This window comes from Panicum virgatum, chromosome 8K (genome assembly GCF_016808335.1).
Source record: "Panicum virgatum strain AP13 chromosome 8K, P.virgatum_v5, whole genome shotgun sequence".
In the NCBI taxonomy this organism is placed as follows: Eukaryota; Viridiplantae; Streptophyta; class Magnoliopsida; order Poales; family Poaceae; genus Panicum; species Panicum virgatum.
Genome location: NC_053143.1, coordinates 7,644,336 through 7,705,283, shown reverse-complemented (window position 1 = coordinate 7,705,283; position 60,948 = coordinate 7,644,336). Strand labels below are relative to the sequence as shown.

Here is a 60,948-nt window from a genome sequence, read left to right as displayed (position 1 = left end):
CTTGCACAAGCCCTAGCCTGTCGTAAATCCTAACATGTCAGCAGCTGGGGAAGACGGTTTGAGCCACCAGAAGCAAGTTTCTGTTTCGATCTGAAACGCTCCAGAAGGTGATGCCACGCGCAGTCTCCATTTCGATCTCTAGATAGTCAAAGCATTTAATTCCGTTGTAAACGAAGAGATGTTTATTCTATCAGACTTGTATTTACCCTAAACTGTACTTATGGTATTACCGTATGGTGTATTTCTTCCCAAAATTTTAGTTTTCTCATTTTGTGTCTATGAATTCTCTACTGTGTACTTCTTGTTAAAATTTCCAAAATATATATTTTTGAATTTACTTGTGTTATGTAAGATGCCATTTCTTTGGGTCGGATCAAATTAACAGGAAAACTTTTAATGTTTCGTAAGTGTAATGTATGTTTAATTTTCTTTGTCAATATCAGTTCTTATTTTTTTTAGCTTTGTGTCCGGTCTATGTTGGGGTCCTTATTGTGATGTCCCTAGAAAAACCATTCTTGCTAGTAGATGATTTCTAAGTTATATGTGCTATGACAACGGTGCTAGACTCAATAGTGATCTGTCTTAGAGCATCTCCAGCAGATCTCATTCCCCAATCTAACTACCATATTGGATTCACTTGCTAGTTTCCACTTTGAATCCCTCCAAATTTGAATTCATTTTGACCATCTCTTGAAATTACAAAATTTGTCCTAATTCTAAACATGATTCTGACCAAAAGTCCTCTTCCTTGTATACAGTCCCCAAGAGCCCGGCATCCTCTTCTGTCCATCTAACCTCTGAACGGTGCATGCTAGAGGATGGTAGAAAGCCGACGCCCTGCAGCAAGCTAGCGTGCTTGGTTTCCTGAGGGTGGCAATGCTATGGTGCACTGGACAGTACTGGAGTGCATGGGCGATGAGACAACGTACATGCATGGAATGAATGGGGAGGATAGATCTGATGCACATGATGCCAATCAGATAAATTGCAGAGTTTGGTCACAACTAGGTCTAGATGGCTGCAGAAAAAGCTAAATAACATTTGCATTAGTTTTGTGCGCCCTTCAATATTTTTCAGAAATATTTTTCATGCTGATACACGTACGGGTCTGTGAAATGTTCCTTCAATATATGGTTTTTTGTTCAGTCACATGGGAGGGCATTCATTCCCAATAAGTTCAGGACTCTGGCCAATTTTTAATTAAGATCATCAGTAATTCCATCGTAACCATAAAACCGTCCGAAAACAATTACAATTATAAACTAGCCAAAATTTCTCATTCTATCTCCTTCAGACCAACATGGCTATCTACTTATTCGACCAACAGCAAGCCGCCACTACGGGATGCAGCCTATTTGCCGTGTGCCTGTGGCACACGATAAAGCCTTATTTGCACACGGCAAAGAGTTTGCCGTGTGTTGCACACGGTAAAGAATTTCTTATCCGCAAGAAATCAGTTTAATAAAATAAAATGACTAAATATAGCAAAAGGACCAAGAAACATACCAAAACTTAACATGGAATGCCACGTACAGTACGTGGATAGCAGAAAAAAGTTAGAAGGGGGAATCATTTTTTTTTCAAATAATTTGCCGTGTGCATAAATTCAAGCTCATGGCAAAGAATATATGCTCACAGCAAACTTTTCAATTTGCCGAGTGTCCACGACGGCACACGGCAAAAGTTGACGTCCGACCCCTGCCGTTACCGGTTCCCGTGTTTGCCGTGTGCCTCATGTTAGGCACACGGCAAACATGCTCTTATTAACGTGTGTAATTGTTTGCCGTGTGTTTTCTACAAGAGCACACGGCGAACATGTCCTATTTGCCGTGTGTATTACTTTACTGTGTGTTTTATATCTTGGCACACGGCAAATCCGTCATTTGCCGTGTACCTTTATTTTGCCGTGTGTTTTTTAGCGCACACTCGGCAAAACGAAGCTTTGTCATGTGCCCGACATAATGCACACGGCAAATGTGTCGTTGTTGCCAGTAGTGCGCCCAGCTTTATATTGAAAGCTTAACAACGTCTTTACATTGGGTTATCTACCAGGTGTTCGCGCCGTTCCAACCGATCAACTCTTACCGGCAAATGAGGGTATTCCTTCTGTGCATAGGTGGTGCGTCTGACGACGCCCAGCAGCGTCTTGCTCCTCGTGTCGACCTCGACCATCCAGACGTCGTCGTCATCGCTGCCGCCGACCCTAAAGCAAACCACGTCCGGATTGTGCAAGCTCATGATGGGGAACACCGTGTAACGAACATGGCACCATTTATGCCATTTCGAGTGATTTTGGTGATCGAATGACAACACAACACTTGGACTAATATGATTGTTTAGATGATTATTCTCAGGCTTTTAGGTTCAAGTGATGACAAAGAGAAAGAGAAGATAGGCGTAGTAAGGCCCAAAGGGCCGCCCCTACGGGGGAGCCGCCCCTCGCAGGTCTCAGGGCAGCGCCCTGAAAGCTCTTCGGATCAGAAGCACCGGAAGATCCGACGCCATGGGCATCGGAGCATCCGGTGGTAGTCGGAAGAACCGACGCCATGCTGTTTGGTGCAGGATGGAATCGAAGCAAAGTCAGCCTTTAGGCACCGGTTGAACCGACGGTCCAAGAAAGGGCATCGGTGCATTGGCAGTCCTTTGTACCAGAGACGATGTCAAGTGCCCAGAAAAAGTTCCTTCAGCACCGGTTCAACCGACGGTGCATCGGTGCATACCACCGGTGTAATGATGTCAGCGTCAAGGAGAAGATTCCTTCAGCACCGGTTGAACCGGTGAAGCATCGGTGCAAAGCATCGGTTCAACCGGTGGTCACTGCGTCAGCTGCCAGGAGTTCAACGGCTACTTCGGTTTATGAGTGACCAGAAGAACCGACGCTACCCCTGCCAGAGGCATCGGTTCTTCCGGTGGTACGCAGATTTTCAGCTGACCGTTGGAGCAACGGCTACAAGACTTGGTGGCCTATATATACGCCTCACCCCGGCCATTTGAAGCTTGCTGGAGTTGCTGGACATCCCACACACACCCAAGAATATCTCCAAGCCATACAAAAGCATCAAGATCATATCCTTAGCCCTTAGCACACTTTGAGAGTGTTGTGTAAAGGATCAGCTCTTAGTGAGTGAGATTGCAAGGCTTAGAGCCTTTGTGCTGTGGTTCTCTAGTGAACCAAAATAAGAGCTTGGTACGCCGGCACCTTGGAGCGTGGAGCTCGCCGGCAACGTCATCGACCCTCCGACTTGGTGTGGAGCGGCGACGACATCTTTGTGCAGGGGACGTGGAGACCCCCATCCTTTGTGGAGAAGCTCCTTAGTGGAACCCGGGGCCAAGGTGACCGTGATTGTGTTCACGGAAGAGACTTGGTGACCGAGTAGCAATACTCTTAGTGAGTGCTACAACAAAGTGGATGTAGGTGTGCCTTTGTGGCTAACCGAACCACGGGATAAACACCCGCGTCAAGAGTTTGCTACTCCTATCCCGCTCTTTAAGCTTCCGCATTACATACTAGCAATTTGTGTGCTTTTACTTTCATAGAATAGTCTTTTGATAGGAAAGGCTATAGGTTGCTAAACTCTTTTGGGATAGGGGTTTTCACACTAGAACAAGCTAGTTGCACATCTAGATAGTATGCTTTAGTTTATGTTTTGTGCAAACTAGTTGGAGCTATAAGTCTAAGTTTTTAGAGTGCCTAATTCACCCCCTCCCCCTCTTAGACTAGAGCACCCGATCACTTTCACACCACGCGCGGGAAAGCCTCGTACCCCGGCAGCGCCCAGAGCTCCTCGCAGTGGAGCACGGTCTCCTTCACCCACGCCGTCGGCGTGCTCGTCAGCGCCAAGCTCAGGCTCCAGGTGGTCACCATGAAGGCGGCGGAGTGGGCGTGCTCGCAGGTGCTCAAGCCGATGCCGCCGCAGCAGCAGCGGAGGTTGATGCTCACGAACTGATCAGCGCGCCGTCGCCGGGGCCGGACACGTTCCGGGAGTCCTCGATAGGCGGGCGGCTGCCGTCCTCGTGGTAGTCCTTCCATGGCGGCGGCACCACGGGGAGCAGCACGTACCGGATCTCGGGGCGGCGATCCAGCTCCTCGCCCATGTCGCACACGAGGACGCCGCCGTTGCGGTAGTTGACCCAGCACAGGAACCGGTCGGGGCCATGGGATTGGTTCTCCGCCGCCGGGGCCATGGACGACGGGCGGCACGGCCGTCTTGAGCTCCCATTCGTGCTCGCCGAGGCGGAGCACGTGGAGGTCGGCCGCCGTGTCCTGCCACCCATCCGACGGCTCCTCGAGGTGAGCCACCAGGACCTCCCCGTCGCCGCGCCGCAGGATGCAGGTGCTCTCCATGGACAGAGGAACCTTCACGCGCTCAGCCACGGCGGGCGACGAGGGCGGGGACCGGGGACAGCGCCGGCGGCCTCGCGGGAGCTCCCGCGGTGTAGACGAAGTAGTTGGACCCGGCGACGTGGCTCATCTCGAAGAGGACGGAGTCGCCGTGCGCCGCGACGGCGGCGGGGTCCGTGCCGCAGGCCTTGTAGCGGGGCCCGCAGTCCACCACGTCCAGGGGCGGAACCAGGATCCGGCCGCGCCGGCGGAGGCGGCGCGCGCCTCGCCCACGGACGGCGCCACGCCGCTCCACCTCGCCGCGGCCGGCGGTGCCGCGGGCGCCGTCGCGGGCCACGCCCCGGGCCACGGTCCGGGTGGCCCGGGGTGTACCTCCGCCCCACGTCGTAGTAGAGGAAGGAGCTCGCCGGCGGCGGCGCGAGGCCCAGGGAGACGCGCAGGTGGCAGCCGGTGGTGGTGCGGGACTCCGCCACGGTGGCGGCGTCGGCGGCGACGGAGCCGTCCATGCGGCGGACGAGTCCGTTCAGCATCACCCAGCGCGCCGGCGAGCTTGGGACGAGATCATCGCCTGATCGCTGCGCATTGGTGTGGCTCGCTTGTTGGCCCGTGTTTCTGCCTCGCGTACCTGTACCAGCAGGCATATTCTTCCAACAACTTGGCCCCACCAGTCAGAGATTCTCATCATCTTCTTCTTCGCTCCCGTCCTCTCTCCCTCCTGTTCTGAACTACTTCTGATTCAATCCCAATGTCACCATTTGGTTTGTTGCAGGAGGGTTAACTGCAACTAGCACTACGGGAAACTCTACATTCGCCGTGTGCCAACGAGTTTGCCGTGTGTAATTTTTCGGACACACGGCAAAAAACAACTTTGCCGAGTGTCAACAAATAAACACACGGCAAACTCGTGGCACACGGCAAAGCCATGCTTTACTTTGGCACACGGCAAAGCCCTGTGTTTGCCGTGTACTTTTTTTAGCACACGGCAAAGTATTAAAATTGTCGTGTGTTTTTTTGCACACGGCAAAATAATAAAAAAATTCCTCCTCTCACCTCAAAACTTTTTTTACTCTTCACATATGACATATGGTACTTTATGTTAAAATTTAGTATATTTTTGTTTTTTTCTATAATTAACTAATTAATTTCATTTCAAGTAATTTTTTCAATTAAGTCAAATTTGAACTGCAAGTGATTCAAGTAATAGAATAAAATTAGTAGAAAAATAATATTCATGTTATTTAACCTATTTTTAGGCCTTATTCATGAAATGAAATGAAATTTCGAACATCTTATTCAGAAAACATGACCACGAGCATGTGCACTAGTGATTTTAAAATTCTAGAAAAAACAAATAAAGTCTGAAAATTATAAAATCTGCCAATATCTCATGATATCATATGTGGAAGCTATGGTAAAAAATTGAGAAAGTTTCGCATATTTTGTCACATACGATGTTTACAAATCGAAGCATCTCAAAGAAAGACTAGTAGCGTTAAGAATGATTCAATTAGATTTTGAGACAACCGTGAAAGTTAAATTGTGGTTTAACTGTAAAACCATTTGTATAGACAATAGAGAATATAGGTTATTTCATGTGAAATTTTGATAATTTTTTGAAACTGTTTCATAATTTTAATGTTTAAAATACAATTATAGAATAATTTAATTTAAGCTATAACTGTATAAATAATAAAATAATAAAAGTAGCAAATTAAATACATCTTGTTGAATAAATTTGACATAGTATATTCAAAGTGCATCGTAATATATTTAGAAGAACAGAAAAAGAAGAGAACAAAAAAATAAAAAAAATAGTTTGCTGAGTGCTATCTGTCAGGCACTCGGCAAAAAAGCTATTTGCCGAGTGCTTTCTTCTTGGCACTCGGCAAACAACAGTTGCTACGTCATCAATCCGCACCCCGGATCCTCTCTCTCCCCCCATCAGATAAGCCCCCTCACTCCCCCTCTCTCCTTGCCTTCGTCTCTCTCTCCGACCGTGGTGGTGGCGCAGGCGTAGAGCACGGGGCCTGGTGGGCGTGCCCGCGCCAGCGCAGTGGCCGCCGCCGCCCAGGGGTCAGCCGCCGTCCCCGCCCTTCGGCGCGGGCATCGGGTCGGGCTCGGGGGCCCCGCCGCGTCCCTGCGCTTCGCCGCCGCCATCCGCCCTGCACTCCGCCGCCGCCGGCAGTGAATGGCCGGCGCTGGCGGTGGTGCGTCTTCGAGCGCCGGATGGCGGAGGCCACCAGGTGGTGCCTCGAGCGGCGACCGTCCCCAGCGGGGAGAGGACGGACGGCGCCGCCGGAGGCGCGGCCTCGAGCACCAGCACCGACGCGCCCTCGCCCCTCCCTGAGCAGCTGCGGCGCCCCCCGCGCCATCCTCGTCCGGTAGCTGCCCAGCCCCACCTCTCCCTCACTGGCGATGGCGCGGCCCCTCCCCTCCCCAGATCTGCGATGTGGATGGCCGCCGCCGCTCCCGCACGTGGATGGCCGTGTGCGCCGCCGCCGTCTCCCCCTCCTTGTAGCGCGGCCCCCTGGCCCCGACCTGAGGTGGTGTCCCCGCCCCTCCTTGGCCTGCGGCGGCGCGGCACCGCCTCTTCCCGACAGCAACGGCAACGGCGCGGCTCCGGCCTTCCCTCGACGGCCTGCAAGCGGCGCAGCGGGGGTGCGGCTGGGGCTGCTGCAGGGCGGCGGTGGCGGCGGACGTGGTGGTGGCTGTTTTTTTATTTATTCCGAAAATTATTTGCCGAGTGTTAGTTGACACACGGCAAACACTCTTTGCCGAGTGCCTGAACATTGACCCACGGCAAACTTGTCTTTGCCGGCCGATCTATGCTGTGTGGGGTTTGCCGTGTGTTACACACGGCAAACTCTTTGCCGTGTGTAATACGGCCTTTGCCGTGTGCAAAGGCACACGGCAAGTGTGGCGCATCTGGTAGTGTAGGTTAGCATATGTATATTGTAATATTGGAACAAGAATAATCATAACTAGCATATGTATATTAAGTCCAATTACCTTGCTGCGCATTGCTTGGGTGAAAATAGCATGGTTTGTAGTGAAATCAGATTGTTTGAGGTATTCATTTGAGTGAATGCTGTTGTACTGATTAGAAGCCGGATCTTTGCTTCATGCACATCTACAATTTCAGATTGCGTGTTTACTCTTTTTTGCTTGTGTTCTTCGATTCGCTTGTAGAAAAAACCTTCTTGGCGAGGTCAATCAAGTTGTGCTTGGTTGATAACCAACGGAGCAGTGGTGTAACAGTTGCAGGACTTCGAATCTTATCTGATTAGAAGCCGGATCGCCAACATCGAGTCTCCACCAATTGAATTTACCCCTACCTCTCAGAAGATCGGGCCTAGTCCTCATCAAGTGGTATCAAGATTCCAGGTTGCCCGTGAGGTATTACCGTATTTTTCTCCTTTAGATTCATTCGTGTTCATCATCTATAGTCCAAAAAAGCCCTAAAAAAATTATTTCGGCTGTCCTATAACCCCTTTGTGTCCCACAATTTTTCAGTTCAGTTTGCTTTCCTAAATTTTAGTCCCTCGCGTGTGTTTTTGTGTTACTGTGTCTAGGTCATTTGATTCAGTTTGAGTGAAGTTTTGATCCTTCTGTTGCGTCATAACAGTTTCATTCTTGTTTTGTGCAAGGAGGAAAAAAAGAGACCACATTGGTGTTTGGTATGTGCGCATAAATAAATCTAGGACTGCATGTTGCTTGCTATTTTCACTACGGCAAAGAATTCATTGAGTGTGCTGCTGAACCGTGAGATTTGAATTGCTCACGTGTGCAAATCTTTTGTTTCTAGCACTTGTTATTAATATTATCTTGTTGTAGTTCTGAATTATAAAAAAAGAAAAAACGAAGAGAAAAGACAAAGAGGTGATAAAAGCCGCATCAAAAAAACACCGTCTCGCCGCCGCCGCTCCATCATCGGCCTACGGTCCGTCCATCTCGCCCCCGAAGACCACCCTGTCTCGCCGCCGGCCACCGATCCAAGGTGGGTGGGTGATGCTGAGCACCTACCTCAGCCCGAGGAACGGCGTCGCCGACGACGCCAGGACCATGGCGGAGTCCACAACCTCCACGGGCCGAGGCTTCCGCGTCTCCGCCGACCTGGCGGCGCCGCCGGCGACCTCCTTCCTCTGCTGCGACCGGGAAGCAGGTAGCGATCCCAGGGAGCTCCTCGCGGCGCACGGCGATTCTGTGATTCTGTCCTCTTCGAGATCGTGCACAGATCGGAACGCTGGAGCGGGGACGACGCACACGACTACTTCGTGTACAGCAGTACAGGGCAGGCGCCGCCGCCGGTGCCCGGCCGCCCTCGCTGTCCCTGCTTCCCACCCACGACATCTCCGGGAGACTACTAAGAGGTCTCCGGCCCCGGCACCCCAGAGGGCAGATGCTACTTGACCATACCACGGGCCTCCTGCGCCGCGGCGAGGACGAGGCCCTCGCCCTAGTGGTCGAGCTCGAGTTCGGGGACGGGGACAAGAGCACGGGTGGTATGGCCAACCTGAACGTGCTCCGCCTCGGGAGCTCCGAGTGGGAGTTGAGGTCGGCGGTGTGCGACGGCGGCGGCAACAGAGGAGAGGGATACGGCAACAAGGATTTGATGTCACCGGATCATTTGGGAGTGACACGGTTGGATTTCTTCCCCGACAGGGTCGTCCCCGTCGGCGACCGGTTTTTGTGCTGGGTGAAGTACAGCGGCAGCGGCATCCTCGTGTGCGACATGGCTGCCGATCCGAACCTCGTGCTCCGCTGCCTACCGCTGCCGGTGACGCAATGACCCCGCGGAGGGAGACGCTACTGCAACCGTCACCACAGCGACGACGAGCTGATGCAGTGTTCCTAGAACATGTGCGGAGCCGGCGCCGCCGCGGTGAGGTTCGTGAGCGTCGACCCCCGCTGCTGCTGCGGGGCGGCCCCGGCTGGGGAACGTGCCCGCACTCCACCTTCGCCTTCACGGTGACCACCTGGACCATGAGCCTGTCGACGTCGGGGGAGGAGGAGCCGGTGGCGTGGGTGGTGGACGGTGTGCTCGACTGCGAGGAGCTCTGGGCGATGCCGGGCTACGAGGGGCTCCCCCGCGTGCCACCGGTGTGCCCCGTCGTGAGCCCGGACAACCCCGACGTCGTCTGCTTCAAGGTCTCCAATGGCTGCCTGGTTGGCTACTACAACTACCAGGAGAAGGTGTGGATGCTGGAGGTTGACACGAGGAGGAAGGTGCTCCTGTCCGTAGTCCAGTGCCCCAAAGATCACTACGATAATCATTTAGCGGCAAAATTTAACTTCTAAACCAACACTAGTTATTGCTACTTTCTGAATTTGAGGTAATGTAGTCCTCAGATAAGAAATTATTGTGATTGGGAATCAAAAAGTGTTCAACTGCAAAGTTGTATAACTTCTGAAGATCTACAACTTTTATTTTGGTCATTTGTTCATTCGACGTAGTGGTTGTAACATTGTTCACAAAGTCTATATGTCGAACAATGTTACTATCGCTTTGTCAAATGAAGAAATGACAAAAATTAAAGTTGTAGATCTTGAGAAGTTATACAGCTTTGAAGTTGAAAATATTTTCATGTGAATTAATTTACTACTTCAGAATATGCTTTGAATTTGTAATTTGCCGAGTATTAAATTTCAAGCACTAGGCATAGTTTTTTGATTGCCGAGTGTTAAATTTCTAGCACTCGGCAAACAACACTTTCCCGAGTGCCGAATTTAAAACACTCCGCAAATTTCTGCTTGCCGAGTATTTATTTTGCAACGCTCGGCAAAGATTAGCTTCGCCGAGTGTTTTTTGTTTGTTGAGTGCGCACTCGGCAAAAGAGCTGCTTTGTTGATCAGGTTTTCAATAGTGGATTTAGTTACTCCACAAGTAAAAACTTCATCTAGAGAATTGGCTGAGTACCTTTTAATGTTGCCTCTTCCCTCCTTTTTGGGTTTAAAAGCTCTGCAAAGTACCCTGTAGTTTATTCCACTCTTTTATGCTATATAAAAATAAAGCTCTCTTAATGAAAAATGTGCGCCTATGTATACAACAACACATAAACATCTCTGATTGTTTGGAGATAATCTAATGAACGTGTTTATCGGTGACCTCCGTTGTTTTTTTCTTACCGGTAAAGTTAACCCTGACAGCACCACGGTCCACGGATGCAATCAAAATTTAGTGCTAACCTGCCGAACACCTCATGAACGTTCCTTGTCATTCACAAGAACATCCAGTACTACTTGGAGTCGGGACATTCAGACTTAATAACTAGTAGCGTGGGTCTCAGTAGTGCTACCAAACAAAATAGGATCTGCATAAGGTGAAACCTAAGGATGGCAACGGGTCGGGTTCGGATCGGGTGGAGTCTCCGTGCACCCAAAATCGAAACCCGAAATCGAAACCCGAACCCGAAACCGATTCGGGTGGAAATCCATCACCAAAACCAAACCCGCGGATACCCGAAACCCGAATGGATACCCGAAACCCGCGGATAAATATACACATATTCACATGTATAAATAAGAGGCAACAAATAATAAATATTTTCATGAGTCAACTTTCAATAAATTTAATAGTCTAAGTAAATAAGTTATCATTAATATATTATAAAACATGAGTTTTAATTCCAAATGATTTATTTCGAATATCCATTGGATATCCACGGGTGGAAACCAAACCCCGAAACCGAACCCGAAACCAAACCCAAACCCGAACTTGAAAACCGTGGGCGAAAAACCAACCCAAACCCGAAACCCGAAAAATCGAAACCCGCGGATACCCGCACCGAACCCGATCCGCTGCCATCTCTAGTGAAACCAATGATCTTTCACATGAAACCATAAACCGAATCTTTGTAAAAAAATTGTGAAGGACTATTTACATGGCTACTTGCGGCACTATCCTTCTCTGAAGGACTGTTTTCCTAACGTAAAAAGATTTGCCGAAAATAGAGTGCCTACCTGTGTTACCCGGACATCCGTGTCTTAATTTTTTTGCAGAGTCGGATATCCCGCACCTGTGTCGGATTCCGACACCCGTGCCGGATTCCAAGTGTTATTTGCCGTGTCCCCGAAAATTCTAACGAATCGGACACCCGCACCCGAGTCGGACACCGACACCCGCACCCATGTCCATGTAACACTCCTACCTTTAGTATTGTAAATTCACAAGGTTCTGAGGCTTCCTGTCGTCACTTTTTTTTTTATGTTTGAGTCTTTTTAGATTCTGGTTAGTTTTGTTTAGCATTATTGTTTAATATCTAATGTTTCTAGACGGCCAGTAAAAATCGACCTTTATCCTGTACTATAGGATTCAGAGGAAGAGATGTGTACAAATCGAAAAAGAAAATTAACCACCCCCAGCTGTCAACTCCGTTAACCACCCTCACCAATTCCCCGGATCGATTACTAACAAAAAAAAACATGCTAATAAACATACAGCACATGGAAATGGAAAAAATAGCACACAAAATCAACCGGATTTCGTTTTGAAATCTCAACAAGAAAAAGAAAAAGAAATCCCACCACGTTCCAAGGATGATGGATGCTGTTGACTTGTGGCGGCCCAGTATCTTCACTGGGGGCTGGGGCCTGGGGCCCGGCCTTTCGAAGAAGGAAAGGCCCATTTCGACTAGGCGAAGCAACCCGTTTGCCTCCATCACCGGTCGTCTTCCTCCCGCATCCCAGACCCGATCCCCCCTCCCCCTCCCCTCGAGGAGAGATCCCCCCGCCCTCGCCAGATCCGGCGGCGGCCATGGAGAAGCCGTGCACCTTCCTGGTGCACTTCGACAAGGGCTCGCCGGCAATGGCGAGCGAGATTAAGGCGGAGCTCGAGTCCGGCGATGGCCCCGCCAAAGGCCGAGGCCATGCGCCGCGCCATCTCGCTCCTCCTCAACGGCGAGCCCCTCCCGCGCCTCTTCATCACCGTCGTCCGCTACGTCCAATCCTGCGACGACCACGCCGTCCAGAAGCTCCTCCTCCTCTACCTCGAGACCGTCGACAAGCGCGACGCCGCCGCGGGGAGGGCCCTCCCGGAGATGATCCTCATCTGCCAGAACCTCCGCAACAACCTCCAGAGCCCCAACGAGTACGTCCGCGGCGCCACGCTGCGCTTCCTCTGCCGCCTCGCCGAGCCCGACCTGCTCGAGCCGCTCGTCCCCTCCGTCCTCGCCAACCTCGACCACCGCCACCACTTCGTGCGCCGCCACGCGCTCTCCGCGGTCGACGCCATCTACCGCCGCCAGCAGGGGGACCAGCTCATCCCCGACGCCCCGGAGCTCGTCGAGCGCGCCCTCGCCTCCGAGCAGGACGCCGCCGCCCGCAGGAACGCCTTCCTCATGCTCCTCGCCAGCGCGCAGGACCGCGCCGTCGCGTACCTCCTCACCAACGCCGACCGCGTCGCGGAGTGGCCCGATCTCCTGCAGATGGCCGCCGTCGACCTCATCTGCAAGGTCTGCGGCCCCAAGGGGGCCCCAGCCGACAAGGGGAGGTACATCAAGATTATCATCTCCCTCCTCTCGGCGCCCAGCCCCGCCGTCGTCTATGAGTGTGCGGGGGCGCTCGTGTCCCTCTCTTCCGCGCCCACCGCGGTGTGTGCCGCCGCCAACACATACTGCCAGCTGCTCTCCTCGCAGAGCGACAACAATGTGAAGCTCATCATCCTGGACCGTCTGCACGAGCTGCGCGCCTCGCATAGGGAGGTGATGGTGGATGTGGTCATGGACGTGCTGCGTGCGCTGGGCAGCCCCAATGTGGATGTCAGGAAGAAGGTGCTTGATTTAGTGCTGGATCTGCTCACCCCGCGGAATGTGGAGGAGGTGGTGCTCTACCTCAAGAAGGAGGTGGTTAAGACGCAGGCCGCTGAGGTTGAGAAGGGTGGTGAGTACCGCTAAATGCTGGTGCAGGCCATTCATTCCTGTGCCAAGAAGTATCCGGAGGTGGCTGCGTCAGTTGTGCATCTGCTCATGGACTTCCTTGGGGACCCTAACGTTGCTGCGGCGCATGATGTTGTTCTGTTTGTGCGTGAGATCATAGAGACCAACCCCAAGCTCCGTGTGTCCATTATCCAGAGGCTAATTGACACATTCTATCAGATCCGGGCATCCCGTGTCTGCATTTGTGCTCTCTGGATCCTTGCAGAGTACGCCCTGTCGCTGTCTGAGGTTGAGAGCGCCATTTCCACTATCACACAATGTGTTGGGGATCTCCCGCTCTACACCGTCTCTGAGGAAGGAGAGACAACTGATTCCTCCAAGCCATCCCAGCCACTGGTGAACTCTGTCACCGTGTCTTCAAGAAGGCCTGCTGTTCTCGCTGATGGTACTTATGCCACACAGAGTGCTGCCACTGAGACTGCTATTTCAGCTCCAGCAGCGGCTCTTGGGTCATTGGCTTCCACCCAAAATCTCAGATCTCTTATTCTGTCTGGTGATTTCTTTTTGGCTGCTGCTGTTGCCAGTAATCTGACCAAGCTTGTGTTGAGGCTGGAGGAGGTTCAGCCATCAAAGGTTGAAGCAAACAAGGTTTCCACTGGAGCCTTGTTGATCATGGTGTCCATTCTGCAATTGGGAGTCATCTTACCTCCCACACCCTATTGACAACGATTCACATGCTAGGATTGTTCTCTGTGTGAGGTGTCTTTGCAATCCTGGTGATGATGTTAGGAAGGTTTGGTTGCAGTCATGCCGCCAGAGCTTTGTCAACATGCTTGCTGAGAAGCAATTTAGGGAGACTGAGGAGATGAAGGCTAAGGCACAGATATCTCATGCACAACCAGATGATCTTATTGATTTCTATCACCTAAAGAGCAGGAAGGTGAGAGTGTACTACTATTCTATTTTTATTTGTCCTCTATTGCAACTCCATATTCTGTTCTCTGTCTAGTGTGGGTACTGATAACCTCAAACGTTTAGTTTTCTATGTATTTGTAGACAACAGAAGTAACATTTTTCTCCTGTACCAATTGGTCTTAAACTGAGTCTCTTAGTAAGTAGAGTCATGGATATGGAGGTGTTGTTTGTTTTTCTATTTTTCTGGTTCACATGTTGTCAATGCCGTGAAACATGTTTGTACTCTAGTAAGGTAGTAAACTCAAGATAAAAAACCTTCGCCTTTATTGGGTCAATGAATAATACGATGTGCATGTCTAAACAGAATTCTGTAGAAACTGATATGAAACAACAGTTTCCTACTTACGATGATCCATACTATGTAAAAGTTTGTTACGAAGTCATCTTCAATATTGTGGGTAAAAATGTGCCTCTGACTACAGACTAATTACCCCCCCCCCCAACACACACACTGAAGGGAATAAGTCTCTGTACTTGTGGTCTTTGTGGGGCTGTGTGGGGCTGCAGCATCTCATTTTTCTGCAGCATGCACTAGCACCATTGCTGCCCTAGAGGACAGCATGTTGGACTGCTTTAGCATCTAGATAGGACAGCAGTTAGTCCTTTCATTTGACATCTTAGACTAGGAGTAGTCCTTTCATTTGGCATCTTAGACTAGGAGTAGAATATGCCTCAGTGTTGCCTGCCCTGCAGCTGTGTATAAATGTGTTGCCTCCCCTCCCGTTGGATGGCATGGCATTGTGAGTGTGAATGAAGAAAAACCCAGAAAACTTCCCCAACTTGAGTGTCATCCTCTCAGCTCAATAAGAGTGAAAATTGAACTGCTAACATCTGGTATCAGAGCCGTACTTTCCTGTAGGTTAGACATTTCCTGCACTTCTCCCTCCCAAGCAGCAGCTAGCACAGCAGCTAGCGCAGCAGCAGCGGCAGTTAGCGCAGCAGCAGCGGCTAGCGCAGCAGCACCTGCTGCACCCTCTACTCCACCTTCCTCACCCGAGCAGACGAGCGGCAGCTCGTCTGAGGCTGCGTCTTCTCCACGCAGCAGCCCCCTGGAGGCGCGCCATGTCCGACGCACCGTCTCAGCGCTCGGTCGCCTCGAGCGCACGGCGTCAGCGAGATGCCGAGCTCGCCGCGGCAGAGGAGCGCAGGCGAGCGACGGCACAAGCCGCTGCAGCAGCGGCGAGGGCGGCCAGGCTGGCTGCAGCGGAGCTGGCGGCGGCCAGGGCGGAGGTGGAAGCAGAGGCGGCGGAGGATGCAGCGCGTGCGGCGGAGGATGCAGCGCGTGCGGCGGAGGTCGAGGTTGAGACCTTGCGCGGCAGCCTCAGCGGCTCCATCGCCGGCGACGCCACCGCCGACGAGGACCTTGAGGAGTTGGAGAGGGAGAGAGCGCAGGAGCGGACCGCGCGGTGGGCAGCAGTCCACCCCGGCGGCGGCGGCCTGGACGGCGGCGCGCCCGGCGGCGGTCCAGGGGCCTGCGCGCCCGGCGGCGGCCTAGATGGCGGCGCGCCCGGCGGCGCGCCCGGCGACGGTCCAGGGGCCCGCGCACCCGGCGGCGGCCCAGGGGGCGGCGCGCCCGGCGGCGGAGGCGGCGCCCCTGGCGGCGGCCGCGCCCTTGGCGGCGGCCGCGCCCTTGGCGGCGGCGCGCAGGGCGGTGGCGGAGCTCCTGGCTGGGGTGCGCGCGGCGGCGCCCCCGGCTACCACGGCCTCCAGGCGGTGGTCAGGGACGTCGGTCCCGGTGGTGGGTGGCCCACCCTCACCAAGACCAACTACGTCGAGTGGGCCGCAGTCATGGAGGTGAAGCTCCAGGTGCGGCATATGTGGGAGGCAGTCCGGTACGGCGATGTCGACTACGATGAGGATCGACGGGCGCTGGATGCTCTCATCGCAGCAGCCCCGCCCGAGATGCAGTTCACGCTTTCCAAGAAGCGAACTGCCAAGGAGGCCTGGGACTCCATCGCTGCGGCACGTATCGGCAGCGACCGCGCCCGCAAGACCACTCTCCAGGCACTTCGCAAGGAGTGGGAGAACCTGGCCTTCAAGCCAGGTGAGGATGTTGATGACTTCGCCCTCCGTCTCAACACTCTACTGCAGAAGGTGGTGCAGTTCGGCGACGACACCTACGACGAGGAGAGAGCCGTCGAGAAGCTCTTCCGCTGCGTCCCCGAGAGGTACAGGCAGACCGCTCGCTCGATCGAGTCTCTGCTAGACCTCTCCACCATGACGATCGAGGAGGCGATAGGTCGCCTCAAGGTCGTCGACAGCGACGAGCCACAGCCTCCCTCGGGAGGCATCTCCATCGGTGGGAAGCTCCACCTCACTCAGGAGCAGTGGGAGGCTCGGCGCGGTGACAGGAGGAGGGGGGAGCCCTCTTCCTCGACTGGTGGCCGCAAGCGCGGCAAGCCGCGAAAGGGGCGCGGAGGTGCCCAAGCCGGGGCACGAGGGCGCGCCGAGGGTGGCGCCCGCGGAGATGCTCAGGGCGGCGCCGCTGACAGGCCCAAGGCGGCACGAGACGACGCCTGCCACAACTGTGGCAGGCCCGGCCACTGGGCCAGGGACTGCCCGCAGCGGAGGCGTGGGGGCCAAGCCCACGTCGCGGAGGCCCAGCCGGATGACGAGCCAGCTCTGTTCCTACTCCACGGGGACATGGAGCCGCAGCCGGCGGCACCGCCTGTCACCGCTCTACTCCACCTCGACGAGCCGCGTGCCCGAGTTCTCCTCGGCAACGGCTCCGACGACGACAGGGTCGATGGCTGGTACCTCGACTCCGGCGCCACGTACCACATGACCGGGCGGCGGGAGTTCTTCTCCGACCTGGACGTCGACGTAGGTGGCTTCGTCAGGTTCGGGGACTCCTCCGCCGTGGAGATCAAGGGCGTGGGCTCCGTGATCTTCACCGCCAAGTCCGGAGAGCACCGGATGCTCACCGGAGTCTACTACATCCCGGCGCTGCGGAACTCCATCATCAGCCTTGGGCAGCTCGATGAGAGCGGCTCCCGCGTGGTGATCGACAGCGGGGTCCTCCGCATCTGGGACCACCGTCGCCAGCTTCTCGCCAGGGTGGTTCGAGGGAAGAACCGCCTCTACATCCTCCATGTCGGGGTGGCCCAGCCTCTTTGTCTTGCAGCTCGCAGGGACGACGAGGCATGGCAGTGGCACGAGCGCTTTGGGCACCTCCACTTTGAGGCCCTGAAGCGGCTCGGCGCCAAGGAGATGGTGCGAGGCCTCCCGTGCCTCGACCACGTGGAGCAGCTCTGCGACGTCTGCGTGCTGACGAAGCAGAGGCAGCACTCCTTCCCCCAACAGGCGAGCTTCCGAGCCAAGGAGCGGCTCGAGCTCGTACACGGGGACTTGTGTGGCCCGGTGACACCGGTCACACCAGGAGGACGGCGCTACTTCCTGCTGCTCGTCGATGACCTCTCCTGCTTCATGTGGGTGATGATCCTCGGCAGCAAGGGAGAGGCTGCGGACGCCATCAGGCGTGCTCAGGCTGCTGCGGAGGCGGAGAGCGGCCGCAAGTTGCGCGTGCTGCGCACCGACAACGGCGGCGAGTTCACGGCGGCCGAGTTCGCGGCGTACTGCGCGGATGAGGGCATCCAGCGCCACTACTCCGCGCCGTACAACCCGCAGCAGAACGGCGTCGTCGAGCGGCGCAACCAGACGGTTGTGGGGATGGCCCGGGCCCTCCTCAAACAGAGGGGGATGCCGACTGTCTTCTGGGGAGAGGCGGTGGTGACGGCCGTCTACATCCTCAACCGCTCGCCCACCAAGGCACTCGACGGCATGACACCGTATGAGGCTTGGCATGGGCGCAAGCCGGCGGTCTCCCACCTGCGGGTCTTCGGCTGCCTCGCGTTCGCCAAGGAGCTTGGCCACATCGGCAACCTCGACGACAGGAGCACTCCGGGAGTGTTCATCGGCTACGCGGCGGGTTCGAAGGCCTACCGCATTCTCGACCCGGAGACACAGCGTGTGCGCACGGCGCGCGACGTTGTGTTCGACGAAGGGCGAGGATGGGCGTGGGACAAGGCGGTGGACGACGGCTCGGTTCCGACGTACGACGACTTCACCGTCGAGTACGTCCACTTCGAGGGAGCTGGGGGAGTAGGCAGCTCTTCTTCGCCGAGCGTGCCTACCCCGGTCCCCGAGCCTCCACCGACTCCGGCGCCCGCCACACCGGCGGCACCACACCCTTCAGCTATGACTCCGGCTGCGCCGAGTTCCTCAGCTGTACCACCACAGCCGGCGACGCCGCGCACTCCAGCACCGACAGCCACTCCTCCGTGCACGCCTACTCCAGCACCTGCTCACAGCCCGGTGGAGTTCGCTACTCCGCTCTCTCACGACGAGGAGCGCATCGACGCGTACCACGACGGTGAGCCGCTGCGGTACCGTACGATGGAGGACCTTCTCGGCGATCAGCCGGTGCCGGGACTGGTGCCTCACGACCTGGAGGCGCAGTTGCACCTCGCGTGCGACGACGGCGAGCCTCGGTCTTTTGCAGAGGCCGAGGGACACGCGGCATGGCGTGCCGCGATGCAGTCGGAGATGGACGCGGTTGAGAAGAACCGCACTTGGGAGCTTGCTGATCTCCCTCGCGGTCACCGCGCGATCACCCTTAAGTGGGTGTTCAAGCTGAAGAGGGATGAGGCCGGCACCGTCGTCAAGCACAAGGCTCGCCTGGTGGCACGAGGTTTCGTGCAGCAGGAGGGAGTCGACTTCGACGATGCCTTCGCTCCCGTGGCACGGATGGAGTCCGTGCGACTCCTCCTTGCGCTAGCTGCCCAGGAGGGCTGGCGTGTCCATCACATGGACGTCAAGTCGGCGTTTCTCAACGGTGACTTGAAGGAGGAGGTCTACGTGCACCAGCCGCCGGGGTTTGCGATCCCCGGCAAGGAGGGTAAGGTGCTACGTCTGCGCAAGGCCCTCTATGGCTTGCGGCAGGCCCCGAGGGCGTGGAACGCCAAGCTGGACTCCACGCTCAAGGGGATGGGCTTCGAGCAAAGCCCGCACGAGGCGGTCATCTACCGGCGGGGCAATGGCGGAAATGCCCTGCTGGTGGGTGTCTACGTCGACGACTTGGTGATCACCGGCACCAAGGATGCGGAGGTGGTGGCGTTCAAGGAGGAGATGAAGGCCACCTTCCAGATGAGCGACCTGGGGCCTCTCTCCTTCTACCTGGGGATCGAGGTGCACCAGGACGACTCCGGGATCACACTTCGACAGACCGCCTACGCCAAGCGCGTCGTCGAGCTCGCTGGGCTCACCGACTGCAACCCAGCTCTCACTCCGATGGAGGAGAGGCTGAAGCTGAGCCGTGACAGCACGGCGGAGGCGGTGGACGCTACTCAGTACCGGCGTCTTGTGGGGAGCCTCCGCTACCTCGCCCACACACGGCCGGACTTGGCGTTCTCCGTCGGCTACGTCAGTCGGTTCATGCAGCGACCGACGACGGAGCACCAGCAGGCCGTGAAGAGGATCATCCGCTATGTTGCGGGGACCCTCGACCACGGTCTCCACTACCCGAGGTGCCCTGGGGCGGCACACTTCGTTGGGTACAGCGACAGCGACCACGCCGGCGACATCGACACCAGCAAGAGTACGAGCGGGATCCTCTTCTTCCTCGGCGAGTGCCTCGTTAGCTGGCAGTCGGTCAAGCAGCAGGTGGTGGCCTTGTCCAGCTGCGAGGCCGAGTACATAGCGGTTCCACCGCGTCGACTCAGGCGCTCTGGCTCGCTCGACTACTTGGTGATCTACTCGGCAGAGACACTGGAGCAGTGGAGCTCAGGGTGGACAGCAAGTCCGCTCTGGCCTTGGCGAAGAACCCCGTTTTCCACGAACGGAGCAAGCACATCCGGGTCAGGTATCACTTCATCCGAGGCTGCTTGGAGGAAGGAACCATCAAGACGAGCTACATCAACACCAAGGATCAGCTTGCGGATCTGCTCACCAAGCCCCTTGGGAGGATCAAGTTCCTTGAGCTCTGCTCCAAGACCGGGATGGTCCAATCTTCCCACAAGACGATGCATAAGACTTAGGGGGAGAATGAAGGGAATAAGTCTCTGTACTTGTGGTCTTTGTGGGGCTGTGTGGGGCTGCAGCATGTGGGGCTGCAGCATCTCATTTTTCTGCAGCATGCACTAGCACCATTGCTGCCCTAGAGGACAGCATCTTGGACTGCTTTAGCATCTAAATAGGACAGCAGTTAGTCCTTTCATTTGGCATCTTAGACTAGGAGTAGTCCTTTCATTTGGCATCTTAGACTAGGAGTAGAATATGCCTCAGTGTTGGCTGCCCTGCAGCTGTGTATAAATGTGTTGCCTCCCCTCCCGTTGGATGACATGGCATTGTGAGTGTGAATGAAGAAAAACCCAGAAAACTTCCCCAACTTGAGTGTCATCCTCTCAGCTCAATGAGAGTGAAAATTGAGCTGCTAACACACCCACCCCACCACAAAAGTTGTTATCTACTGTTTTGGGTTTGTTGTTCAATTTTGTATTTTATAATAAAAAAATTGGCAGTTAGTTTTGGCAAAAAAGTTGTTATCTACTGTTTTGGGTTTGTTGTTCAATTTTAAATTTTATAATAAAAAAATTGGCAGCTTGTTTTGACATGAAGATTCGATCTTAATTAATGAATATGAAAGGAAAACCATAAGCACAATCTTTTCTGAAATCATGATAATTTTATCTTAAGTTTAAGCACTGGATACACCCTTGATTGAATTTCTTTCATGCACTGCTAAAGTTTGCATTTCTCTTGCAGGGAATGAGCCAACTTGAGTTGGAAGATGCAGTTCAAGATGATTTGAAGGCTGCAACTGGTCAATTTACTAAGGATGCAGATGATACCAACAAACTGAACCGAATTCTTCAATTGACCGGATTCAGTGATCCTGTCTATGCTGAAGCATTTGTAACGGTTCACCATTATGATATTGTACTTGATGTTACAATTATAAACCGGACAAAAGAAACGCTCCAGAACTTGTGCTTGGAGTTGGCAACAATGGGCGACTTAAAACTTGTTGACCGCCCCCAAAACTATACATTGGCTCCAGAGTCAAGCAAGCAAATTAGAGCCAATATCAAGGTTTCATCAACAGAGACTGGAGTTATATTCGGTAACATAGTCTATGAAACTTCTAATGTGATGGAACGATCAGTGGTGGTCCTAAATGATATTCATATTGAAATCATGGATTACATCTCACCTGCTACATGTGCTGATGTTGCTTTCCGGAACATGTGGGCAGAATTTGAGTGGGAAAATAAGGTAATATGCCACTTTCTTGACTTGTCTGCTTTTTTCAAGATGATATATATTGTTTATGATGCATATGATATTGCTAGTATTTCTGTCATCTGGTTGTAATCTATGCTGAAATTGTGCCATAATATATGTTCCTATAAATGTGCAAAATACCTCTGCACGTTTAATTTTGTTTTTCTAAAAGTTATTGATTATTAATATCAAGCATTTACTTAGTAACAACTTTGGGGGTGTTTGAATGTGGAGCATCGCTGGAAGAAATTTTAGGACAAGGAATTGCCGTAATCATCATTTCTTTCCATCCTTTATGTTCAAACTGGACAAGTTAATAGTTGCTTTATTCTACTTTTGTTGTATCAATTGCCTAAATATTCTGGCTGGGAAATGATTAGATATGGTTGATGTGCAATAATACATAGAGATAGTCCTGTTCATAGTGTGTATCTGATTCGTTTGCCTTATTAATTATTGTTATGACTATTATTTCTTTGTTTATCAGGTGGCGGTGAATACAGTGATTCCGGATGAAAAGGAGTTCTTAGATCATATTATCAAGTCAACAAACATGAAGTGTCTAACACCACCGTAAGTTCCAATTAATTTGGACCATACTAGAATTACACCTGCCATTTTTATATAATGCTAGATTTATCTGTGAGTTTTTTTTAAAAAGATTTATCTGTGGTGTCATAGCCATTCGGAGTTTCAGGCCCCTGTAAAGTGCCAAAACATAGATATACAAGCATAGTTTTCTCAATAATAATACCATAAATGTAAATTTATGACATTATTACTTTTCTGTATGCCAAATAACCTATAGAGTAATCACATGGCTGTATTCAGCATACAGGGCTGATCAAAGGCACAATATGGTTTCTAGTTTGTTTCCTAGGCCTGGAAGCCTAGTCACATGTGTGCTTGAGCTATATCTTAGAAAAGGTCATCTTTTTTTTTTCTTCCTGCTGCGATTAATAATTGAGAAGAAATCACACAAACTTGCATGCTGTTCATGGACTGGGGAGGAAGGGTTGTGCGTGTGTTCTTTCTTTTTAGTTCTTTTTTCCTTCCTCCCTTTTCTTTTTTCTTGTCTCTGTTCTCTCCTTGCTTGTAGGTATGGACCATTTCACATTTTATTTCTTAATGCCAAATACCCCTTAACACTGATAGTAAATAGAAATGTCCTATTCGCTCAGCGATCATTAGCAAAAGACATGTACCTGCTTTATTGAAAGCGCGTGGTTGCTTAATTTGGCATGTTGCCTTGCATGCATTTTTCACTTGGACAGTTGGACTTTTTCTAGTGGTGGTAATGTTGTTGGAAAACTGGAAAATTGTTTCATTGAACATTGCTAATTTTTCTTGGAGTGCTGGGAAGTGGGAGTTTTGATGTTCTGAGGCTAGAACACACAAGCTTATTTCTTTACATTTAACTTAACTAAGTTTGCTAATGATTGCTTGTTTTTTCTGCTTTTGTATGGTAATTTGACATCAGATCTGCACTTGATGGAGAATGTGGGTTCCTTGCTGCAAACCTTTATGCCAAGAGTGTGTTTGGCGAGGACGCTCTGGTGAACATCAGCATTGAGAAGCAGGACGATGGCAAGTTGAGCGGCTACATCAGAATTAGGAGCAAGACCCAAGGAATAGCACTCAGCTTAGGAGACAAGATTACCCTAAAACAAAAGGGTGGCAGCAGCTAGCCAAGCTTGTGCCACATGTATATCACCCCAGTTATACCATAAATCTCCCATTGAAGTCAATTTTTGCTACCTTCCCACCAATTTTCATGTCTTGACAAGTTATTATGACAGGTGGTAGTAGAGGTATCCATCCTATATGGACAGGATTGTGTAGCTTCGTGTTGGTCTAGCTTACAAAACAAAGAGCTTTGTTATACTTACTGACTAAATGAATCCTGATTTATATCTGATTCGATGTCATGTATCAAATAATAAAGAAAACAAAGAGCTTTGTTATACTTACTGACTAAATGAACCCTGATTTATATCTGATTCGATGTCATGTATCAAATAATAAAGTGATTATAGATTCTTTATTTTGTGTTAAGCACACGCTTGCTACGTTCTTTGCTTTTATCAGTTGACTACTGACAGTTATATGAAGAGAACCTGTTGTTGCTCAAGTAGCAGAATCTGTGAAGCATAATGCAGATTTTTTAGAACAACTGAACAAGTAAAACATAATACATGACAAAATATTCTGCAAGTTATTCATTCAAATTTCAGAACATAAATAATTGAGCTGGTCCTTCAGTTTCCTCTAAGATATGCATCCCTGATCCCGTGCAGCTTGGCAGCCACTTCCAGCATAGGGATGCGCTCGCTGGGGGATGTCTTGGTGCAGCAGAGTCCAATGCTCAATACAGACTGCAGAACCTGTGCTCCACCATCCTTGATGGCAACTGGAGGAGTCTCCTTGCTGAGCTCCAGCTCTCCCAGCAGCTGTGGGTCAACAATCTGCAACACATTTTCAGGGAAGTTGATCTCTACAAACTTTGCAATGCTCATTCCATCCTTGAACATGTCGTCTGTTGGCCTCCGTCGGATGAATACCTCGAGGAGTACAACTCCAAAGCTGTACACGTCTGAGGCAGTTGAGACATGACCTCCCCCTGCGCATTCTGTAAATTGCATGTAGGAACGGTTTGGTTCAAATAAACAGAGTAATAATGAAGGAATTCCACTATTTCACTAGCAAACAAGGATAAAAACAAGGATAGGGACAATACCTGGAGCGACATATCCAATGGTTCCCTTGATTGCAGCTGTTGAAGTAGAATATGAGTCAACAGCAGATGATGTTGTGGAACTAAATTTGAACCTTGCAAGCCCAAAATCTCCGACATGGGCTACCATATCATTATCCAGGAGAATGTTGCTAGGTTTCAGATCACAATGTACAATGGTTCCTTGGTGGCTATGGTGTAGATATGCCAAAGCATCAGATACATCCACAATAATGCTCAACCTTTGATCGAGGGAAACACAGTTCAAATATGAAGAGCCTTCACTCTCTCGAGTCGAGTATAATAAGTTATGCAAGTCTCCTCGTGGCATGAACTCATATACTAAGGCTTTGAAATCATTTCCATTAGAATCAATAGTTGAGCAAGCAGTAAGGATAGGAACTAGATTGCGGTGCCGAACATTTCTCAAAGCATCACATTCTGCGATGAAACTCTTCTGTGCTCCTCTTGTCTCTAGATTGAACACCTTGATGGCAACCACATTTCCATCTTGAAACAGTTTCCCTTGATAAACAGAACCATACCTTCCCTGACCAACTAGATTGGATGTTGCGAATCCCTCTGTTGCTCTGAAAAGGTCTCTGTAAGAAATTTTCGGGATTTCTCTTCCGAATGAGGGTAAAGAAATGGATCCGCCTGTCTGTTTTCGCCTCCGGAACAACAGCAAAGCAGAAATCACCACAGCAAATGATACTGCTGTGGCTACTGGGATCACTACTTTCAGTATAATTGGAAGTTTGTGCTTATCTGAATCCAATGAGGTGCCAGGACATGCCGGTAGGTGTAACTCTGGTGGCCCGCCACAAAGCCCCTGATTTCCATCAATCCGCATGGCTGTTCTATTATTGAATATCCCTTTTGTTGGTACCTCACCTTTAAGTTTGTTGAATGATAAATCTAGTTGCTCAAGAAATTGTAGGTTTCCGATAGATGCTGGTATTGACCCAGTTAAGTTGTTGTGAGACAAGTTGAGAACTTTTAGAGTTCTTATGTTTCCTAATGAAACTGGGATGCTTCCACTGAAAGCATTGTGATCAAACTCGATGCCTTCCAAACTCTCACAGCTACCCAAGGTGGTAGGAATTTCTCCAGACAAATTATTTGACGAAAGCTGAAAATCTGTGAGTTGTCTGGCATTGCCAATGTCGGGATGAATCATTCCATCTAGGTTGTTGACATATAAGCTGATCTGCACAATTGTTGGGATTCTGAATAGTTCCTTTGGTATGCTTCCATAAAGATTGTTATTGGAAATGTTCAGCACTTTAAGGACTGGAAGGTTTCCAAAGCTTGGGGGTATCTTTCCGACCAACCGATTCGACTCTAGATTTAGTTCTGTCAATTGAGTCAGATTTGAAAAGGATGATGGAATGGTCCCACTAAAGAAATTGCTGCCTAGTGACATCTTTTGCAGATTTTTCAGAGACCCAAGCCATTCAGGAAGTACACCTGAAAATTGGTTCACAGCCAGTGATACAGTGTACATGTTTTGAAGGTTTGCTATACCAGGAGGAAATTCCCCTGACAACTGATTTTCTGCAAAGTATAGATATTGGAGCTGATTTGTAAGGTTGCCTACTGAAGCTGGTACCTGACCTTGTAGAAGATTCCCAGTCATCGAGAAATCTATTAGCTCTGTGCAGTTGGCCAAGCTGTCAAGAAACTCCCAATCTTGCTTGCTCTCTGCTTGCAGCTGATTTAATTCGAGATTCAGCATTTCCAGCTTGTTCAGTCTGCCAATTTTGCTAGGTACCACTCCACTAAAACTGTTCCTGGATATCTCGATGTAGTACAGATTGGAAGCATTTGTCAATGAAGGAGGGATCTGACCTTGAAAGAAATTGACAGGCAACTCGAGCAACTGAAGGTTGCGCAGTGTGCTACCGAGATCCTGTGGCACTTCCCCGCTAAACTGATTGAAACCAAGACTGAGGTCAGTGAGGGCAGAAAGATTCATGATGGCCCGAGGAAACCTTCCTGACAACTGGTTGGCACCCAAATAGAGCTGCTGCAGGTTTTGCAACTTTGCAAACTCATCTGGGATACTGCCCTCAAAGTGATTGTCAACGCAGCTAATCGCATCCAGCATTGTGAAGTTGGAAAGAGAAGCAGGGATGGTTCCAGCAAGATCATTGACTGAAATCTGCAGCTGGCGAAGGCCAGGGGGCAACTCTGTTGGGAAGGGCCCAACAAAACTGTTCCGGTGCAGCCATAGCACCCTGAGGCTTGAACAGTTTGTGAAACTCGGTATTGCCCCCTGCAGCGTGTTGTTGCTCAGTAATAGGTACTGCAATCGCTGGAGGTGGCCAAGGGATGCAGGGATTTCTCCGGTGAACCGGTTCGTCGCAAGGGAGAGGTTCCTTAGAAATGTCAGATTGCCAAGTGAAGGAGAGATTTGGCCAACTAGGCCTAGCCTTTCAAGCCGAATGGAAGCGACACGGCGTGGGCTGGTGGTTGTGCAGAGGATGGCTTCCCAGCTGCAGAAGTGGGTGCTGTGGTTCCATGAGGCCAAGGCTTGCTGTGGATCAAGCGTGATTGATCTTTTGAAGTCAAGCAGTGATAACAGGTCTGTTTCGTTTGCATCAGCGGAGCTGCAGGTAACGGCGCTGCAGGCAATAATCAGCAGAAGAAACTGTCCAATTGCTGCAGCCTTCATGGTGATAAGCTCCTAATTTTTGTTTTAGATACCCTCTAGAAATGCAAGATTCTGACTTCACAAAACATGAAAATTGCCACCACTGCAACAAGAGAGGTTTTCTTCAGAACCATAAGGAACAAAAGCTCTCTCTCTCTTTTTTATGTGAACGGTGGAATGAGGCATCAAGGAGGACCTTGAAGCTAGACACGACTGAAATGAACAGAAAAAGTTTACTTGAAGATGAGATGCTTACAGCTGCTGATCAGTAGAGCGGTAGCCGGCGAAGCAGTAGCTGCAGGGTTACAGTCGTCCCAGTCACTGAACTCCTGCTTGACTACAGCTTCTTGCTGCCTGAGTGCTACTTGATGCACACGGTCGAATGGGTGCTCGCTCAGCATGCATTTCCTGGGCAATTCTGCTGGCGGTCAACGTCTCCGGCTCGATCGCCGAAAGAAGAGGAGATTCATCAGTAATAAGTCTTCGCGGCGACCACATTTTCATTGGGACCATACCGTACTAGACTATTTTCTATGTGTTCAGAGATGATGTCAGGTAATAAGGTACTAATCTCTTTAGGTACGCTACGCATCTAAAGTCAACCAGTTCTGACTTCTCACGATCTCTTAGTGCACTCCTGCTGTCAACATCGACGGCTCTCTTTTTTCCCCCTATAATACGCAGGAGAGCTGGCAATCTTCGCGATCCTACGGAGGTATGTTTAATATATCCCTTCCTTTTCGCCATGGATTTCTCAATGCACAGCATCTGGATTCATACAGACCTCACAGGTGAAGTAGATAAGAGAGGATGACATTTGGAAGAACAGTACTATAGTCCAACATATAAAAAGGTCATATAGTAATAGTATATACACAGCGAAATAAACACTCACAAAGTGAACACAAGGACTACCATCGTCATTTCAGGTTTCACACATGCACAGCTGACAGCTGAGCAACAATTAGGATGATACCTTATATATTAGGATGATATCATCGTTTGATACTCCGCTGTTCAGACCTCCTGCAAAACCTGGGTCATTATCAGCGAGGATAATGCGCATATAATGATGGTATCACAGAACAACATGAAAAACACAATGATTGAGTTGAAGATATATTCTATTCACGTAATATCATTATCCTAGCAAAAAATATGACGTGTCATTCGACCTTTGCAGCCTTACCTCTGAAAAAAAAAGGAAAAAAAATTCGACCTCACATATACATATTCTTTTAGCAAAGTGTTTCTTTGCTGTTGGCAGCCAGCCGGACACAAGGCGCTTGCTCTCCTCGGCGGAGGTGGGTCAAGGCCGCGCCGCAGACACTGCCGGCTCGCCATTGTTGAGGTCCATGTCCGCTGCCTCCGTCTTCCTCCTCTAGTCCTCATCGGCGACCTCGCATCCGTCTCCGGGTACCTGTACGTACGCTCCATTTTGCTCACAAGATTACCTGACGCGCGCAACCTGTTCGTGAGAATGTGCTTCCAGCCAAAACTGTTGGAATTTCGTCCTCTTTTACTTTTTTTTTGAATTTCTTAGTGTTCTACATTTGCTTCTAGTACTAGTATCCTAGATTTTGTCTCAATATGTGGAGTATTTTTATATGTTAAAATTAATTCTTTTAACAATGTCTTGCTTGAATGGTAAGGAATTAATCTGAGAATGAACATGTGCGTGGAGGTAACACTCTTAAGCTCACCACAACAAAGAGGTAGTGATTGTATTCAAGTAAACTAGGCAACCAAACAAGATCTATCACAATACAGGCTTAGCTAGACTATGCAATCATACACTGCCCTATTGCATAGTACTTGTGGCAGAACCACCTGAATTATCCCGGCTCAAGTGCGCAGGCCATCACCATAAAGGCAACACCGGGTCAAACGCACTTCAAACGGAACAATCCTTGGTCTGTCGGGTAACGTCCCGATACAACCACCGGTTCTCGGATCGAACAAGCATACCCCGCACGAAGGCGAGTCCAGAGATATTACAACCACAAGTTTTACATCACAGGCATAAAAGTTATTACAAACCAGTTCTAAAGTATTATTACAAGACCAACCTTAGTAAACAGTTATACAAGCCATAACTTAAGTTTAGAGTTTAGACAGCGGAAGATAAAACACGACGGCTACAACACGTCGCAAAAGGATACCAGGCTAGCCCAAGCATGGTATCACTCGTCATAGTTATTGCCGGTCGCAGACGTATCCCACTCTACGGACCAGCCAGGAGGCAACGAGCAAGGGTAGGTCAAGCTAGCGATTTGCTCCTCAAAACTCATACCTGAAAAGGTTTTCAACAGCAAGACTGAGTATTCTAATACTCAGTAAGACTTAACCGTCAACGGGTCTAAGTAGCCCACTATAGCTAGACTATGCAGGGTTTGTGAGGCTCTGGTTTTCCTTTTGCTGAAAAGCAATAAAGAGTAGGTCCTTATTTTTAAGTTTTAGCTTTCAAGATTCTAGTTGATTTAACCATTCTATGTAAGCAACTACTATCCAAACATGGTAGAAAACTAAGCAAACAACAAGATTGATAAATAATATTGTTGCTCTTATTACTCTGTGTGGCAAAGGGATCAAGCAGTCTCATATCATCGTGAGAGGCGGACGATTCTGAATCGAAATTCAACCTTGCAAGGATAAACCTAGCACACACGTCTGGAACATCGTCGGGTCGTTCCCAAACAACCGTTGACCTTTCTTTCCGGCTTGTGGATAGGGTCACTCTCCCCGACTACAGGGCTCCAAGGTCCACCCTTCTACGAGGTCCACCCTTGTCCCTAGAAGTCGCAGTGTTGATCAACAATACATTTAAAAACCTATCTCTAAAGAGAGAGTGAAAGGTATATCCACTCCCCGGTCCAATCGGCTACTAGGCTTGCCGCGTACCATATTTACGGCATGTGGCTAGTACTTTCAAAAACTTAACCACCGCTACCACACACCGCGACCTTAGCAAGTTCATCAACACACACGGGGTCTCACCAAAGATCATGATTATCGAACACGACCCCGTCCGTCGTCCTTATATTGATACAGAAAGTAAACAAGCAAATCCTATAAAGCTCGCGAGTGACAGGCAATCACTCGACTTTTACCGGTCCTACAAGCTTAGCAAGTAATCGAACTCAGGTCTAGTGTTCAGTACATAGGTTCCTAGGATTATGCATCTTGGGTTTCAATTCAAATCCTAAGAACTTTAAATGCACAAGTAAATCCTAAGAACTTTAAATGCACAAGTAAATGATAGTAATTTAAAATATGGGTTATGTCCGGGGCTTGCCTTCTCGGTAGTCACTAGCTAACACAGCCTGGGGTTCTTCCGAACTTTGGTTCGGGGCTTCAGTTAGTTCAGCTGCGTTCACCTGGACTTCTGGATCACCTCCGTCAGACTCCAGGATCAACTCGTACGTCCCGTCCGTCAACGTAGTCGTATCTATATGGAATGCAAAAGGTGACATAATTATAAACATACTCCTGTCATGGTAAAGTTGTAGGCTAACAACTGGCAAACAAGCATAACACATGGGCAATCGTTTATAGAGTAGTTAACTAACAAACCTAACTACACAAGGCATCATGATCAACAGCACAAATGATGTTGACTACTCCATAAACAAGTGGGGGTGGTTTTCTATAACAAACAAAACATGGTTTGCTAATAAATTAAACACTCAGAGCATAACCAGTAATAAATTCTGCCAAAATTACACTAAACAGAACATGAACAAAGTAATCTACCCTGTAAAAATCTTGCAATAACATCTAACCATTTAATCAAAACAAATCAATCATTCAGACAGCACATAGAACAAACTTGAATTATACAGGTCAAACTAAACAAAGCAGAAGCTCAACATTTAACAGGAGATCTACACAGAAATGAACTAGCTACTGTGAATTTTTCATGATTTTATCTACAAAGAAATAATTATTAGAAAATAAACAAAACAGAACAACAGATTAGAAAGATTCATTTTTAGATCCTGTTATAGTCATGAACTGAGGCTCAAACTTCCTTCACAAGCTAAGCTACTCAAGAAGAACATACAGAAATATTTTCATGATTTATTACGAAAATAAACTAATTACCATAATTAAAGTCTATTAAACAAGGATTAAATCAAAAAAATAGCTATACATGAGAACTGAGCACGAAATTTTTATAGAAACACTATATACATATGAGTAAATCACCATAAAAATTGCATTGCAAGAGAAGGCTTCAAACAGTAGATAAGAAAAAGATAAAAACAACTAATATATATGCACTAGGAACACAAATCAAATTTTTCAGCAAAAACCTGCAACTAAAGCCTAACATATTATGGTTCTACTGCCTAGAGCTCTTCAAGAGGATTCCAAAACATCAAGATTTGCTATTTTACGAATTTCCTATGAATTGATATTGAATTTCAAAGTTCACTGAAAATCATCACAAAGAAGTCCCTAGAGCACTATTCATCTGTGTCTTGAGCTATTCAAATAACACCCTGAAGTTTCTTTTCTTTCAACCCGAGGTCCCTGGGTCAAGGGGAAGAAGAACAGGGAAGGGGGCCGGCCGAAATCCGGCGATGTGGGTTGCCGGCGGCGAGGGGAAGGAGGCCAGGGAGCTAGAGGGATCCAAGGCGCACCTCTTGGTGCTTGGAATCGAGGCTAGGGTGGTCGGAGAGGGGGTGTCGACGGTGAGCAGCGGCTTGCGGGGCTCGGAGCACGGCGGCGGGGCGACTCCAGTGGCGAATAGGCGAGGGAAAAGGGTTGGGGAGCTGCGCGAGGTCGATGTGGTGCTTGCTAGGGGGTCAGAGCGGGCGGAGGAGCGGCGGTGAGGCGGCTCCGCGGCGGGGGTGAGCTCGCCGGGGTTCTGTGGGTGCCGGCGGCGGCGTTCCGTGGCGTGGGAGCAAGGAGAGAGCAAAAGGAGGAGAGGAATAGGTTGCTGGGGTCTTTGAGGTGCTCGGGCGCGCGCTAGAAGGGGTCCTGGAGCTCTGCCCGGGGCTATCCACGGCGGCATCGCGGTGGCGGCCATGCGGGCGGCTCTGCGCTCGGCGGGGGCGCGTGGCAGAGCAAGGAAGCTCCAGCGCGAGGAAGGGAGGGCGGCGGAAGCAGCAGGGTGACGCGTGGAAGCCAGCGCGATGCAGAACGCGGGCGGGCGGCCTCTCCACGGCGCCGGCGATACTGCACAGCGGCGGCGACAGAGAGAAACAGAGGAGAGGAGCTGGAGGTGGAAGAAAGGGCTGTTTTGCAATTTCCAAAAATTCCAGGGGCCAAACTGTAAACAAGCAATAACTTTTAAACCAGGGCTCAAATGCAAAAGTGCCCAACATGAAAGTTGTTCAGTTTTTCAAGATCTACAACTTTGATGTTGTGCAAAAAATTATTTGATCAAAGGATAGAGAGCTAAATTTGAAAACATAGAAGGGAATTTGAATTTAAAGGAATTTGTCTTTTTCAATGAAATTTCATTTCAATCTTGGGCTGATTTGAAAAGTTCCCTGCCACGTAATGATTACACCACATTTTGCAAAAACACCCTCCACAAAAGCTATAATTGCACACCCAATTCAAATATAACTGCAGAAAGTACCTTGCATAAAATCATAATTACACATATACCCTTTTATAATTACAAAAAGATCCCTTTTTAAGTAAACTAAGCACAAGATGCATACAACGAGTGCAATTTGATTGTGCAAACACCTAGGGTGTTACAGCCTTCCCCCCTAAAAAGGAATCTCGCCCCGAGATTACAGGAAGACTAAGAATGGAAAGGTTTGATACCTGGATTTGTTCTAAGAAAGTCGGGAAAGTTTCTTTGGAGAAAATTTTCAGTCTCCCAAGTAGCTTCTTCCTCGGTATGATGATTCCACTGAATCTTGTACATTTTAACTTTCTCTCTTCTAGTACTTCTTTCTTTGGTGTCAAGAATCTTGATTGGATACTCCGTATAAGATAGATCGGATTCAATCTCGATATCTTGTGGTTCAAGGATCTCAGTAGGTACCCTGGTGCACTTCCGGAGTTGTGATACATGGAAGACATCATGAATGGCGGCCAACTGAGAAGGAAGACGAAGTCGGTAGGCAACTAGTCCACAAGTTTTGATAATTTCAAATGGTCCGATGTATCGGGGTGCTAGTTTCCCTTTTACGCCAAAGAGTTGAACACCTCTAGTAGGAGACACTCGCAAATATACGAAATCCCCTACCTCGAATTGTAAAGGATCTCTTCTTTTGTCTGCATAACTTTTCTGTCTTGATTGGGCTGCTTTGAGATTAGTCTGGATAACTTTGACTTTCTCCTCTGCCTCAGAGACTAAATCTGGCCCAAAGATTTTGCGTTCTCCAGCTTGTGACCAACTCAAAGGAGTTCGACACCTTCGTCCGTATAACGCTTCAAATGGTGCCATTTGCAAGCTGGATTGATAACTGTTATTATACGAGAATTCTGCCAGTGCTAGGCATTTGTCCCAGCTCTTGCCATATTGAATAGCACATGCCCTCAACATGTCTTCAAGGATTTGATTGATCCGCTCCGTTTGCCCATCAGTTTGTGGATGGTAAGCTGAACTACGAATCAATTTTGTTCCAAGTGATTCTTGCAATTGCTCCCAGAAACGTGCAATAAACTGAGCCCCACGATCAGAAATGATCGTCTTTGGAATTCCATGCAAACGAACAATTTGATCGAGATAAATCTCTGCATACCTCTTGGCAGAATAAGTTGTATGCACTGGAATAAAATGAGCGGTCTTGGTGAGTCTATCAACGATTACCCAAATAGAATCATGCTTCTGAGAAGTGTTGGGTAAACCGACAATAAAATCCATACTGATGTCCTCCCATTTCCAGGACGGAATGGGTAAAGGTTGGAGAGTACCAGCTACTTTCAAGTGACTAGCCTTAACTCTTTGACAGACATCACACTCAGAAACATATCTGGCGATCTCTCTTTTCATTCGAGTCCACCAGAAATTTTGTTTAAGGTCTTGGTACATCTTTGTACTACCCGGATGAATCGAAAACTTCGATAGATGGGCTTCGTCAAGAATTTGCTTTCTAAGTTGATGATCTTTGGGTACAACAAGTCGAGATTCAAACCATAAAACTCCTCGATGATCCACTCGGAAACATTTGTACTTTGCTTCACCTTGGGATAACTTTTTTCTTGATGACCTTGATACCCTCATCATGTAATTGTGCCATGATGATGCTATCATGAAGTGTAGGCTCAATAGATATATGGTTCAAACTTCCTTGAGGTACCATTTCTAAGTTCAACTTCATCATTTCTTGGCATAGAGTTTCATTGAATGGCTCTACAGATAGACAATGGCATTGTGACTTGCGGCTGAGTGCATCCGCAACCACATTAGCCTTTCCTGGATGATAGTGCACTTCTAGATCATAATCCTTTATCAACTCTAGCCAACGCCTCTGTCTCATGTTGAGATCAGCTTGGGTGAAGATATATTTGAGACTCTTATGGTCAGTGTAAATATTACAATGAGTTCCCATAAGATGATGTCTCCAAAGCTTGAGGGCGTGTATAACAACTGCTAACTCCAGATCATGTGTTGGATAATTGTCCTCATGATTCCGGAGAGCTCTTGATGCATAAGCAATAACTCGGTTTTCTTGCATAAGCACACAACCAAGTCCCGTACCAGAAGCATCGCAATAGACATCAAAAGGTTTGGTACTGTCCGGTGTAGCCAATACTGGAGCAGTAGTGAGTCGAGCTTTGAGAGTTTGAAAGGCTTCTTCACATTTGTCACTCCAAACAAACTTCACTCCCTTCTTCAATAACTCCGTCATAGGCTTGGCTATTCTGGAGAAATCAGGGATGAATCGACGATAGTATCCAGCTAAACTAAGAAAACTGCGAATTTGATGAACTGAAGTTGGAGATTCCCAATCCATCACTTCTTGTACTTTAGTTGGATCAACAGATATACCATCACTGGAGATAGTGTGGCCTAAGAATTTCACACTGTCCAACCAAAATTCACACTTGGAGAATTTGGCATAAAGATGATGATCTCGTAATCGTTGAAGAACGATACGCAAATGCTCAGCATGATCTTCTTCATTCTTGGAGTAGATCAAAATATCGTCAATGAATACTACGACGAATTTATCCAGCTCCGGCATAAAGACTGAATTCATCAAATACATGAAATATGCTGGGGCGTTGGTAAGACCAAAAGACATAACCAGATATTCATAAAGTCCATATCTGGTTGAGAAAGCAGTCTTTGGAATATCACAAGGCCTGATCTTTATTTGGTGGTAGCCAGAACGAAGATCGATCTTAGAGAAAACCTTGGCTCCAGCTAACTGATCAAATAGGATATCAATGCGGGGAAGAGGATACTTATTTTTAATAGTGACCGCATTGAGTGGTCGATAATCAACACATAGCCTCAAGCTGTTGTCTTTCTTCTTCACAAACAGGGCTGGACATCCCCAGGGTGAAGAACTTGGACGTATAAAGCCCTTGTCAAGAAGATCTTGGAGTTGGACTTTCAATTCTGCTAACTCATTTGGAGGCATTCGATACGACCTCTTAGAAATAGGGGCGGTACCGGGTTGAAGTTCAATAACAAACTCGATATCTCTATCAGGGGGCATTCCAGGCAAATCATCTGAAAATACATCCGCATACTCCCACACAACAGGGATATCTTCAAGTTTAATTTCTTTTGTAACATAGGCACAAGAGTTGAAGCACTCTCGTTGTGGTAGATAGAGTATGGTGGCTCCTTGGTACGGTGAATTTATCTCGATAGCTCGGGAAGAGATATCTAACATTACTTTATGTTTAGTCATCCAATCCATACCCAAAATAACATCCATGCCCTCTAAATTCAACAAAATCAAGTCTGTCTTTATCACTTTACTACCCAACTTAAGGGTACATGTGTAGTGATTTGATTGGAAGCTATGTTCCCACCAGGAGTTGTTATCATAAAAGACCCCTTAGTATGGCAAAAGTCCAATCCTAATCTTGCTCCAAATTTGGCACTTATAAAACTATGCGTTGCACCAGAATCAAATAATATGACTGCGGGTTTATTGTGGATAGAGAAAGTACCCGTCATAACTGGTGCTCCTTCTGGAAGGTCTGCGAGAGTGGTGAAGTTAACTCGCCCTTGCCGGACTTGCACCATTTGCCTCTTGCCCTTGCCCTTGTTGTTGTTCTGGTTGGAGTTTTGCCCTGGATTATTCCTTCTGGGCTGCGGGCAATTCTTGGCAAAGTGAGATGTACTGCCGCAGTTGAAGCATCGATTATTACCATTCCCACTATTGAATTGTGGGGCATTTGGCCTTGGGCTAGATTGCTGCTGCTGCTGTTGCTGTTGCTGCTGCTGAGGCACTGGAGGTCTGAATCCTCCTTGCTGCTGAGGTGGTTTAAACACAAGTCTGCCCACTGGGGCATTTCCCTGTGGAGGTCTGGGTGGAGTATTTTGCACCAGACGATACCTCGGTGGCTGGGCACTCGAGGGTCCTGTGGGTGCCTTCCGCTTCTTCTCAGCACGATGGGCAGTGATGCAGTCCTCTTGAGTGATGGCCAGGTTAACCAGCTCATTGTAAGTGTTGGGCTGAACAAGGTTCAGGCGATCCTTGAGCTTGGTAGTGAGGCCACGAAGAAAACGGTCACGTTTCTTGGCATCTGTATCAGCATGATGACCCGCATATTGGCACAGGTGATTGAAAGTCTGTGCATATTGAAGAGCAGTGTGGGTTCCTTGATTTAGAGCCAAGAATTCATTCAACTTTCTCTCTATCAGTCCCTCAGGAATATGATGTGATCTGAAGGCAGTTCGAAATTCCTCCCAAGAGATGACATGCTCAGCAGGCTGCATCTCACAATAATGATCCCACCATATACGTGCAAGACCACGAAGTTGTTGGGCGGCAAAGTGGGCCTTGTTGGCATCAGCACACGGTACCGCTAACAGAGCAAACTTGGAATTGATAGTACGGAGCCACGCATCAGCATCTAGGGGGTCATCAGCTCGGCTGAAGAGTGGAGGTTGGGTACCAAAGAACTCCTGGTAACCCGCGGGTTGAGCATCCCGACCTCCATGATATTGGCGGGGCTGATTTTGTTGCCCTTGGACCAATTGACGAAGCAGCTCAGTCTGCATGGCCATCAACTCGTGCAGATTCGACGGTGGTGGCGGTGGCTGCTGAGATCCACTGCCACTCTCACGGCCGAAGCCTTCAGGCGTTCCACGAGTTTGACCAACCATCTGTAATTATGGAAGACATCCATTAGATACATTTCTCTTGCTCCCAAAATCAATGGTAAATGCAGTGATCAAACAGTGGATATCAAAATAAAATCAGCAGAATTTAACTAAATGCGGTGTAGCACAATATGCTCAACACATATTTGTACAACCCATAAAACTCAGAATTGGTCAACTGTTAGATGGCTTCATGCTCCATCGTATTGATACTCAATGCTGAGAGTAAAAGGGTAAAGAAGCTAATCTAGCAATTCACTCTTCTCCGTTCTGTGCTACGCTGCTAAACAACAGAGATCATAGAAGTGATTGGACTAAAATATAGTCTCATAGATTCAACAGTCTAAAATTTGATGAGCATACATGCCACAAAATTTGCAACATTTTAGTATTCATCAAACAGCGTGGAAATGCACAAATGAAGAGATTTGGCAAGCAGGAAGATCATAATTTCCAAACTGGTAGTCGCTACTCATATTACATCCAAAGTAGCCTTTCTCATACAACTTAGCATCATACATCCTTACCACATATAATACAACAAGTGGTACTCCTCCCTAGGGCTATTTTACATCATCTTCTCTATGTACAAATGCTACAATAAGAGAAAACACAACTATCTAGGACAAGTCTAAGACGCCTAGAAGTCGTCGAGATTGCCCACAGAAGAGGCACTGCCGGAAGAAGAGTCGTCCGGCTGAGGGTTAGGCTCAGCAAGTGCGTGCTCCGAATCCAAGTCAAAAACTCCCTCAATCTCCTCTGGGTCCTCTTCTGCTGCTGCAGGCGCGACTGGAACATCTAGTTGCTCCTGGAGCACACCAATATGGGCTAAAGCATCAGCCCAATCTGCTTGAAGCTCATTCACCTGCCCCTGTAGAAATCCAATAACTGTGTTGCGCTGCTCTATCTCAGCACCATGCTCTAAAGCCTGATGCTCAAACTGTGCAATGGCCTGATCCCTACCAGCAACGGCATCCTGAAGTCCCTGGATCTGAGTATCCCTCAAATGAAGACCTCGCTGGAAGGACTGGGCTAAGTCTAGCACCTGCTCCATATGTCGCTGCTGAAGTATCTGGTAGTGAGACTGTGCATTCATATATCTGACTACTGCCTAAATAGTCTCCACAGCTACATCTCCAATTAAGTGCCCAAAGTGTGTGTGTCACACCCGGTTTTAAGAAGAAAACCGAATGCATAGCTATATGTATGCCAGGATCAAGTTTCATACATATAGAGACATCATAAGTGAATAATCAGTAACAGTATCACGTAAAAGAGTAAATAAAACAATTAAAAGACTATCAGAGTTATACAGCTTATTCTGGAAACGGAGGCTTCAAACTTCACAGGCAATCGACTGGGGGTTGCGTACGCCTAGAACTCAGCAACATCTTCAAAATCTTTATACACCTTCTCCTTCTGAGCAGCAGTAAGCAAGGGTGAGTACACTTATGGTTGGTACTCAGCAAGGCCACAAGAAATAACCAGAATGTGATTTAAATCCATCTTTAAGTTTATTAATCATGTGAGGGTCCAAGCCACTCTTGACCGTGAGCACGGCTAACCGGTTAGTTTTAACTCTGCAGAGGTTGTACACTTTCACCACAATTCGCGTAAAAGTTCCGAAGAACTTTGAACCCAACCACGCAATGTGCTAGCTAGGCACAATACCACACTTCCGAGGTGTGACTGCATAGGGACGCTACGAGGCCTTTACAAAGAATCCCTATATGTATGTGTTGGTCCCTGCCGTGCGGTCCCTCAGAAGACGCAGCTTCCTTCACCCGCTCCACAACACAAACTCATAACCACCAAGCGGAACAACCCCAACACAACATACAGTTCATCTAATTACTCAGCCAAGACCAGAGCCCATTAGTATTGTGGTTGTACTGTTTTCTTGGGTGGTTCTCCATGTTCCAATTAAATCATAGTACTCTTGTAAATAAAGCATAGATAGAAGTATGGTTAGGGTCACTTGCCTTTCTCCAACGAAAAGCTACTCTTACTGCTCTTCAGCTTTTGCTCACTTGTAATTCTTGATCTTCAATCTTCGAACAACGATCCTTCTACTCGGAACAATCATCGGGCAAACATACAAAGCAAACAACAAGATACCTCTAAGAACAATACACCAAAATAAAGAAAGGCTTTAAAAGAACGTACTAAAGGATAGGGCTCACTGCTATGGTTATGGGAGCGCAAGAAACGCGGAAAACGGAACTAAAACGGCGATTCTATGGGATAAACGATGCTTCAGGGATCTAGTCGCGATTAACTATTGAGTTAAGAGCTAACAGAAAAGATTTGTAAGACACAACAAAGTGTGCTCACAGAGGATAAAAAGTTACAAAGCTATTGCACACGTCACAAGGATCACGTGAGCGCAAGAATCGCTGAAAACGGAGTTGAAACGTGAAAGATATGGCTAAAACAAGATTCTAGGGACTTGTTTGCAAAAAGATTCAACAAATTTGATTTGAATTTAAACTCCACGAATTCAAATTCAAATCAAACCACAAGAAAATAAAACAATGCAAAGCGGCATGAGTGCAAACAAACAACCTCATTTAGACTTAGAAAAACAACTAATTTTTATTCTTACTAAATTCCCTGTGAAGAAAATAAATGTTGAGAAAATTTTAGAATTATGAGAAAATTGTTGTTTTGTTTTTTTTAATTTTAATCACATCCTGAAATTCAAAAATTTCAGGGTGTGACAGTGTGGCCCTGAAGAGCCACTCTGCATTACCAGCACTGACCGCTGGAAACAAACCAATTGGATACGCAGCTACCTCCTCAGGATGGTGCTCACATAAAGTAGTAATAGCTCTGAGGGCTGCCGTCTCAAAAGCATCAACCAAACGATATCCCACCACCTCAATATCAATAGGTGGCCAATCCAAGGTGGGGTGCTGAGGAATGGTCATGGTAACTCTGTTCTTCTGAATCCCATCCTCAGAAAACTGGCGTCCCGTGTACTGGGGTGGATCTGGGTAGTGAAAGATACGAAGTGAATCCCAAAGAATCCTCGGAAAACCCTCCCAGTACAGACAGTCGGTATGAGCATTTCCCTCCTCATCCCAATACATCTGAGGACAAGCCGCCATCTGAATCAAAAAGGATTCAAATGTGAGTAATGTGATTATCTCAAGACTTCTCAAATAAAGCTTTAAGAAGACTGCGGTAAAGCAAATGTGATCCTAATTCAAAAGATGACATGGTTCCAAACTCAGAAAATAACAAACCACAATCGGTACTGGTTCATCATTTGAGATTCTAAGGAATGAAGAGATCCTATTAACAACATGGGGCTTAGGATGAAGGCATGACCCAAAACCCTATTTTTCATCCAAGGAAACCAAAGCATTTAACAAGCATGCTACTAAAATCAAAATTTAACTCACTCATGATTTAAGCACACTAACACTTATCTATGAGGATTCATACTAGAAATTCCTTACAAAGCTTAGGTAACAACTTCAAACACTAAGAACCAATTCAAACATCAACTAGATATGCATGCACGTCCTGACCGTCCTCACAAGATAAACAATTGCCAACTATTGTTGGGCTTACGTGGTTAGCACGGTGGCATACATAAATACGGCTCTCCCTATATAGCTAGTCGATACATTCTAACCATTCTTAACTTATCGGATCGCGGTTAGTGTACCTGCAGAAGATTGACAGAACATATATATATATCCAATGAACCTTTCATGCCAGCACTCATGAAAGCGTCCCCAAACATTACCGCTCACTATAGAAGCGGCAGCCATACAATTTCCGCCGTATGGCCAACGTTAACATACGCTACTCAGAAGCGTATTCACAAGTTCCTTTACTCCCAATATAGTCGACCAAGATCGATATATTGGCAGCAGCTCAAGTAGGCCACTGCTTGAGCGCAGCGTTCGGTTCGCATCGCCGACGGGAAGGTCAGACTCCCTCAGCTGACTGAGCACATTTTACTTCCAATATAGTCAACTAATAGTCGGTATATTGGAAGCACCTCAAGTAAGCCACTGCTTGAGGGCAGCGTTCGGCTCGCATCACCGACGGGAAGGTCAGACTCCCTCAGCTGACTGAGGATCCTTACCTTCTTACCTCAACGTAGGTGCGTCGTTACAAGAATTAAGAGTTGCTTGTGAGCATGGTTTGACAAAAAGTAAAGTGCTGGAAGTCAGATACATAAACCATACATAAATAACCACCTAGTAATTCCCATAAATTCCCTAGGACTTTACATTCTATGCACAACCCTTAACGAATCCAACGTAGTTTTTCGAAATACCTTGTTGTTCCAATTTTATATGGAAAACGATTTTTAAGGTTCCAACACCTCTGGTGTATGCTTGCAGCTCGGATACCAGCTGTGGCAGAACCACCTGAATTATCCCGGCTCAAGTGCGCAGGCCATCACCATAAAGGCAACACCGGGTCAAACGCACTTCAAACGGAACAATCCTTGGTCTGTCGGGTAACGTCCCGATACAACCACCGGTTCTCGGATCGAACAAGCATACCCCGCACGAAGGCGAGTCCAGAGATATTACAACCACAAGTTTTACATCACAGGCATAAAAGTTATTACAAACCAGTTCTAAAGTATTATTACAAGACCAACCTTAGTAAACAGTTATACAAGCCATAACTTAAGTTCAGAGTTTAGACAGCGGAAGATAAAACACGATGGCTACAACACGTCGCAAAAGGATACCAGGCTAGCCCAAGCATGGTATCACTCGTCATAGTCATTGCCGGTCGCAGACATATCCCACTCTACGGACTAGCCAGGAGGCAACGAGCAAGGGTAGGTCAAGCTAGCGATTTGCTCCTCAAAACTCATACCTGAAAAGGTTTTCAACAGCAAGACTGAGTATTCTAATACTCAGCAAGACTTAACCGTCAACAGGTCTAAGTAGCCCACTATAGCTAGACTATGCAGGGTTTGTGAGGCTCTGGTTTTCCTTTTGCTGAAAAGCAATAAAGAGTAGGTCCTTATTTTTAAGTTTTAGCTTTCAAGATTCTAGTTGATTTGACCATTCTATGTAAGCAACTACTATCCAAACATGGTAGAAAACTAAGCAAACAACAAGATTGATAAATAATATTGTTGCTCTTATTACTCTGTGTGGCACAGGGATCAAGCAGTCTCATATCATCGTGAGAGGCGGACGATTCTGAATCGAAATTCAACCTTGCAAGGATAAACCTAGCACACACGTCTGGAACACCGTCGGGTCGTTCCCAAACAACCGTTGACCTTTCTTTCCGGCTTGTGGATAGGGTCACTCTCCCCGACTACAGGGCTCCAAGGTCCACCCTTCTACGAGGTCCACCCTTGTCCCTAGAAGTCGCAGTGTTGATCAACAATACATTTAAAAACCTATCTCTAAAGAGAGAGTGAAAGGTATATCCACTCCCCGGTCCAATCGGCTACTAGGCTTGCCGCGTACTATATTTACGGCATGTGGCTAGTACTTTCATAAACTTAACCACCGCTACCACACACCACGACCTTAGCAAGTTCATCAACACACACGGGGTCTCACCAAAGATCATGATTATCGAACACGACCCCGTCCGTTGTCCTTATATTGATACAGAAAGTAAACAAGCAAATCCTATAAAGCTCGCGAGTGACAGGCAATCACTCGACTTTTACCGGTCCTACAAGCTTAGCAAGTAATCGAACTCAGGTCTAGTGTTCAGTACATAGGTTCCTAGGATCATGCATCTTGGGTTTCAATTCAAATCCTAAGAACTTTAAATGCACAAGTAAATAATACAGTAAATGATAGTAATTTAAAATATGGGTTATGTCTGGGGCTTGCCTTCTCGGTAGTCGCTAGCTAACACAGCCTGGGGTTCTTCCGAACTTTGGTTCGGGGCTTCAGTTAGTTCAGCTGCGTTCACTTGGACTTCTGGATCACCTCCGTCAGACTCCGGGATCAACTCGTACGTCCCGTCCGTCAACGTAGTCGTATCTATATGGAATGCAAAAGGTGACATAATTATAAACATACTCCTGTCATGGTAAAGTTGTAGGCTAACAACGGGCAAACAAGCATAACACATGGGCAATCGTTTATAGAGTAGTTAACTAACAAACCTAACTACACAAGGCATCATGATCAACAGCACAAATGATGTTGACTACTCCATAAACAAGTGGGGGTGGTTTTCTATAACAAACAAAACATGGTTTGCTAATAAATTAAACACTCAGAGCATAACCAGTAATAAATTCTGCCAAAATTACACTAAACAGAATATGAACAAAGTAATCTACCCTGTAAAAATCATGCCATAACATCTAACCATTTAATCAAAACAAATCAATCATTCAGACAGCACATAGAACAAACTTGAATTATACAGGTCAAACTAGAACAAAGCAGAAGCTCAACATTTAACAGGAGATCTACACAGAAATGAACTAGCTACTGTGAATTTTCATGATTTTATCTACACAGAAATAATTATGAGAAAATAAACAAAACAGAACAACAGATTAGCAAGATTCATTTTTAGATCCTGTTATAGTCAAAACAGAACAACTGAGGCTCAAACTTCCTGGACAAGCTAAGCTACTCAAGAAGAACATGCAGAAATATTTTCATGATTTATTACGAAAATAAACTAATTACCATAATTAAAGTCTATTAAACAAGGATTAAATCAAAAAAATAGCTATACATGAGAACTGAGCACGAATTTTTATGCAAACACTATATACATATGATTAAATCACCATAAAAATTTCATTGCAAGATCAGGCTTCAAACAGTAGATAAGAAAAAGATAAAAACAACTAATATATATGCACTAGGAACACAAATCAAATTTTTCAGCAAAAACTTGCAACTAAAGCCTAACATATTATGGTTCTACTGCCTAGAGCTCTTCAAGAGGATTCCAAAACATCAAGATTTGCTATTTTACGAATTTCCTATGAATTGATATTGAATTTCAAAATTCACTGAAAATCATCACAAAGAAGTCCCTAGAGCACTATTCATCTGTGTCTTGAGCTATTCAAATAACACCCTGAAGTTTCTTTTCTTTCAACCCGAGGTCCCTGGGTCAAGGGGAAGAAGAACAGGGAAGGGGGCCGGCCGAAATCCGGCGATGTGGGTTGCCGGCGGCGAGGGGAAGGAGGCCAGGGAGCTAGAGGGATCCAAGGCGCACCTCTTGGTGCTTGGAATCGAGGCTAGGGTGGTCGGAGAGGGGGTGTCGATGGTGAGCGGCGGCTTGCGGGGCTCGGAGCACGGCGGCGGGGCGACTCCGGTGGCGAATAGGCGAGGGAAAAGGGTTGGGGAGCTGCGCGAGGTCGATGCGGTGCTTGCTAGGGGGTCAGAGCGGGCGGAGGAGCGGCGGTGAGGCGGCTCCGCGGCGGGGGTGAGCTCGCCGGGGTTCTGTGGGTGGCGGCGGCGGCGTTCCGTGGCGTGGGAGCAAGGAGAGAGCAAAAGGAGGAGAGGAATAGGTTGCTGGGGTCTTTGAGGTGCTCGGGCGCGCGCTAGAAGGGGTCCTGGAGCTCTGCCTGGGGCTATCCACGGCGGCATCGCGGTGGCGGCCATGCGGGCGGCTCTGCGCTCGGCGGGGGCGCGTGGCAGAGCAAGGAAGCTCCAGCGCGAGGAAGGGAGGGCGGCGGAAGCAGCAGGGCGACGCGTGGAAGCCAGCGCGACGCAGAACGCGGGCGGGCGGCCTCTCCACGGCGCCGGCGATACTGCACAGCGGCGGCGACAGAGAGAAACAGAGGAGAGGAGCTGGAGGTGGAAGAAAGGGCTGTTTTGCAATTTCCAAAAATTCCAGGGGCCAAACTGTAAACAAGCAATAACTTTTAAACCAGGGCTCAAATGTAAAAGTGCCCAACATGAAAGTTGTTCAGTTTTTCAAGATCTACAACTTTGATGTTGTGCAAAAATTTATTTGATCAAAGGATAGAGAGCTAAATTTGAAAACATAGAAGGGAATTTGAATTTAAAGGAATTTGTCTTTTTCAATGAAATTTCATTTCAATCTTGGGCTGATTTGAAAAGTTCCCTGCCATGTAATGATTACACCACATTTTGCAAAAACACCCTCCACAAAAGCTATAATTGCACACCCAATTCAAATATAACTGCAGAAAGTACCTTGCATAAAATCATAATTACACATATACCCTTTTATAATTACAAAAAGATCCCTTTTTAAGTAAACTAAGCACAAGATGCATACAAAGAGTGCAATTTGATTGTGCAAACACCTAGGGTGTTACAGTACTAGACAGGCTTGGTCTGGCCAGGCTAAGAATCCTAACCAGGCTGCAACCAGACACACCCATAACCTCTTACGAGTTACAACAACAATGTTGACTCCACCGAAAGACCACTCTTTCTCCTTCTAGAGTACGTGGTCTTTATTCTCAAATCTTGCAAACGACTTCGAAATCAAAAGTAACAGTTGTGAATTGTAATACAGAGAAACACATGCTTGGTGTTGAAGCTTCAAGCAGTTACCAGCCCCATTTTCTGTTCCGACTAACCAGACGGATCTGCAAAGGAGCAAGCCTCAGAGTCAGTTGTCCGTGCTCATCATGACAATCCTTGTGTAAAGTACACAAAAAAACATATCATATTATTTTTACAGAAAAAACCACATCATACATCATATTATTTTTACCTAAGTTTCACTTCAGATATGCCTCCTTAATTCCGTGCAGCTTTGCAGCCACTTCCTGCATGCCCATGCGCCCATTTGGGGATGCCTTAGTGCAGTGAAGTCCAATGTTTATCACTGAAAGTAAACACTCCAAGCTCTTTTCCTTCATGGACGCTGAAGTTTCTCGTGAGAAATCTTGCTGCTCTTCTAGTAGTTCAGGATCTACAATCCGTAATATCCTGTCAGGAAAGTTTGTTTCAACAAATTTCACAATGTTCAGTTCATCATCGAACATATTGTCAGTTGGCCTCTTCCGCAAAAATATTTCGAGTAGCACAATCCCAAAGCTATAAACATCCCCAGCAGTTGAAGCTCCACCACCTGCAGCATATTCTGTGGATAGAAAACAAGAATGTTTAGTCCAAAGTTAAGTAGAGGAACCATGAAGCGTTATGACAATTAGCACTACCTGGTGCAACATATCCTATTGTTCCCCGTATAGCAACTGAAGAAGTTGACATCGAGTCACCTAATGGTGATGCTATTGAATCAATTTTGAACCTTGCAAGACCAAAGTCTCCGACACGTGCTGTCATGTTGTCATCCAAAAGAATGTTGCTAGGCTTCAGATCACAGTGGACAATAGTTCCTTGGTTGTTATGGTGGAGGTATTCTAATGCATCTGCAACATCCACCACAATGCTTAACCTTTGGGCAAACTTAATGTGGCTCGGAGATGAAGTGTTTGCTTCATCTCGATTCAAGCTGTACAGTAATGCGTGTAAGTCACCTCGTGGCATGAACTCATAGACCAAGGCTTTGAAATCATTTCCCTTATAATCAATAGTGGAGCATGCGGTTAGGATGGGGACTAGATTGCGATGCCGCACATTTCTCAGAGCATTACATTCTGCGATGAAGCTCTTATGTGCTCCCTTTGTCTCCAGGCTAAAATGTTTGATAGCAACCATAGTTGTACCTTGGAACAAGTTCAAGAATACCTTCCTTTTCCTATTAAATTGGATGCAGAGAACCCCTCCGTTGCCCTCGCAAGATCACTGTAAGAGACTTTGGGAAATTTACTTTCAAATGAGGGCAAAGAGATAGATACCCTGTTTTGCTTTTGCCTAAATAGCAATATACCAAATATGATCATAGCAAGTGACACCATGCTGCCAATGGGATCGATACTTTCAGCGCAAGATATTTCTTATGCCCGGAGGAACTCAGTGGCATCACAGAACATGCGAGTAGGTGGAACTCTGATGCCCCACCACAAAGCCCTGGGTTTCCATCAATTCGCGCAGCAGTTGCATTCTGAAATATTCCTTTGGTTGGGACCTCACCCTTAAGGTGGTTGAATGACAAATCCACTTGTTCAAATAGTTGTAGGTTGCCAAGAGACATTGGTATTGACCCGGTCAAGTTATTTTGAGATAAATTGAGAACTTTTAGGCTTCTTATGTTGCCTAATGATGTGGGGATGCTTCCGCTGAAAAGATTCCAGTCCAGCTTGATTTCTTCCAAACTTTCACAATTACCCAGAGTTTTAGGAATATCTCCATATAGCTTATTGGATGAAAGATTTAAATAAATCAATTGCCTGGCATTGCCTACTTCTGTAGGAACTTGTCCATCTAGCTTGTTAAAAGCCAAATCAAGTTGCTGAATTGTTGGAATTGTGAAGATCTCCATCGGTACTATACCATGAAGAAGATTGTTGGAAATGCTCAATATTTCAAGAAGTCCAAGGTTCCTGAAACTTGAAGGTATTTGTCCATCAAACTGGTTCGAGTCTAGATAGAGCTGTGATAGTTGAGACATATTTGAAAGGGATGATGGAATAGGTCCTGAAAACTTGTTTCTTGCTAAGTCTATTCCTTGCAAGTTTTTTAGAGTTCCAAGCCATTCAGGAACCATTCCAGTAAATTGGTTTTTTTCCAATCCTAAAACTATTAGGTTGGGTAGGTTTTCTATGCCTGTAGGGAAACCACCAGACAATTGGTTATTTCCCAAGTATAAACGCTGAAGCTGAACAGACAGGTTGGCAGGTTGCCTAATGAGCTAGGTACCTGCCCTTTTAGTTGATTAAACGCCAGTGACAAAGCTTGTAGCTTAGTGCAGTTGGCTAAGTTATTTAAAAACTCCCAGTCTTGCTTGCTATTTGCTTTTAGTTTATTCAACTCAAGATTCAACATGGACAGTTGAGTAAGTTTACCAAACAAGCTAGGTACTACCCCTGTAAAATTATTGGCTGATATGTCAATTGCATTAAGATTTGAAGCGTTACTCAAAGTAGGTGGGATGCACCCTTGAAAGTAGTTTCCAGCTAAAGTAAGCGATTGGAGATTGGGTAGAGAGCTACCTAGATCACTTGGTACCTCACTGCTTAAATGATTCCCGGTAAGTCCCAAGGCAATAAGAGTAGAAATATTCAAGATGGCTTGTGGAAACCTACCTGACAACTGATTGCGACTAACAAGCAGAGTTTGCAGGCTAGGGAACTTTGCAAACTCATTCGGAATGTTTCCCTTGATATTATTAAACATGCAATTAAACGTTAATAGTGTTGTGATATTTGAAATAGAAGAAGGGATGGTTCCAGTGAGATCATTACGTGCAAGGTTCAGCTCTTGAAGACGAGGAGGCAAACCAGGAAACTGCCCAACTAGATTGTTGCCATTCAGCCACAGAGCCTTGAGATTGGAGCAATTTCCAAAATTAGGCATGATTCCTTCTAGCGTGTTATTACTCATGTAGAGTCTTTGCAGATGATGCAAGTGGCCAAGGGATTGAGGTATTTGTCCAGTGAATCTATTGTTAGATAGAGACAGATTTGTGAGGAATGTTAGGTTTCCGAGCGAAGGAGAGATTGGACCTAGCAAACCTTGTGAAAGTGATCGGGTGCTCTAGCCTAAGAGGGGGGAGGGGGTGAATTAGGCACTAATAAAAACTTAGACCTATGGCTTCAACTAAAACATGCTATCAATATGTGCAACTAGGTTGTTCTAGTGTAAAACCCCTATCCCAAAAGAGTTTAGCAACCTATAGCCTTTCCTATCAAGAAACTATTCTATGAAAGTAAAGGCATACAAATTACTAGAATGAAATGCGGAAGCTTAAAGAGCGGGATAGGAGATAGCAAACTCTTGACGCGGGTGTTTATCCCGTGGTTCGGTTAGCCACAAAGGCACACCTACATCCACGTTGTTGTAGCACTCACTAAGAGTATTGCTACTCGGCCACCAAGTCTCTTCCGTGAACACAATCACGGTCACCTTGGCCCCGGGTTCCACTAAGGAGCTTCTCCACAAAGGATGGGGGTCTCCACGTCCCCCGCACAAAGGTGTCGTCGCCGCTCCACACCAAGTCGGAGGGTCGATGACGTTGCCGGCGAGCTTCACGCTCCAAGGTGCCGGCGCACCAAGCTCTTGTTTTGGTTCGCTAAAGAACCACAGCACAAAGGCTTAAGGCCTTGCAATCTCACTCACTAAGAGCTAATCCTTTACACAACACTCTCAAAGTGTGCTAAGGGCTAAGGATATGATCTTGATGCTTTTGTATGGCTTGGAGATGTTCTTGGGTGTGTGTGGGATGTCCAGCAACTCCAACAATCTTCAAATGGCCGGGGTGAGGCGTATATATAGGCCACCAAGTCTTGTAGCCGTTGCTCCAACGGTTAGCTGAAAATCTGCGTACCACCGGAAGAACCGATGCTTCTTGGCGGGGTAGCGTCGGTTCATCCGGTCACTCATAACACGAAGTAGCCGTTGGACTCCTGACGGCTGACGCAGAGACCACCGGTTGAACCGATGCTTTGCACCGATGCCTCACCGGTTCAACCGGTGCTGAAGGAATCTTCTCCTGGACGCTGACGTCATTACACCGGTGGTATGCACCGATGCCCCATCGGTTGAACCGGTGCTGAAGACACTTCTCCTGGGCACCTGACATCGTCTCTGGTACAAAGGACGGCCAATGCACCGATACCCCTTTTTGACCCGTCGGTTCAACCGGTGCCTATAGGCTGACTTGGCTTCGACTCCCTTCTGCACCAAAGTACCATGGCGTCGGTTCTTCCGACTACCATCGGATGCTCCGATGCCCATGGCGTCGGTTCTTCCGGTGCTACTGACCGAAGAGCTTTCAGGGAGCTGCCCTGAGACCCGCGAGGGGCGGCTCCCCCTCGACCCCCGTCCGCTAACCGGGTAGCGGAACCCCTGTAGGGGCGGCCCTTTGGGCCTTGCTACGCCTACCTTCTCTTTCTCTTTGTCATCACTTGAACCTAAAAGCTTGAGAATGATCATCTTAACAATCATATTAGTCCAAGTGTTGTGTTGTCATTCGATCACCAAAATCACTCGAAATGGCATAAATGGTGCCATATTCGTTACACCTTGACTTGTAAGATCAAGAGAGACAACACGTAGTGGACTCTTCGTTGTGCACAAGACGCCTTCCCAATGGCAATAGTGTGTGCTCTCATTCCAGGATATCAAGGCCCGCTGTGGATCAAGAATGATTGCCTTCTTGAAATCAAGCAGTGAAAGCCGATCTGTTTCGTTTCCACTTGCGAAGCTACAGGTAACAGCATGCCCACTGCAAGCTATGAGCACCAACAGGAACTGAACGGTTGCTGCAACCCTCATGGTTATTTCCTTGAACTTGAGATCTTGATTTCCTGAAAACATGAAAAGAAAGTGAACTTTAGATGGACTATATATATAGAACGAATGTTAGCAGATATTCAGACTTGTGTCATGGAAGTACCTTGTCGACTTTGTTGAATTTTACTCAGTGTTTTCTTTCCTCAGGAGAATTGCTTTTGTTCATTCAGCAACAAAGTGGAAATTAAATTCCAGCCACTACAGGGTGGCTATTATTTAAGTTGTTACTAACTGAACTGGCTTGCAGATATGTATATGTAAGCTTTATTCCAAATCCTGCAACATAGATTCAGTTAGTTATTCTGTATATTTGTACATGCTTCCCGATTCTGCTGCTAACTGAAATTTCTAAAGGAAATGGTAAAAAACTAAACCCGGACAAAATCTGTAATACGTTAGTGTCATACATGTTATTTATTTGGAAAATTGTCATTGTTATACTCTTAACAACTGTTCGGATGCGTACGTAAAATCAGAAATAGTATATGATAGAAGGTGCGCAATATATATCATGAACAGAGTAATAGGTTCTAGATGATATTGTAGATAAGCAAGATAAGATGACAACAAAACCTGTAATTTCCAAATGGAGAAAGGCTCGGTAAAGCCAACTCGCAACTCTGATGACGGATTCAATGTCTAGAATTAAGCTTTCTTTGGCATGGACATATCACATAGGCTCTTTGTTTTGTCTTCCTATATGCTCCTTTGTTTTCATTACTTGGTTCTGTTAACTTCACTATTTATGTTTTGCACACTAATATTTTTTTATTTGTGCACTTGTAATGAATGGGAGTCATGCATTTGCCACAGAAGGAACAATATTAACATTGGGGGTATACTTTTATCTTTTACTCCCTCCATCCCAAAAAACAAGTCATTCTAGGATTCAAAAATTGTCCCAAAAAACAAGTCATCCTATCCTATTTAGAAAGTGCATGTGCATCCAAGAATCAATTAGTGCCAAATATGGATAGTAAATAGAGGCAAACATGGTCATTTTACATTCTTGTTTATTTGTCATGGAATTCCTAGGATGACTTGTTTCTTGTGATGGAGGGAGTACTATTCAAGGAAATACACCTGCTGTGTATTCAAGGAAGAGAGTATACTTTTTGAACTTTAACCACTAATATAGAAAGCATTAGATAAATTGACAAATAAATTGACCAATACAAGATTGATGCTCTTAGATTCATCATGAAAAAAAATACTTCCATAACTATTTGGCTACAGTAGGTAGGCGATGTTGCTCATCAACACGATATCTGGGGCCATTATTTCTGCTATGGCACGGTTGGAATCGGCTGTATAGGTGTATGCAGTTTCCGGAGTAATAAGAGAGGTTAAAGCAAGATGACGAGAACAGTAGGATGAACACGAGCGTGATGCTTACTGGCTTTTGTGTCCGGTGGTGAAGCCTGAACTGCCGGCGGTCGACGGTGTGAGGAGGCAGAGGCATCTATGTCCGACTGATCGACAGGATTGGACAGCAAAATACAACGTTCGAGCTAACAATGTGCTTGCCACAGCGACGCTCCTTTGGCTGATTTATAGCGTTATAAGCAGCCATGAACTGATTAGAATATGGTCCTTGCTTGATGGTAGTTATGCCGTCATTATTCTCCGCAATTTTTGATCCTGACTTCATCGTCGACCAAACAAGTCTAGAGCCATTTGGAATTATTGTCCTTAAATCTCTCTCTCTCTCTCTCTCTCTCTCTCTCTCTCTCTCTCTCTCTCTCTCTCTGTCTTAATTATCTTCTATATACAAAAGCATAATTCGGTTTGCTCTGACAAGCCCAGCTAACTTGCTTGCAGGAGGGTGCATCCTTCCAAAATATAAATCGAAAATAGTAAGATACTACCAATATCTTTAGGAATTTTTAAATAATTTGCTACGTTTGGGTGAATATGTAGCATTTGTTATTACCATCCAAATCCGTTGCCCTTTCACACATCCTCGCTCTCTTGTGTTTCTCTCCCTGACTTCTTGCGATGTCCATCTACTCGTGCTCCTATACCTTCCTCCCAACCCATGGTGCTCTCATATGTGCCGTCCCATCTCGATTTGCTACTCCTGCTGCTGACTGGCACCTTGGCTAGCTGGCCTTCCTCATTGACAAAAAATACCAACAAGAATAATGTCAGAAGTTGACTTCCCACGCATAGAACAAAAATCAATCAATCCATGTGGCTTCTGGTGTGCCCCAACCTTGTCTCGTAGCTAAAAATCGAGTGTAGTTTCTGTAATACACCGATGAACAGTTCATCATCAAATCGATTTGTATGCGCGGGTAAGCCGATGACCCACCCCTAAAAATACATTTTTAACCGCCCCTAAAATGCTTTTTTAGTAGCGCTGCTTTCTACTTATCAATTAACGCCAGAATATTCTTGGTCTTTTGAAAAAAAATCAATCAATTATAGAGATAGCGACATGAGTGAGGGCATCACAATAGCCGCCACTAGATCATTTCATATGGTATTGTCTCCCCACATGGATTAAAAAATTTCACAAAAATCAACGCCTAGAAGTCATAAAAAGGATTAGTTCTGGTATAGTAGAGGACAATGAACCATACATCTTGGACCTTGGAACGTTGACTTAGTGAGGAAGGGACCATGGCTGCGATTTGTAGTGACTTTGTTGCTGGGAAAAAAAGCTGTAGCTAGAATATGTCTGAGAACATCTAGGGTGACCTTAATCCCCTCGCGGAGGCAATTGGGTTTTCCTCCCTAAAACCCCTTTCCTAGTGTTCTTGGTCAAATTTGCAAAATAAACCGTGGGTGAAATCTTAATTTTTTACAAGGCCTATTGGGCAAAGACCCATTTGTATATGTACGTTGATATGGTTAAAATTGTGTTTGATTTAGACCCTCCTTGCTTATTGGATTTCAAGTTTGGAGAATTGAGGTATTCATATAGTAATTTGTTATATATATTTTTCTTGCTCCTTTTAGAATCTATATAAAATTGGTGGCAAAGTATTAATCCTTTTAGGACATCTGTCTTGGGGAAAGACTCACATCAGGATGTTGTGAGACTAGGGTTCAAATTTCATGATTTTTATGAACTGTTCAATAGAATTGAGGATTTTGGGTTTTCGAACTCTCGTCACATAGGGTGTTTTTTGGCTGTTGCAGAACTTTGCAATTTTTTGTAACTTGCACAGATTACATAAGCATCTTTGCAGGACTTGAACTAATATTTGCGGAACCTATGTAGATTTTGTGGAACTTCTGAAAGTTTGTGGAACTCCCAGATTGACCTTGATTCCAGCATTTATTTTAGTTCGTACTTGCTCCTTGTGACCACGTGATTCTGTGATTGCTTTGAGAGAGGCGTACGTGTTAATTTGTAGTCAGGATACAGGCCATGTTCTCTGGTTCACCTCCATCTCTTTGGTCATCCTGCTTTCTCGTCGGTTAGGAATGCAACAGCAACTCCGTCTCCTTGAGCACTTTGTGCCCCTTGTTTAAAATTTTTCCCATTTTATATACCATGTTGACCGCAAACCAGCATTATCTTTTGTTATGGTATCCTGTGATTTCAATACAAGGCATTGATTGCCTGCGCACGGTTTTAAAGGTTTAATTAAGTAATGCAAATTTATATTCGACGGTGACCTAGTTAGTTTTCACGAAGAACAGAGAGAAAGCACCAGCAGCCATGACCATACATGAGTGGGACCTTGACCGGCCTATTCTAATCCCATCTATTCTTTTTTTTTTAGAATTATCTATTCTATTTTTATGGTGAGCTGTTCATCTGCGTATTATTACAGAAATTACACTGTCGAATCTGGTGGATGGTGGTGTTGATCGGCGGCGGCGCGGCGGCAGCCGGCAGCTAGATTATATTCACGCTCATTACTTCGTTGGGTCTCCTCTGAGGTTTTGGTGTCTCTCTCACTCAGGCACAGGAGAGAGTAGATGGAACTTGGAGTACATCAGGACCATCCCTCGTTGACCTCAGGTCAGGAGTGGGTGGGACTTGTGCATTGAGACGGCTCAAATCTCGCTATCCTAGCTATCACTCCTGTAAATCTGGACTCAATTGTTTCGACGACAACAGCCCTGCAATGCTCATCACATCCTAAACAATGGATGGTTGCAGAATATCTTCTTCATAAGAAGCACTGGCCAAATTCATTCGAAAGTGCAAACTAGCAAACAGTTCGAGTTCTTTCTCTTTTATCAGCTTGCAGTACTAAATACTGACACTAAATAATTTACTGCAGAATCTTGAGTATTTGTATCACGGACAAGTGTAGGATCAAGAACACCGACTAGAGGGGGGTGAATAGACGGTTTAAAATCTAAAACCAATAACACTAGAGAAATTTAATTAGTAACAAAGGAAAGCCCTATGTCATGCTACTATTATCTCTAGAAGGGTTTGCAACCTAGGGTGACAAGCTACAAATCAAGCTCTAGTAAAGTAAATTGCTCAAAGTATAAACAAGAATTAAAGTGAGCAAGAGAAGTAACCAAGCTTGACATAAGAATTTATCCCGTGGTGTCGATGACTTGCCGATCACCCCTAATACACGTTGAGGTGGATTCCAAGAATCAACCGCTCCTCTATCAAGAACCTCTTTGATCTTGAGCCGGCTTGAATCAAGGAACCGCTCCACACCTCGATTCCACTAGAGTTGCTCTTCACCACTCCGGTGAGGTGAGCACAAAACCTCTCACAACCGAAATCGGGGATCCTCAACAATCTCCTTGGAGGTGCTCCACGAAATCCTCTTCTCCAAGCCGTCTAGGGAGCGGCAACTCCCAAGAGTAACAAGTTGATGACGCTTACTTGAAGTTTCCCTAATGCCACAAAGCTCAAACTCTTGATGCAATGCACTAGGAAGCCCTCACACTCTCAAGAATGCAATCTCTAAGAAAGTGTGAGTGAGAGAGGGATGCCTTAGCTCTATGATGTCCAGAATGCTGTCCAAATGGCCAAGAGAGACACCCAAAGGCCGGGCAAAGGGTATATATAGACATCCCTCCAAAAACTAGCCGTTACACTCTTTTCTGCGAAATCGCGGACCGTCCGCATTTCAAAAACCGGACCGTCCACAGTTATAAACCAGTGAGTCAGAGTGCATTTAATGCGTGTCAGAACTAGCCGTTAAACCCCGGCGGACCGTCCGCGCCCCAGGGGCGGACCGTCCGCAGTTAAGATATCTGACTCACCAGAGACAAAAAAGCTCTCTGGTACAAACTCGAATTAGCCTGCGGACCGTCCGCGCCCCAAGGGCGGACCGTCCGCAGTTCACTTTTCAGCCCAAATCAGAGAAACAACATCTCTGGTACAAATCTAAGAATAGCCGGCGGACCGTCCGCACCCCATGGGTGGACTGTCCGCCGTTCAACTTTGAAGCCCACCAGAGAGACACCCTTTCTGGTACAATTTTGAAATATAGTGGCGGACCGTCCGCCCACCTGGGTCGGACTGTCCGCCAGCCCACCAGCGCCTCTGCAAGCTCTCTGGAACGGGCGCGGACTGTCCGCCCCTCGGGTGCGGACTGTCCGCCGTTACTCAGTCAGCTCTCAAACTTAGTGTTTTTCAAATCTTTTCAAAACGCCGTTAGCCCTCATGCATGCAACTAGACATTTTGAGCAAAATGGCACTAAAGACCCGTCAAGCATGAGTACACAACCCCTCTTGATAGTACGGCTATCTATCCAACAAATCCGGTCACTTTTCATCCACTAAACGCCTTATGACCGGTAAAATAGAAAAGTCATATTTTACCTTTACCTTGAGCCCGAGCTTTGCTCATCATCTCCAAAACTCCATACGTTCACAACCAAATCTCTTTCATCCGTGGATCAACCTATACTCATTATCTCAAATGAAATTGTTAATCTACAAACCGTTGTCATTAATTACCAAAACTCGAATTAGGGGCCTAGATGCTTTCAATCTCCCCCTTTTTGGTAATTGATGACAACACTAAATTTTGGAGTGATAAAAGTGTTCAAGTCAACTTTATACACTTGGCATAAGGTGGACTTTGAATTGAACTTTGGAAGAACTTACTCATTTTCTTGAAAATTTCAGAATATGGTATGAATAAATTCATCAAGTTCGATGAGTAGAGAGAACTCCCCCTTGATATGTGCATATAAATTTTCATGAATACCAAGTACACATATATATATTTGAAACTTTTGACGGAGTTTTCCCTACAAGTGGAAATCGAGGCATACAAGATACAAGATATATATGATATGAATTTTAGCATGGTTAGCACAACCTCACAACCACAAAATGAACAAAAGTAGATAAGAGTAACATAAATCAACATAGTTCATCACACATTACAAGCCAAATGTTCAAATCCAAACACAAGTCTCAAACCAAATTCATGCAAGACACAAATCAAAGACATGTAATGCAGTAGTTCAACACAAATAAACATGAGTGGCAAGCGGAAGCCGAAAGCGAATGATCTCCATGAGAAGTCCATGAGCTCCCCCTAGATCCAAGCACTCCAAAGCTCCTTCTCCCCCTTTGGCATCAATTGCCAAGAAAGTCAATCCATCGGCGGTGGAGGAGGTGGCGGTGGGTAGAACGGCTGGTGCGGGTAGAACTCTGGAGGCGGCACTGGAGCCGGAAATACTGAGTAGAAGTGGTCAGAAAATACGGTGAAGGCTGTGCTGAAGGTATCAAAGCGCTGCTCTAGCTGCTCCTGTCTCTGCTCAAGCTACTCAAACTGCTCAGAAGAGGGCAAATCCTCAAAACGTGAGTCAAGAGCTGCTATATCTGAGTGTAAACTCTCCTGAAACCCCTGCATCTGAGCCATCATGGGCTGGAGCATCTGCTGCTGCATGTTCTGAAAGTTGAGATTCATCTGATTCTGCATCTGACTAGCCAACCCCGCAATCTGAGAGGACATGCTCTCCTGCATGGATGCAAAGTATGGGTCAAAGTAGCCAGCTGGAGGGGCCCACTGCTGCTGTACTGGAGGATGCGGTGGTGGCATGGCATGCTGAGCTGCAGCTGCTCCCATGTGAGCATCATCATCACTATCATCGTCCTGCCCCTGTGGTTCAGCATCCATATCATCTCCAGGGAAAGGAGTCAAAGGCCTCAAAAGAAAAGCATTGTCATTCTTGAATGGCCTGAAAGGAGTGTGCTTGCTTTCACATAACCCTCTGAAGCTAGACTTAACCTTGATGATGGACATAATGTATGGAGCAAAATATAAGTTCATCTCCATGTTAAGCCTCAAATCTGCAAGCTGATCCATGATAAGAGCAATGACATTTATTCTATTTCCGTTCATGATATGAGATATCACATTCCAATAGTGCCCTCTAATCTTGTCCTTGTTTCCACTCTTAAGCATGAATGTGACTCTAACAATCTTATTAATCACTGCAGGATAATGCCTCAGACCCTGAGTGCCCCCAAAGGTTCTAGCAATTCCAAGATGTGCAGGCTCATAGAACATGGGGTAGTCATTCTCATCTAGAGGGTTTTCTAACACAACATTCATACTTTGCTCACTATTAATGAAATTATAATCCAACTGGTTAGCCTCAGCAAACTGTGCAAATGTAGCATAATATGTTCTCTTGCCAGTTGTCCACCGAAATGTTTCCTCAACCATGTTGATCTCTAGAGTGGCATAGAACTGACGTATCACAGTTTCATTCCAATCACACCTATGCTGCAGAAAATTTGCTAACTCCATTTGCTGAAATCTATCCACTAGATCAGACATGACTTGATGTTGTCTCATATAGCCTAGGTCAATGGTCTAATGTTTGAATACATTCTTCTTAACTAGATGACCAAAGTAAGCATCTTTTTGTACCTCAGTTTTGAAGTAGAGGATGTTGGTGTCACAAGGCAAGCTGAACTGATCCACTGCTCTTGCATTGGCATAGCTCTCTGCAGTCCACTATCGGCTAGGTAGATCTAGCCCCATCAAATCTGTAACATCATCATCAATCCCCTCAGTCTCTTCCTTTGAAGACTCATCACCTGCATCTCCTACTGAAGAAGTTGCAGCCATCTCACTGACATTTGGAGCATAGTCCACATCATCAGAGTCATCACTGTCTCTTTGTCTTTTGGAAGTCATAACCTTCTTGATTTTGGAAGCAGTGGCCTTGATGATCTTCCGGAGTGGCCTGAGATGAAGATTTAACCATAAGAACAATTGCTAAAGTCATAGGATCAATCCATAATGATATAAGTCAATTCAGCATTTCTGAAAAATCTGATACAGGCGAATCGTCCGCACTTCTGAACGCGGACCGTCCGCGGTTAATGAACTACCACGGCGGACCGTCCGCGTCCAGCATGCGGACTGTCCGCGACCCATCTGTTCTGCGCAGGAACACAAAATCGCCCTTAACTTTGATTCATCCATATTTTGAGTTTCGATTCAAATCCACCAACCAAAATTTAACTATAGCATCTCCTCATCACTAGGAACAAGATCCCCCAAGTATTTTCAAGAATCCATGGTCCAAAAACAGATAGGAGCATCTAACCCTAACTCTTTCCAATAAAGAAATCCAAGAACAAGACTTAGGGATTCGTCAAAATACCGGGAGGTCATGATGCACAAACTTGAGAAGAGTCCGGGGATGCTCTCGGACCGTCCGGGAACCACGCCAAAAAGCCTTGACCTTTCCTCTCCCCCACGTGCTTGAGAGAGAAAGAGAGAGAGACTTTTGGAGGATATGTGCGGTTTGGTGGAGGATTGTGAGAGGGACACTCATTATAAGTAGTCTAGCCGACCCCACCTTTCTGTCCATTCGCGGACTGTCTGCGATATCCTGGCGGACCGTCCGCCTTTGAATTTTTTTACTGCAACCCGACTGACACTGCCTCTGGCAAATTTTGCCCAACACAGGCGGACTGTCCGCGATCCTATGGCGGACTGTCCGCAGTGTATTTTTCCGGTTTGACAACTTCTCTGCAGAACCTCTGGTGGACAAGTCTCATGAACGGCGGACTGTCCGCCCCTTACCCGCGGACTGTCCGCAGTACCAAATTTCAGACATCCCAGAATTTTGTCAACTTTCTCAATTCTAACTCCAATTTGGGATCATTGCTCATATAAAAGTCCAAAAATCTCAAATCTTGCATGAAAACCTTCAAAAGACTCATATGAGCAAGTTTCAACAAGAATTCGAAAATAAATCGAGTAAAATCATGAAAACTCATAATTTGCTTAAAAATACCTCAAAAATTCAGCAAAATGAAACAAAGAGTACAAGAAAGAACCATATGCCACATGTGCTAGTTTTCAAGCCACATTTGAGAAGTCAATGATATTTAACTGATTTCTTAACTTGCAAAACCGAGATTCATCCAAAGGCTTGGTAAATATATCGGCTAATTGATCATCCGTGCCAATACCATCAATCTTGATATCACCCTTATTTACATGATCTCTAAGAAAATGATGACGGATATCAATATGCTTGGTTCTTGAATGTTGAACCGGATTAGAAGCAATCTTCACGGCACTTTTATTATCACACAACAAGAGAATTTCATCAAATTTCACACCATAATCAAAAAGAGTTTGCTTCATCCATAACAATTGTGCACAACAACTTCCGGCCGAGATATATTCCGCTTCGACGGTTGAAAGAGCTACGGAATTTTGCTTCTTTGATGACCAAGATACAAGAGATCTTCCAAGAAATTGACAACCACCGGAGGTGCTTTTTCTATCAACCTTGCACCCCGCATAATCCGAATCCGAGAATCCAACCAAATCAAAATGAGCACCCTTGGGATACCATAAACCAATATTAGGAGAATATTTCAAGTATCTCAGGATCCTTTTGACGGCGGTCAAATGACATTCTCTAGGTGCGGCTTGAAATCGTGCACACATGCAAACACTAAACATGATGTCGGGCCTAGATGCGGTCAAATAAAGCAAACTACCAATCATAGAACGGTAAAGCTTTTGGTCAACCGGGTTACCTCCCTCATCTAGGTCGAGATGCCCATTTGTGGCCATAGGAGTCTTGATTGGGTTTGCATCTTCCATACCAAATTTCTTCAAGATATCCTTCACATATTTTGATTGACACACAAAGGTGCCTTCCTTGAGTTGCTTGATTTGAAGTCCAAGAAAGAAACTCAATTCACCAATCATGGACATCTCAAATTCCCTAGACATCATTTCACCAAATTCCTCACAAAAGCTTGGGTTAGTTGAACCAAAGATAATATCATCAGCATAAATTTGACAAACAAACAAATCCTTGCCAATTGCTTTAGTGAAAAAAGTAGTGTCAACCTTACTAATTTTGAAGCCCTTAGAGATAAAAAAGTCCCTCAATCTTTCATACCAAGCTCGTGGAGCTTGCTTAAGACCATAAAGAGCTTTAGAGAGCTTGTATACATGATTTGGCTTCTTGAGATCTTCAAAACCGGGAGGTTGCTCAACAAAACAAGTTCACTAATCTTGCCATTCAAGAAAGCACTTTTCACATCCATTTGAAAAAGTTTTATGTTGTG

General features: G+C 46.8%; 2 protein-coding genes, 1 long non-coding RNA gene and 2 pseudogenes across 4 annotated transcripts; 2 read left to right on the top strand and 3 right to left on the bottom strand.

The window, feature by feature from the left end:
* Nucleotides 1–12,016: 12,016 nt before the first annotated feature.
* Nucleotides 12,017–23,466, top strand: LOC120643788 (annotated as a pseudogene). Its single transcript, XR_005663180.1, has 4 exons — nt 12,017–14,155; nt 20,953–21,462; nt 21,959–22,044; nt 22,952–23,466. The product of XR_005663180.1 is annotated as a coatomer subunit beta-1-like (transcript).
* Nucleotides 23,467–23,616: 150 nt separating this feature from the next.
* LOC120643787 (receptor kinase-like protein Xa21) lies at nt 23,617–26,910 on the bottom strand. The gene is made up of 2 exons (XM_039920257.1): nt 24,209–26,910; nt 23,617–24,100 (listed from the first exon to the last, which is right to left on the bottom strand). Exons 1-2 carry the CDS (start codon nt 26,880–26,882, stop codon nt 23,730–23,732), a joined length of 3,045 nt encoding a protein of 1,014 aa, XP_039776191.1. The 5' UTR covers nt 26,883–26,910; the 3' UTR covers nt 23,617–23,729.
* Nucleotides 26,911–27,270: 360 nt separating this feature from the next.
* Nucleotides 27,271–28,528, top strand: LOC120643791. Its single transcript, XR_005663181.1, has 3 exons — nt 27,271–27,416; nt 27,492–27,576; nt 28,129–28,528. It is a non-coding gene; the product is annotated as an uncharacterized LOC120643791 (long non-coding RNA).
* Nucleotides 28,529–45,397: 16,869 nt separating this feature from the next.
* LOC120643790 lies at nt 45,398–47,087 on the bottom strand (annotated as a pseudogene).
* Nucleotides 47,088–47,602: 515 nt separating this feature from the next.
* LOC120643789 (LRR receptor-like serine/threonine-protein kinase EFR) lies at nt 47,603–51,882 on the bottom strand. Its single transcript, XM_039920258.1, has 4 exons — nt 51,838–51,882; nt 50,545–50,717; nt 50,171–50,455; nt 47,603–48,661 (listed from the first exon to the last, which is right to left on the bottom strand). The coding sequence occupies exons 3-4, from the start codon at nt 50,421–50,423 to the stop codon at nt 47,748–47,750; spliced, it is 1,167 nt and encodes a 388-aa protein (XP_039776192.1). The 5' UTR covers nt 50,424–50,455; nt 50,545–50,717; nt 51,838–51,882; the 3' UTR covers nt 47,603–47,747.
* Between the last annotated feature and the right edge of the window lie 9,066 nt (nt 51,883–60,948).

Excerpts from the sequence above, each read along its gene's own strand:
- LOC120643789 (XM_039920258.1), bottom strand. The coding sequence starts at position 50,423 with ATGAGGGTTGCAGCAACCGTTCAGTTCCTGTTGGTGCTCATAGCTTGC. Across the intron at positions 48,662-50,170 it reads TCTTGATCTTACAAGTCAAG|GTTTGCTAGGTCCAATCTCT; the intron begins GTGTAACGAATA and ends CACTTTCACAAG.
- LOC120643787 (XM_039920257.1), bottom strand. The coding sequence starts at position 26,882 with ATGAAGGCTGCAGCAATTGGACAGTTTCTTCTGCTGATTATTGCCTGC. Across the intron at positions 24,101-24,208 it reads CATTGGATATGTCGCTCCAG|AATGCGCAGGGGGAGGTCAT; the intron begins GTATTGTCCCTA and ends TGCAATTTACAG.